The 71,612-nt window shown below is 43.7% G+C and overlaps 4 protein-coding genes and 1 long non-coding RNA gene across 5 annotated transcripts; 4 read left to right on the top strand and 1 right to left on the bottom strand.

Annotated features, from left to right (window-relative positions):
• Positions 1 to 7,021: 7,021 nt before the first annotated feature.
• LOC124669943 (BAG family molecular chaperone regulator 3-like) lies at positions 7,022 to 8,330 on the top strand. Its single transcript, XM_047206476.1, has 2 exons — positions 7,022 to 7,298; positions 8,098 to 8,330. The coding sequence occupies exons 1-2, from the start codon at positions 7,022 to 7,024 to the stop codon at positions 8,328 to 8,330; spliced, it is 510 nt and encodes a 169-aa protein (XP_047062432.1).
• Positions 8,331 to 15,688: 7,358 nt separating this feature from the next.
• On the top strand, positions 15,689 to 17,278 carry LOC124669307 (BAG family molecular chaperone regulator 3-like). The gene is made up of 2 exons (XM_047205945.1): positions 15,689 to 16,023; positions 16,727 to 17,278. Exons 1-2 carry the CDS (start codon positions 15,747 to 15,749, stop codon positions 16,957 to 16,959), a joined length of 510 nt encoding a protein of 169 aa, XP_047061901.1. The 5' UTR covers positions 15,689 to 15,746; the 3' UTR covers positions 16,960 to 17,278.
• Positions 17,279 to 41,640: 24,362 nt separating this feature from the next.
• On the top strand, positions 41,641 to 45,420 carry LOC124676720 (uncharacterized membrane protein At3g27390-like). The gene is made up of 11 exons (XM_047212755.1): positions 41,641 to 41,769; positions 42,543 to 42,651; positions 42,754 to 42,946; positions 43,047 to 43,183; positions 43,379 to 43,667; positions 43,756 to 43,862; positions 43,954 to 44,101; positions 44,318 to 44,516; positions 44,606 to 44,846; positions 44,926 to 45,176; positions 45,207 to 45,420. The coding sequence occupies exons 1-10, from the start codon at positions 41,676 to 41,678 to the stop codon at positions 45,173 to 45,175; spliced, it is 1,767 nt and encodes a 588-aa protein (XP_047068711.1). The 5' UTR covers positions 41,641 to 41,675; the 3' UTR covers position 45,176; positions 45,207 to 45,420.
• A 386-nt stretch (positions 45,421 to 45,806) lies between these two features.
• LOC124671805 lies at positions 45,807 to 51,763 on the bottom strand. Its single transcript, XM_047208132.1, has 7 exons — positions 51,628 to 51,763; positions 51,477 to 51,544; positions 50,956 to 51,136; positions 49,750 to 50,514; positions 46,877 to 49,372; positions 46,334 to 46,394; positions 45,807 to 46,102 (listed from the first exon to the last, which is right to left on the bottom strand). The coding sequence occupies exons 1-7, from the start codon at positions 51,761 to 51,763 to the stop codon at positions 45,982 to 45,984; spliced, it is 3,828 nt and encodes a 1,275-aa protein (XP_047064088.1). The 3' UTR covers positions 45,807 to 45,981.
• Positions 51,764 to 57,020: 5,257 nt separating this feature from the next.
• Positions 57,021 to 60,039, top strand: LOC124669792. The gene is made up of 3 exons (XR_006992327.1): positions 57,021 to 57,075; positions 59,152 to 59,268; positions 59,644 to 60,039. It is a non-coding gene; the product is annotated as an uncharacterized LOC124669792 (long non-coding RNA).
• Positions 60,040 to 71,612: the final 11,573 nt, after the last annotated feature.

Raw genomic sequence — 71,612 nt, 5'->3', positions numbered from 1 at the left:
AGATCTAGAGTCGAACCAGTCCCACACCCGCTCGACGATTGGAGGATCCGTCCGATAGCTTGGCTTCACGGGATCTTGTCAGCCGCACCCGCATCACTTGGACGACTGTCGACCAAGAGCGCATGCATTTCTGCCGCCGGCGTGGTCGGCTGGGACCGTCTCCAGGATCTCCATATCACAGCTTGGCGCTGGGGCGCCCGGACGGGATGGTCGATTGGCGGTGTGGGGCTCCAGGACGGCGGTCCCGCATGGCAAAGTCGCTCGATGGTGCTCAATCCTCCCGCGTTTGCGGGCTGCAATGATAGGTGGAGCTGGCTAATGGCGATGATGGTGAGCGCTGGTGGTGGCCTTGCCAGACCCACGCCGGAACGACATGAATCGGGACGGAGCTCCCCCTCCAGCCGAATCCTCAATGAACCGGTGATGCAGAGGCGTTTAGGGCCCAGGGAGACGGCGCTCTGGTTCTTGGCCGGCGAAGCGGACAGACGGAAGAGCGATTTCGCGGCGTTTGATTCCAGGCCGGCGACGGGAGCACTAGAGAGGTGGGGAATTTTCTATTCTCTCTCTATGGAGTGGGTTCCACGCACATGCATTTTTTAGCATGTTTTTTTGTCATCATATGGGCAGACTCAATCATAGTGAACCGTGTAGTTGCCGTTAGTGGTCAATCCAATCCAACGGTGCTGAAAAAAATCCAACGACGCTGCTCCTATGCGTAGCTACCCATGTAGGTACCAAATCCACTCTCGAGAAGGGAGAATACCACAATATTATGCTTTTTATGATGGCAAACAACACATGATTCTTTCAATGGCACATTAAGCACTCTCAGCTATTTGAGATAAGTCATGCTACAACAATAACTACTAAGCATATGATTAAAATAAGACCCAACATGACATGCCAAAGTCTATGCCACCGTCTAAACAAGCTTCCTTTTGCACCACTATAAACATGAAACATTTTACTCGTCTCCAACACCAATTAACTTATTTGAAACAACTCTCTTAGATAATAATCAATAAATACCAGATAGATAATCATATCTAAATAAATAAAACTAACAAGATCTGAACAAAATACGAGTGGAAAACCAGAATTAAACGCAGTACTAGCAAAAGAGAACACTCGCAGAACAATAGGAGTGAAAACTAGAGTGTTCTATGCAATTACAACGGAGTGTGTCATTCTCCAAAAAAAATATGCTAGGATCCAACCATATGCTACAAAAAAAGCAAAATAAAACTAAAAAAACAAAAATAAAGACGCTCCAAGAACAACACATAGCATATGAAGCTATAAAAATACAGCGTCTTGAAAGATGACCTAATACTTTGTTGATGAAGAAGGGGATGCCTTGGGCATCCCAAGCTTTGACGCTTGTACCTCTTGGATATTTTTTGGGGTGACATGGGAATTTCTAAGCTTGAGATTTTGTCCATACTTCATCTCATTACATCATTTTTCTCTCACTACACTTGAAAACTTCCTTCATACAAAACTTCACACAATTCTCATTAGAAGCATTAGTGCAATCAAAATAAAAAATCCACTTGGGTTTAGTTCTAACATATATCAAACATCCATTAAAACATTAGCTACTATAACAACTTCTTCAAAAAACTCTTTCTCTCGAAAGAACTAAAAAAGAAAGAGAATAAGAGGCAAATGCAAATAATGACAGAAATCTGTCAAAACAGAACAGTAGGTAAAGATTGATTTTTTCAAAAATCTTCTGTTGCTCAAATCAAAAAGTGCAAAAATAACGAAAGTTAGATTATAACCCGGGGCATATTCTCAAAAATAATCAGCTCAAAATTACATTCTTTCTGGGAATACGAATATGTTAGGTGACATCACAGAATCTGTTTCAGGACAACAACTTCTCAGATCTTACTTTCTTCCTATTAGAGGCTATTCTTGGCACAAAAACAAAATAAAAATGTTAAGGAGAGGTTATTACAGAGGTAATAACTTCCAAGACTCAACAAAAGAAAAATTACAGAAATAAAACATGGGTTAGCTCCCAAGAGTGCTTTTCTTTAACGCCTTTGAGCTAGGCGCAGAAAAAGAGCTCGCATCAAGTATTTTCAAGTGAAGAAGCATCAAGATCATAAATGGCAGAAGCCTTACATGTACCTCTCTTACCTTTACTCTTTTTCTTAGGGAAAGAATGAGAAGTGTCTGGTGGGGAGGTGAAAGTCATGATGCCTTCCCCACATCTATTTCTGCTCCCAGGAGTTTTAGCAGAGATCGTCCAAGTGTGATTTGTCCCTTTCCTGCACATTCAATGATGACATAATCAGTAGATACCATCCTTCCTAGGATTCTTGTATACACTCCTTCAGCCACTTCAATGGGTAATATAACGACATTATTGGTAAGATATATTTCTTCTCCATCCTCAGAAAGTTCTCAAAGACTTAAAGACTCATAAATATCTTTAGGCATAAGACAGAACCCTCAGACATAATATCGCAACGAGCATAAAAAACTTCACCATCTATATTAAGTTTTACTGTAGAGAGCCAGCTTGAGGGTTCAGAATTTGTTGAAACATGATTATAATTTTCACGAAGTAGATTATAACATTCTTGTAAGCAAGTTGTACTTGTGTCAAGAGTATTTAATCTAGCATAAATGCTCACAAGGGATGAATCAAAATTACTAGGTGAGCTATTTGTTGCAATCAACTTTTTTTATGGCATTAAAAGCTTGATCTCCATCACAATAAAGGAAATCTCCTCCTACTACAGTGTCCAAAGCATATCTATAACAAAGAACAAGACCAAAGTAAAAGCTACTAAAAAGCAGGCCTAGAGTCATTTTTGGTTCAGTTTTATCATAAGAATTATTAATTGTAGACCAAGTTTTTTTTTAAACTCTCCTCACTCCCTTGTACAAAGTAAAGAGATTGGAGATGAGAGACTCCTCTTGCAGAAATCAACTTTCTCCCCGGCAACGGCGTCAGAAAAGTTGTTGCTGCCGTGGAAGTTGACAATCTCTGTGGTGTAACTTTTCTTCACTTCCCCGGCAACGGCGCCAGAAAGGTAGCTTGATGAGTGCAGAGCACAACGTTGGGGAATCCCAAGAGGAAGGTATGATGAGCACAATAACAAGTTTTCCCTCAGTAAGAAACAAAGGTTTAATCGACCAGTGGGAGAAAGAAATCACTTTTGAAGGTGTTGCTAGCTGACTTTTGGCAGGGCGCACTACTGCCGTAAGCAACAACGTGGAACCTGCACACAACACAACCAAAATACTTTGCCCCAACTTACAGTGAGGTTGTCAATCTCACCGGTTATGCTGAAAACAAAGGATTAACCGTATAGTATGAAAAGAGATGTTTGTTTGCAGTGGAATTAAAGAGAACAGTGTTTGCCGTAAGTAAACAGAACAGGTGTTTGCAGTAGATGATTTTATCAGTATAAAAGAAAGGACCGGGGTCGACATTTCACTAGAGGTGTCTCTCCATAAAGATAAATAACATGTTGAGTGAATAAATTACAGCTGGGCAATTGACATAATAAAGACCATACATGACAAGATGATTACTATGAGATTCATTTGGGCATTAGAACATAATACATAGACCGTAATCCAACTGCGTCTATGACTATATAATCCACCTTTTGGTTAGCGTCTGCGCCCCTTTCAGTATTAAGTTGCAAGCAACAGATTATCGCATTAAGCAAAGTGTGTGAAGTAAACAATAGAATTATCCTTATACAAAGCATTGTTGTTTTCTCCCTAGTAGCAACAGCACATCTACAACCTTAGAAGTTATTGTCACTCTTCCAGATTACTAGAGGTATAAACCCACTATCGAGCATAAATACTCCCTCTTGGAGTCACAAGCACATTGGCCAGAGCATCTACTAGAAACGTAGAGCATGCAAGATCACAAATAACATATGACAAGTATATAATCAATCCCAACCATCATATTCAATATTCATTGGATCCCAACAAACACAACATGGAGCATTACATAAAGATGATTTTGATCATGATAGGTAGCTCACAAGATCTAAACATGAAGCATAAATTGGAGAAGACAACTATCTAGCTACTGCTATGGACCCGTAGTCTAGAGACGAACTACTCATGCATCACTTCGGAAGCGGGCATCGCGATGTACAAGCCTCGGTGATGATCTCCCTCTCCGGCAGGGTGCCGTGAAGAGTTTCAGAATCCTCCCGGGCTAGGGTCGGCAATGGCGGCCACAACGGAACTTTTCGTGGATGGAGGTTCGGGTGTTTAGGTTTTTCCCGAAGAGGTGAATAAATAAGCGGAAGGGCGAGGTCGGTGGGTGCCCGAGGGGCCCACACCACACCTAGGCGTGCCAAGGCCTGGGCCACGTCTAGGCCAGGTGTGGCCACCTCGTGACGCTTCTTCGTCTCTCCTCCGGACTCCGTCTTCGTTACAATAAAATAGGAACTGGTACTGTGGCATCTTGTCAGTAGGTTAGTTCCGAAAAATGCATAAAAGTAGAACAAGGTGTAAACAAAACATATAAAAATTGGTGTAAAACAAGCATGGAGCATCAAAAATTATAGATACGTTTGCAACGTATCAACATTCTGCAAAGTGCTATTTCCGTGAGCCTGCGGTGTAGACTAACCAATGCAGCATCGGAGCAGCTTGTTTCCCTCTCTAATCTCTTGCAGGATGTGAGCTTGTCGGACGACCAGGACACTAGGATGCTGCTTGATGGATCCCTCTTCTTCACCAAGGGAGCATACACACATATACATTCTCAACTAGAAGACCCAGAGGTGGCACCTATATGGGACTCCAAGGTGCCTAAAAAGGTCAAGGTGTTTGGATGGCTCTTCCACCTAAACAGGATCAACACAAGAGCCAACCTACTGCACAAGCACATCATTTCCTCCCAAGAATGCCCGAGATGCCAAGCGCCGGTTGAGGACAGGGCGCACCTATTCTTCACATGCCCCTACTCAGCGGCAATTTGGAGGCACTTCAGATCCTACCAAATGCCAACTGCTTCACAGACATTTGGTCCACTCCGCTCCCAAATAACCTACCTCGCTCAGTATGAAACTCTGTCGCTCTAGTCATTCTCTGGAAGGTTTGGGACGCAAGAAATGCTAAAATTTTCAGGGGTGCATACCAGCCGGCAACTATAACTATTACAAACATCGTATCGGACTTAAGAAAGCGGACATACATGTGGACGTTGATCTGTGGCGTAACCACCTCTCCACTTGTAACCTATAAAACCTCTTTGATGCAATATATTCAGGTGGGGATCCTCTCCACTCCCCCCCCTCCCCCCCGCGTGAAAGCTTAAAAAGACAATCCACACTTGTATGGTCTCTCCACTCAGTAATGGCTCTATACACACTTTGGGATCTCAACTCACATCACAGAGTTTGCAAATCCTCTTTGCCCTTTATATTCATCGGAAATTAGGAAATCATCAAGATTTTACATGAACTCACATTACGCTACTAGCTCCGCTTGGATACATGCCGTAAAGAAAACACCAAATACTCTTCTTTCAGGTTGAGATTTTTCAGTTTCACACCCAATGTACCTGCACCTAGGATAACCAAAGTTCCTAATTAGTAATATGTAATGAATCAATTTAATATCTTTGATGATTATAATTGTAAGGTAAGTCTTATATTTAAACCAATTTCTAATGAAATGCAACTTTACAAGGTTGTAATTTTCAGACATTGACTAAACATAAAAACATTCACTTGACTCGGATATAGATTTATTTTCTTTGCGACAAAACTATCATTCATTTTTCATTGTAAGAACACTGAAGTGGTACCTTTGTTAATCATTTTCGAATGTGTTCATCTCTAATTTCTTACTATACTCAAAACTTCAACTGACCGACTTAGAGAAATTTGCATATATTCTTTTTTTAGTGGAGGCCAGTCTAGCTATATTTATAGTTGTATTTGATTTTTGAACAAAGATGAAAACAGGACACCTGTATCTCAAAAAGATGAAGCCTAAACTATTCGATGTTTTGGACAATTCTAAGGTCTAAACCCTAATAATAAACCTCAAGCCCCACATGCTGCCTTAACCACCGCTATATGCCCCTAAAACCTGAGAATCTAACCAAATATACTACGCCACCTATCTAGCTAGCTACCAGGTTAATAATTCACACAAACTGCATGTACACACAGTCTCGTCTCAGTCATCACGCCATCAACCATTTGCCCCTTTGCTGTGGCTGTGCGTGCTCATCAGACGCGAGACACAAGCCGGGAAAACTTGCGACCAACTGCCATTACAATAATCCCGGTAGGTTTGTGTCCTAACCGACCGCCTTAATCATCGCCCGCCTTCTTGATCACAGGCTCATGCGTTTTGCCAGCTCCCATGTGCTTGAAAATGCTATTCTATCCATGGCCGTGATGCGTCTCCCAAAACATTTTGACCCACTTTAAACGACAATGCTCGAACCAAAATGCCAAACCCATCTCAAAAGTTGTATATGAATGGACCCATATTTTGTTATTGATAAATGGCGTGCCAGCTTCACTAACCAAGCTCAGAAGAATTTTTACACTATGACCAAGGACAAGAGTTCGAAATCCATAGCAGTTCGATGCTGAAAGTGGAGTGAACACATGTAGAAGTATTAGAGGTTAAACATTTACCCTCAGATTCAGTCTGAAAGTGGCTTCATGGAAGCTCGAGATCGGGCTTACAATTTGTTTTTCTTTCTGTCGAGGAACTCTTTCACAAGTTGTTTTTGTGAGGCTGGCCTAGCCTGGTCTGCCGCTTTGGACTATGCCAAGTTCGCCTGTCCCAGTGTCCCCCTCGTTGACGCCTTTGACAAAGAGGCGCACGCTTCTAAAGCTTGTCCTCTTGCATTGCCTCTCCTCAATCGTCTCCTATATATACACACGAAGCCTTGTTCTCATCAGTCATCATCACCAGCTTCACTGCCTCTCAAGTCTCAAGTCTCAACACCACCTGCAAGTACCAACCGTCCAACCAAGCTATCGAGATTAACTAACTGACGATGATGAAGCTGAGGTGCCCCAACCCCAAGAGGCTGTTCAGGAGGAGGTCCTCCAAGGGCAGCAGCACCGGTAGCGCTAGCAGCGAGGACGGCAGCGATGCCGGTGGTCTCATCCACGGCGGCGGTGGCAGCGGGGAGATCGAGTGGGAGGTGCGCCCAGGTGGCATGCTGGTCCAGAGGAGGGACGTGAGGGGGGACGTAGAAGTGATTACCATCAGGGTGGCCACCGGGTTCTCCTCCTGGCATGAGGTGTCCATTGGAGCCACCTGCACTTTTGGTAAGTACTGTAGTACTTAATTTTTGGCACAAGTTGCTCATTTTCCGATTATTAACTGCTCTTTGCAAAGGTAGCATGTACCAAAACTTGATTACAGTAGGTTTGTTGGAGAACATACTAGTGTATAGTGATTGGTAATGATAGAATGCGTTCTTGGAAAGTTGGTTAATTTGGTCATGATTCCTTTTTGGGGCGTCTCTCCTATGCTAAGCAGAAAGCCCATCTTCTGTGCCAAAGTTGAATGCATATTCCCATGATCTTTAAGCACGATGAAGGCTTGAGGAGTGATCGCGGGTGTGGCATTCATGCACACCGGCGAACTCCTTTATAAACAACAGTTGTTATGCATGATGAACTGCAAATTTTCAGACAGGCTGACCAACAGCAAAGATGCTAGTTTAGTTGTACATAAAACATTTTATGAAGAGTCTGTACCCGTTCACATAGCCAGATCCACTCATTTTAGTATCATTTCTCCAAATTAAGTAGTTGACCCTTGTGCGCTTATGAACCTGTCATGGAGAGATACATGTCATTAGCAAGATCTCTCTTCTTTCAGTATTAAAATGACTGACAAGGGCCAGTGGCCAGTGCTGTGCCACCGTCTCCTTCCAAACAACTCCGTGAGTAGAGTAAGATGATGGTTCAGATGAGGAACCCGAGTGGAACTTTCCTATACCTTACTTATTTGCTAAGCATATCGACTCAATGTGTTAGCTCTTGTATCAAGTTATATAAAAATAAAGTGTACTTCTTGGGATCAAGGTCTAACATGTGCCGTGCAAAATTATTTCTGCAGGAGAGCTGAAGGTGATACTGTCCATGATGACAGGGTTGGAGCCCAGGGAGCAGAGGCTGCTGTTCAGGGGCAAGGAGAGGGAAGACGGCGACCACCTCCACATGGTCGGGGTGAGGGACAATGACAAGGTGCTGCTTCTCGAGGACCCTGCCCTCAAGGACATGAAGCTCCGGGCGGCCGCGCTCGCGGCCCAGGCCATGCAGACCCCGTATCAGACTTCTATCCGGGTGTAGGGCCAGCCTGCCTCAATCCGCCACGCTAACTGTTAGACTAGGTGTTTGGAGAAGTACCACTCCATGGAATGGAAGGGCAAAGGTCCTCCTCCTCGTGTGAGAAATAGAGTGTACCAATCAATTGTATCATTTTGCAATTTGTAGCTAGTTGCAAGTTTCAAGTTTTCAGTCGTAGATGATGGAAGTGTTAGCCTGCAGGAGCTGCAAGTGTAAGTGTTAAAGTGTGGATGGCATGCTTGTTAGTAGCTTAGATCGGAGAATGCAATCAATCTATGTGGCATATCGCATATGTAGTGTGAGCTACACTCCTACATGCAGAAAATTGTGAGCTACACTCCTTAGGCATTTGGTAAACTAGTCATTAACCCGTGCACCCGCCCGGGCTAGCGCGTTTAAAATTAACTATATGAAAAATTATAGTACGGACATTATGTTAGCGAAAAGAATATTATATAATTTGGTTAATATTGCACTCCCGCAAATTTTCTACCACTTCGTCTTTCTATGTCTATCATACAATCCCTTTTCACAATTTATTTTTCTTGAAATTGTAAAAGTTATTGCTGCATTCATATTTTTCGAAGATTATTATTATTAGTATTCATTATACCACAAAACTATGTCCAATTAGTGGGTGGACTTACTCGATAGCTCAGCCACAACTTTTTCATGTTCTATTTATACATGGAAAATAATTTTCTTAAAGATCGAATAATCGAATGTATTTCCTTCTTACCACGAAAGGACAACACGACATAGATTGTACCTATGTACAATATCCTATAATTTTTCTATATGGATAAATATAATTTCTGTTTCACCCAATTTTGCTTGATTATAACCATGCATGTTGTTTAAGATAATGTATCTCCATACACGGTTACTATTGGTAATATATATGTGATTTTCTAGCGACATAACATGCATGACATATCAAAAAGCCATTGTTGTATTTTTCTAGTTTGCTTGGCTAGGAATAGATGATTTGGAATTTACATTCTTTAATCAATAATTATCTCTTAGCAATATATATACCTATAAAGTATCAAACGATATTCTTGCTCTAAGAAATTATTTAATTCCTAATTCATGTAAATGCCAAAGTAATATATCCGTAGAGAAACAAAGAAAAATTTCGTGCTGCACTCACAGAGAAAAATAATCAATTCTTCCCGATTCTTTAGCATCTACATATGAGGATACATAGACTAAGCCTGCATGACGTATAACTGTTTTTCTTGTGCGGTAGTCGGATGCAGCCGACACACATCGCCCGACGGCTTACCGGCAAGGAGCTGCATCGAGCCGACACATATCATATCCAACGGTGCTTCCGTCTGCCACTCTACATTTTTCAACCGGGTCATATTGTGCTCAAATATTCCCAAAACCGGTTGATCTTTCCAGCAACATTTTTATAGCCTTCCTTGTACTCCCTTCATATCGATTTAACAGGCGCGCACGTAGTTTAAATAATTGCGTTGACCATTATTTTGATCAATAAAATATAAAATCTATATAACAAAAAATATATTGTTGGAAACCTTGTTTAAATATGAATAAAATGATATAGATTTTATATACATATACTTTATATTTTGTTAACGAAATAAGTGATCAAAATTTTGTCTAAAATTATGTACGCGCGTGTTAAACCATACGCTCTCATGCAGTCTTTCGTTTTGGTACAAACTATTTGTTGTAGACGCAAAGGTTTTAGAGTTGTTGTCCTGATTGACCTATTTATTAGGTGTAGTACACAGTTTGGACACTTAAAACCTGCAGGCTGATTAGGGATTAGATTGGTTAGGTGTAGTAAAAACCTTGGACTCCTAGAACATACGGGCCGAGCAATATAAAATCTTAGATGTTAATAATTTGTTTTACAAACAATGTATTAATAATTTGTTTTACAAACAATGTACGGATTAGATAAACGTGCATGCCTGACCCTTTATTTTGAAACGTCACTACGTAACTATTTACATGACATTATAAATAATAGTTTTTGACTAATCTTAGCCGTAAATTTTAGATCTAATTGTCTCAGTTATTCTGATGATGTGGATTAACGTGGTGTCTCGTATGGTGCCACCAATTAGTAAATATAAGATTGAAAAATATGTTTTCAAGACAAAAAAAGAAGATGGAATCTTCGTTTTCATATTTAGTTATCATGGAAAGGAGGATGTTTGTGCCAAAATTGGGGTCAATGTCACGAAAGATGCCCTAAAACGGTCATGACCTTGGTCACCTTATTGAAAGTCATGATTGCTCATTCATGGAAGGCCATTTTGTGGACTAAGTTTTTTCAAATCTTGTGAACATTTTTGTGCAATATTTTTTTATGTGAAATAGAACCCATAAAATGACTCCTTGCAAGGGGATGATTTTTTCTGAAAGGGGTGCAAATTGTCGGCACAACTTTCGTAGAGGTCTTTTCATTTTTTTCTGCATAAAACTCATGGATCTTACGTATACTTACACAAAGGTGCATGGATATGAATTTTGATGATTTTTTAGATCAAACTTTAGCACACCTGTAGTTGAAGTTTTAGTTATTTTTGGTAAATTGGCTAAAATCCATTTAAATGGGCGAATATGGTAAAAAAAGTCTTATATTTTTCCAACACAAATATAATATCCCTAAAAGTGTTCTAATTTGTATGAAAATCGAGTGTCTAAACCTTGAATCATATTTATTGTACTTATTTTAGAACATAGACTTCTTAGAAATCTTAGACCAGTATTGATCGTCAAATTGTGTGCGTTGATGGGGTATGCCCCTCTTGGAATCGTGTGCGATCTGTGGGTTTGCCTCTCGTGTTCGGGGTTATTTAGCTCGCGTTCTCAACTCTTTGGTTGGTTCCACTTAGAACATTTTTTTTGCAGAATCTTCAGAACAATTAATAATCTTTGGACATAGAAGGGCCCCATTCAAACATGGTTAACTTTCATGTTACAAAAGGACAAACTTGAAATTATTTGCAATGCACTTGGAATTTTTTTAATAAACATATACTAAACGTCTTCCTCGAGATTAGAGGGATGACGATGCTGTCCTTGTTGATGATATGGACCTTTGTGCTTTTCCCAGACTTCAGGCTCGAATGCAGCCTGTACTTTGTATGACACTGGACTCCCACTAGGCCCTCCCTCCGTCGTTAAATAAGTGTACGTACATATGTTAAGTTAAACTTTATTAATTTTGGCCAACTCCCTAGAACAAAGTAGCAACATATATTTATGATACTTAATTAATATCGCTTGATTCATCTTAACATGTAGTTTAATAATATACTCCCTCTATACCAGGTTATTAGACCGACACGTATTCCAAGAAAAAAGTTTGACTATAAATTTAATCATCAAATATAAATTATATGTCACAATATAATTAGAAAGATATTTTAAATATGAATCTAATGTTATAATTTTTGTCACATATATTTCATATTTTAGTGACCAAATTTATGCTTAAATATTTTTTAATGGGAGGAGTAGTGATTTGATGTCATATATGTTGCTATTTTTACGTAAATATTTATTCAAATTTAGAAATATTTGACTTCCAAAAAGAACGTACACTTAAGAACTATTTTTTTTGTGACCCATCCATTAAATAAGAAGAAGGTGCTCAATTTTTGGAACTAACACTTGTTAAGTCTGAACCTACTTACTCTTTCAGTCAAAAATTAACCTTACTAACATACATTGGCAAAGCAATAGAAAACCACATAATTGGCATCCTTTGCACCTAACCTAGTGTGCTTATCTTTCCTACTCTCTTTTCTTATATCTAAGTTATAACCCGATGATCAGATGGGCATGTATATCACATGAATCGACATGCATGCGTGTCGCAATATCCTGCACACCACAGCATATATGCATGCATCGCACTACATATCAATCGAGCCACACACCAGCCAAGATAGCCGCCACATACGACGGGGAATCCGAATCCGGCTAAGACGCCGGCCGGCCGAGCACGCCCATGTGGGCTGTGGCTTAGGCTCCGTGTCATCGAGACAGAAGGCTTAGCTCGAGATGATTATGCAGATTCCGAGGCACAACGACAAACTAAAGGGCACCGTTCTTAGCTATATCCTGCACACGTTCGATCGATCCCTCTCCAGACCACATGCATGTGGCTGGTGAAGCCAATCAATCCTTAATTTGGAAGCTAGCTACTACCGGTAATAATAATCGCGTAAGACACGAATCAGGAAGATGCTAATGCGTGATCGATGATGAGTTAGGTGATTAGCGCCTCTAGACTAGAGGGTCGATGTCGCCTAGCTAGCCCTGCAATTAGGACATTGGCATGCATCTAGTTTGATTCGGTCCGGAAGAATCGTTTCTTTTTCTTCAGGTTGGTAGTTATTTCGGTTTCATACCTGACTGGCCGGGGATTAATTGGACCAGGGCATCTGCATCTGGCCTGGCCAAAGTCCCTAATCCGTATGGAGGGCAATCCTGACGACACATCACTAATGAATCGATATAATGGTTCTTATCTTGTACCAATCCAATATCAGATATTGAGCTGATTTCTGAAAAGTGCAACTTAAGTTTAGTAATTGCATTTGCAACTTGCACTTTTTCTCAAGAACACATAACTTGCACTTTTGTCTAAATCAAGTGTTCCACATTTCATAAACTTTATAGACACGTAAAGAATATTTTCAGACTATCCATATACTTCTTATAGGACAAAACCCCACTAACATGTACTATTTATAATACTCAATCTTAACATGTAACATATCCCACATTCCCCGCTATTTTAGCCAATCAATTGTCTATGCCATATCCACTAACATTTCTTGACGATAGTCCATCAGGATTTTTATGGTACCCTGGTAGTTCAAACCATACACTTGAGTACCATGTAGATCTAACCGCCCGTAATGGATGGTGAACTTCCAGCCATGCAATTGTCCATATCACATCAGTTAAATTTAGCCGTCCAATTATATGAAAAGTTGAATCTTGCTTATTTTTATAGACAGCATCATGTTTCATGCATCTTATAACATTTCATTTACACTAAGGTTAGAGATTCTCAATGCAATGCGTGGGGTATCCTTCTAATTTGGACATAGACAAGTCCACTAGTACAAAGAAATAGATTTTTATTCCTTTGCAAAGATGCTGAATTTTTGTCTGAATAGTGAAGTTCTTTTGTTAATCATAACGTCAATTCTTTTTCATATCTCCACACCACATCTGATTTGTTAATCTTAGAATATCAATCTACGTATTTTCTAGCATTCCCTTATTAAGGTATTTTTGTTCACTGCAAGAGCGCCTCGTAGTACATTTGCATACACATGTATGATGTCATACAAAGATGAAAACAGTACACCTGTCTCACAAAAAGCCGAAACTTAAACTATTTTGGATGTTTTGGACAATTCTGAGTTCCAAGCCCTAATAATAAACCTAAGCCCCACATGCTGGCTTAACCACCGCTAGAGACCCTAAAACCTGACGAAACCAAACAAATGTTCCTCCTAGCTAGGCCCTAGTTAACCACCGGGTAAATAATTCGCACTAAACGCACGTACAGTCCCATCGATATCTCAATCATCACGCCATGAACCGTTTGCCCCTTTGTTGTGGTTGTGCGTGCTCATCAGACGCGAGACATAAGCCGGAAAAACTTGCGACCAACTGCCATTACAATAATCCCGGTAGGTTTGTGTCCTAACAGACCACCTTAATCATCGGTTATTGTCATGCAGGCTCATGGGTTCTGCCTACTCTCATGACTCATGTAGTTGCATGCACTTGAAACATGCTATTCTAGCCGTGATGCGGCTCCCAAAACATTTGACCCACTTTACACGACAAAGCCCCACCTAAAATGCCAAACCCATGAAAAGTTGCATGCAAGGATATACTCCCTCTGTTCCATTCTATAGTGTCTATAGTTTTTTGGCACGGAAATTAGCGCAATAGTATTTTTTACACAAGACCCCCTAGCTGAACTATTTAAGATCAATGTAAAATTTGGAAAATCCATATCTTCCTAACTTACCATAACAAATCCCACAAATCTGTCTTGTTGATTCTCCATATATGTGCAGCCAAGTTCAATTAAGGAAAGTAAAACATTGCTACCTAATTTTAAGAAATCGTTGGACCATGCATTAGGAATCTCAATTAATTGTTTCCAATTTTGTATGGATTTTCTCACGCATATTGTGTGGGAGCTGAACGGGGGAGGGGGTAATTGAAAAAGAAACCAAGCTACAACCTTATATTCTAAAACAAATGCCCAAAAATCTATAGCCACTATAGAAAAGAACGGAGGGAGTATTTGTTTTGTTCACAAATAGGTCTCCCAAAGCTTCATAAACGAAACCAAAAAGAGTTTTACCCCGTCACGAAGGACCTGGGATAGGGGTGGGCAAAATGTGTGATTAGTTTAACCGGTGTGGGTTATCTTATTTTTTAAACTAGATTGGAGATCCTAATTAAGTTTGTGAATGAAAATGAACTAGCTCCCCATCGGCCGGTTTCTACAGTTTGGGCTGCAGTTTTGCCCATCCATAACAAAAGATCACAAAACCATAATTATTGGGGTAAATGTTTCACGGACACATAACCAGTGAAGGATTTTTTTTTCAAAAAAAAACCACAAATTTTGGTGCAAGTTGTTTGAGACAATCTGAATCATACGATTTAGCCCATTTAGATTTTTGGATATTTATCTTTTAAATTTTTGTTTTGGGATCATTTTTTGGCCTAAACTTACTAAAACTTTGCCCAAACATGGAAAAAATACTAGCCAAGATCATCTCATATTTTTCCTGACTAGTAGGACCAGATGGTCGGAAACACGATCAAATATGCTACTACTATATCGCAATATTTAGGTTATCTGAAACAACTTAACTAAAAGTTGTGGTTTTGTGAAAAGAAAATCCTTTGTATGTGGATCCGTGAAACCATTACCTCAATAGCTATGGACTTTTGAAAATTTCTCTTGAAACATCTACCGTTAAATTCATTTGATCTTAGCGCCAAAAACTATTTTACTCGATCTTGACAGCAGATCCCATATTTCATGGACGTGGCTTCATCGAAGCTCTCGGTCAGGTTAATAATTTAATATACTACTAGCTCTTACAATTTGTCGAGAAACTCTTCACAAGTTGTGATCCTTGCCTGGCCTGCCGCTTTGGACTATGCGAAGTTCGCCAGTCCCAGTGTCCCCCTCGTTGACGCCTTTGACAAACACGCGCACACTGTCATTGTCTCCCCCGCCTAGCCACCTCCTATATATACACACCAAGCCCTGTTCTCATCAATCATCACCACCAGCTCCAGTTCCTCTCAACTCAACACCACCTCTCAGGAAAACAGAGTTAGCCGAGCGAGATTAACTAGCTGTCATTTTCGACGATGATCAAGCTGAGGTGCCCCAACCCCAAGAAGCTCTTCAGGAGGAGTTCCTCCAAGGGCAGCAGCTCCGGTAGCGCTAGCAGCGACGACGGCAGCGATGCCGGTAGCATCGTCCGTGGCGGCGGCGGCGGCGGGGAGATCGAGTGGGAGGTGCGGCCGGGGGGCATGCTTGTGCAGAGGAGGGACTGCAGGGGGGACATCGAGGTGATCACCGTCAGGGTCTCCACCGGGTTCTCCTCCTGGCATGAGGTGTCCATTGGAGCTACCTGCACTTTTGGTGAGTACTAGTGTACTAATTCGCTGGTTTAACTTACTTATGTCTTTGCAAACCTGTTGATTAGATTGGTTGGAGAATATATTGAGAGGGCCAGTGTACAGCCATTGGTAGAATGTGTTCCTGGAAAGTAGGTTGATTTGGCCATGATTTCCTTTTGGGGCTTCTCTCTGATGCTAGTAAGCGATGAGCACATCTTTTAGTGGAAAGTCGGATGAATATTCCCATGCTCTTTAAGCACGTTAAAGGCTTGAGGAGTGATCGTGGGTGTGGCATGCATGCACACTGGCACTCCTCTAATGTGCACGATAAACTGCAAATTTTCAGACGAGCTGTTCAGCAACAAAGATGCTAGTTTAGTTGTACATATAACATTTGACACTAGTCTGAAGTCTGAACCTGTTAGTTGTCCATGAGGATGCTACTAATTAAATCATGGCCTTGTCCTAGTAGTAGTAATACAAAACAATTACATAGACATGTCTGAACAAGGATCTACAATGCGGCCGCCTTCCTGCCCTGCCAGCATATGCACACGATGTTTCAGATGAGGAACCTGACTAGAACTTTCCTACGTTTTGTTTCTTACTAGTACAAGCCTACAAGGCATAAAAGGCTCAATGTGAATTTCATTGTATATAGTGTAAACTAAGTACACTTCTTGGGATCAAGGTCTAACATGTGCTGTGCAAAATCATCTCTGCAGGTGAACTGAAGCTGATGCTGTCCATGATGACCGGGCTGGAGCCGAGGGAGCAGAGGCTGCTGTTCAGGGGCAAGGAGAGGGAGGACGGCGACCACCTCCACATGGTCGGGGTGAGGGACAAGGACAAGGTGCTGCTTCTCGAGGACCCTGCCCTCAAGGACATGAAGCTCCGGGCCGCCGCACTCGCGGCCCAGGCCGTGCAGAGCCCGTATCGGACTTTTATCCAGGTGTAGGGCCGGCCCACCTCGTGCGCCTCGCTAACTGTTATTAGAGCGAACCACTCACGCACAATCGGCCTGTTTAAGTAGGTGTGAGAAAAGAAAGTTCCTGCTGATTGGTGAACTGTGATCGACTAAGTACCACTCCGAGGAATGGAAGGGCAAAGGGCCCTCCTCCTCGTGTGAGAGTTAGAGTACTATCGGCCATCTTTTTAGTTAATTGTATGATTGCGCTTTTTAGCTAGTTAGAATGCAGTGTTAGATGGTGAGTGTGGCCTACTGTGGGCTGCACTGCTAGCCTACTGCTGGAAATTCTGTTCTGGAGTGAGATGTATCAATGTATCACAAGACCACGTCGTAGTGGTCGTTTTTTTCATGAAGATCCTTGTTCTGGAGCTGGAGTGCGTTTGTGATTATTTCTTACAACAAGAGCTATGTATAATCATGATCCAGGAAACCAAGTCTGAAATTGGCCGTGTAGAAATTTTACACTGATGCATCTCGTGAACGAATGGCTTGTGACTACTGGTAGTAGTATTTTGTTATGCTGCTGATTTCATGGCGCTAATTAAAGTTGTCGGCGCACTGAAAGTTTCAGCTCTTCGTGCAAGACTTATCCTCTGTAGTGAAAGATGAGTCTGAACTCCGAATTGGCTTGTAACTTGTTCCCCATTTTACAGACATGAGAGCGTCCCAGATAAGCAAGTGGTACGTGTGTGTAGATGTATACGGGCAGCATCTTCAGAAACTTGCAGCATCCCAAAGTCCGACTCACTTAGGTAAGTCGATTATAGCAGAATCACGATTAACCATCTGAATACTAAGAGAAGTAAAACTTACAGAGACAGAAATGCATGTACGTACCGAGTCTTTGAAGCCTTCCAGAAGTAGGTGCAAGGAAAAACATATTCTCAGCTTCAGCTCGCCTAGCTATCCTTCCAGATGGCTGATGCAATGCCTACCTACTTCTCCGCGTCTAGCACCTGTAATTAATCTAGGAAAATCCACCAACCTTAGCATGATCTGGCATTCTGCCTGCCTTTATAAAGTTTTTGTTGCCAACTTTGAAGAGTCCCAAGCGGCAGTGTTCTACTACCTGAGGACATCAGTAGCACCATTCTGTCCTGACGGACGTACTCGGGAGTTCGACCTAGCTACACTACGTAGCTACTTGCTCCCACTCTCAATCTCAATCTCAATCAGCTCATCATCCACTCCACTCCGACGTCCGATCCCACTCACGTCGCGGTAGAGAACGAAAGGAGAAACGCAACACGATCTCCATCCTCATCATCATCGTCTCGGAGATGGGACGACGACGCCGCTTGAAGAGCAAGCTGTGTGTATCCGTCTGGTTGGCTTTCCCAACGAGGGCGCCATGCCATGCCATTCTTTTGTCTTTCAGAGACGCGTGCGGCTTGGGTTGGCTTGGACACGGTGCTTTTTTAGCTTTCAGTCCAAGGCGAGGGGTCGCGATCGCGTCGGCACGTCGTGATGATCTAATCGTGGCCGGCGCTCTTTCTTTCCGATGGAACGTACGTACGTCCCCTAGCTGCAGCAGGAAAAACGTCGCGAAATTAATCTGCCCGGTTGCTCAGCTACCGGGTATATGCACTGCAGGTCTGCAACATCACCTCCCATAGGCCATAGCGCGTTGCGTGTAGAGTTCTGCCAGCGATCTCAACAAGCAGGCTTCCAATCCAGGGCATCCATCGATCGTCACTCCGTCAGCGCGCGAGCGGTTAAATCGTGGCCCCTTTCATATCTCTCCCCAGACATAATTATAATCTATTCAACCGGTAGTAAATTATAAATCTATCTGGAAGATAAAGATACCACTAAAAACTAAGGTTTTTGCTTGGTACTTTCATCGGGGAGTTATTCTTACTAAAAATAATCTTGCAAAGCGGAATTGGCATGGTTGTACGAAGTATGTTTTCTGTCACGAAGAGGTGACAATAAAACATTTGTTCTTTCAATGCCAGTTCGCGAGATCTATATGGTCAATCATTCAGATAGGTTCTGCCTGTACAATGGTGATATCTTAGCAATGCCACGTAGGATAAATGCTGAGGTGGAGGAAAGAGAAGGTTAAAAAAGACTTTGTCTTCTCTTAGCTAAGAGATGATCTTTTAGCACAATTTCTCTCAGCATAAATTTAGGATGTCTCGTTACTAAAGATAAGACTAAAAAACAAGTCATTGTGCATCATGTTTTATTGTTATATCTATATTACGTGGCAGCACTAAGATAAGACAGTCTTATCAACCATTGCATATGCCCTTATATCCCCTAAAAAGCATTGCAAATATTTTTGGCAATTGGCTAAACGGAGTGGATGCTAGGTTTAATTTTTTTCCGGTTTTTGACAATAAAAATCTTCTCTTATGCAGGTCATCTACCGATATACGGCGTTGCTTCGTTCATGGTCGTCGCTTCAGCGCTTGGAGGACCGCGACCTATTTACGGAGGTGTCTTCACGATTGGAGGAAATGGCGAAGGATTTTATTATCCAACAAGGGTGGCTGTTGCCTCCTACAGTCTCCTGATTTGCTCTTTTCAGATAAAGTACTCGTGTAATTTTCTTTTTCGGTGTGTTTCGTGAAAAAAAACGGTTGTGTACATCCTTGTTATGCAGAAACCGGCCGGGTGTATTGCTTAAACATAAATAATAAAACACCCTTTATCGAAAAAATATATAGTGTCCATAAGTTAGTGATAGTAGTATCGTAGGCTAGTGGCGAAGCCAGAGTTTCGTGCAGGAATGGGGAGAAAGAAAAGGTGTAAGACGTGAACTAATAGAAAGAGACTAAACGTATTTATATTTCGGAGGAAGAACATCCTAATTATATTGGCTTTATTTATTATATTCATCTATATATAGACCATAGTCCCATGAGACATTGGTGGTTGTGCCAGGTCGGTGTCTCGATGGTTGTGATCAATGCAACCGTGTTCCATGACGACATATGTGTATTTGTATCGTTCTTTTAGCCGGTTACCTGCAAATTAATCAGCCGTTTTCTTCCCCATCAATAAAAATACTAACAAATCTTGCCTTGTTTAAATAAAAATATACCCACGAGGATGTGGGATCGGGCTGCAGCCTTAGGATGTGTTCGGTTCCAGAACGAGGAGGAATGGAATGGAATGGTTCCGTTCCGAGGTCATGGGACGGTTCCGACCACGTGTTCGGTTCAGAAAAAAACGAGGAATGGAATGGTTCCATATTGTGTTCGGTTGGAAGAATTGGGAACGGAACGGAATAGCCACAATCGTGCTTAAAATGCTAATAATTGTAATTAACAGGCTATTTTGGCTCAAAATATTTACAATTTTTTTTTCCAAAATCAAATTACAGAGGTCAAATCTAAAATTACTTGGGCATAATCCCCAAAATTGGGGCCAAATAGCCCAAATCAGAGCCAGCCGCCGGAGGGACCGTGGATGGAGGCGAGGAGCCAGCCGGAGGGCCCTGCACGCCGCCGCTGGTGCCAGCCGCCGGAGGGCCCTGCACGCCGCCGCTTGTGCCCGGGGCCAGCCGCCGGAAGGCCCTGCACACCGCCGCTTGTGCCCGGGGCCAGCCGTCGGAGGGGGCCACGCTGCGCAGGTGCAGCACGACGCGCGCGCGTCCTAGATGGCGATGCGGCTGTGGCGGTCGCCGGCGGCGAGGCGGAGCGGGCGGTGGTCGTCGGCGTCCTCGTGGCCGCCCCCGCCTCCCAGCTTGCTCGCGATGGTAGGTGCAGCACGGCGCGCGCGCGTCCCAGACGGCGATGCGGCCGTGGCGGTCGCCGGCGGCGAGGCGGAACGGGTGGTGGTCGTCGGCGTCCTCGTGGCCGCCCCCGCCTCCCAGCGTGCTCCCGATGGTTAGCGATTATTTGATGCAGTGGTTAGCGAGCCGTTCCTCGCGGTCCGCCCGATTTGGTTGAACAAGCCAATTCAGCATCTAGCAGGAATATTCGCTTCGGGGGAACCAGTTGGTTCCGTTCCATGACCCAACCGAACACTAGAATGACCTCCAGATGCAGAACAGTTCCATCCCATTCTTCTGTATTCCAAAACCGAACACACCCTAACACGGACCAGACACGGTTGTGCAGTGCACCGAGCAAGAAAAGTAGGCAGACACAAAGAAAGTCGACATCTCGATTTCCTACCAAATCCAACGAAATAATGCATCGTCCCTGTGGCCGATTCTAGCGCTTTCCTCGGAGAACACCTGGTGCGCACAAGTGTCCCGGGAGTTAGAATCTTTCTCATCTGCTCTGCTGCTAGCTAGTCTTTGCCTTCTGAACTCTCAAAAAAAAGTCTTTGCCTTCTGAAAGAGAATTGACGTTTTTGTTTGTTTTTCTTTCTGCTGCTTTTTTGCCGTTGCTTGGGAATCCTTCCACGACCGACCGCAGCCTGATGATCACGTACGACTTACGGACATGCATTTTCAATTGCATCACGCCCCTTTCCCGATGGGGTAAAAACTGCACTGTGAATCTCTCCGTCTCGCCATGGAGGTGCTGGGAGGAGCGGAGAAGTTGCTGCGGTCGCCATCTGGGGCAGGCTGCTGCCTGAAGGGTGCTATCTTCTTGAGCTCAACCACACGAGAGCCATCTGGGCTCCTGTGATCTTCTGCCGGCAAGGCGGCGACATTACAACCTCCGATGAGGAGGCCATGATCTGTCCCTGTCGCGGGTGCTCGAAGCCTCTCCCCTGCGAAGTGATTCGTTCCCCGCAGGAGGGTGGTGGACCGCGGCAGCGGATTTTCGTCGGAAGGGGGCTCCCGAGCAGCTGGCCCTTGCTCCTCGGCGGCGACGCCTGGAAGACGCCGGCGACTGGTGGCGGAGGCATCCAGGGACCTGATCGCGTTTCTACTTTTTGTTTCCGGGTGCTTGTTGTAATTTCTGGAGGGCCTTTCTTCAATTTATGGTTTCTCTGTGCAATAGATGCCATAGGACCTCCTTGTAAATTATACCTGCCACGTGTGTTTTAATGGAACCTCTAGGGCCTTCTAGGCCCTTATCTTGTAAAAAAAAAAAAACTCCTTTCCCCTGATCGATGGCAGGAACATGGTGCCGATCGATTATGGGTGCACACGGTCATCTCCGGAGCATGCTAGCGTATTATTATAACCTATATAAAGGCTGGCTGATTTACAGCGCTCCCCTTGCCTTGCCCACTGTTCATTGCCTATTTATCCACTGATTCATCCAATTATTGTGTGACACGTACCTTTTCTTTTTTTTTCCTCCAACGTTTGCTCTTTGCACCACTTTTTTTTTTGGAGGAAGAGTGGAAACCGGCAACCGGCTGTAGGCCTCCCTCCTGCCTTCCTATTATTCTGGATCGTTTCCATTTACATCCACAAGTTTCTGGTAGATTTCGTCAAAGCGGCAGCTGGTCAAAGCGGTGAACCCGAGTCCCTATCCCATCTCTCTTCCAGTCTTTCTCCCTATTGCTGCACCCCACGTTCTTTCCCTCTCTGGTTACCGTGCCACATACCGAGGTGGCTGATGGCGTGGAGGAGGAGGTCGCGCCGGAAACGCCATGGGATGGCCGCGAGGGCCATGCGCCTGCGTGGTGGAGGGTTTCCACTACCCGGGCCTTGCTGCCATGCCTAGGGCATCGACTGGCCGGCCCTTGCCGCCATGCCCACGGCCTGATGTGTCGCGTCGCGGCGGCGATTCGATTGGACAGGAGGCGCCGATTCGACTGGATAGGAGTTGCCGAGTCGTTGAGGGGCGTCGTCTGTAGCAGGATGTCGTTGCGCCTCCTCTCCATCCCGTCGTTCATGTGAGGCTTCTCTCCCTCCCTCTTACTAATTCCCTGTTTTCAATCTATTTGTGAGCCTAGGGTTTTTCCCCTCTTATTGATTCCATTTTACTGGTATCTTTTTGTTTGCCCAGGTGTTTAGGTTTCTGTGTTCTCAACATCCGTTTTAAGGTATCAATTTATATTTGATTTCTGCATTGTTGGAACTACGATTTCTACGGCTGTTCATATCAACCAATACTAAAAAAAAATACAGGGAAAACAATAGGGTATGTATGCAGCCATTCTTAGTGAAAGATTTGTTGCCTGGAGGGCTTCAACGAAAATCATTGTGTGTTCCCTAAATCTGGGAGTATAGGGACCAAGCGACCTGGCAAAAATTGCTCCACTTGAACCTTATTGTTACTAATGAGAGGTACCTTCAAATATTCAGATACTTCACTTAGCTATTATCACTCATAAACATAATATTTAGAATTAGCTACAGGGATTCGTCTTAGCCTATGTCAATGTCTACTCCATTATCGAAGAAAAATAACTGAACACTTATGTTTCTTTGCTGACAAACACACACTGTTTTCCTGCAATGCAACCAAGAAATGCTAGGTTTCCATCTATTGTATAGTTACTTGCTAACAAAGTTATTTGTTATCTGCACGAAATATACACTCAGATTTAACTGATGTTTCAGCGCAACACAATGGAAGGCTGTGTGCGATCCAATCGAATATACAACTTCAGAGAACGACTAAATTAAAGGAAGGTTCCATCTACAGATTTGATTCTTTTGTTGTTACTAAGTTCGATCTACAACGTGCCTAATTTTTTCCCCTTCTGGTACTGCAAGGTGTTAGTGATTTTGTACATAGAGGCCTACAAAGTATGTCTTGGATTGTTGATGCAAATCGCTATCTCAAAAGAAGCAATTTTGCATCTACTAGAATGATATATTGGCCTCATTTCAGGACCTTAGAAGCAAGAAAAAAGATCAGCTTATGTCTGCCATATGATTCTCACTTTACTTTTTCAGTTTATGAATTTCTGAATTTTGATGATTCTTTGTTACTCAACTTTTAAAGAGCATAATGGTTGCAACTATTTTCATACTAGGTGTTGGAAATGTGTTGTTGGTATTTTAAGTCCATTGCTGGCCAGCGCAGAGCATGCCTCAAGTGATCTTTAATGGTAATTTATAGAACAAGGTTCGCCAGGTATTGATGATGTTCTATGTCCGTTGCTGCACAGATGCTGAGCATGTCGTCGGTGATTTTTCATGATAACTTGAAGAGCAAATCAAAAACTGTGGCTGGACCATATTCACTGAAACAGCTCTATTTTCCATTTACCTTTCTCATAATGTATTTCTTTCATTATACTGCAAGAAACTTGCTACTAAGCTTCCTTCAATATCAATGTTTCCACCAATATTAAATGTGCATTGACTCATATGAATACGGGCAAACATTACATGATGTTAATCTTGACAAGTTCCTAAATTTTGTTTGTTATTCGTAGGAAGTGTGTTCGATAAAGGGGAAGTTCCTGCTGGGTTTCCTGATTTGGTTGATATGCGTCTCCTTCTCACAAACATGACGTTCCTTGGTTGATGTTAGTTTGGTTCAAATATTTTTCAGACTATGTACCACATGCTATTTCTCCCTGTGGATCGTTCTGGTGGCGAGACGTGTGCAGTTTGTCTATTATTTTCAGAGGAATCAAGCATTGTTCAGTCAAGGCTGGAGACACAGTATTATTATGGAAATACGTCTGTACTGCAAATGATATCCTGCACCATCAATAACCTTATTTATTCTCCTATTCAGATCTAGAAGATGTTAGTATTGCAGAGTAATTGGAGAAGAATGACCTAGCCATGCACTTTGTTTTGCCGTTGTCTCTGGAAGCTCATGAGGAGCTGCATATCTTGGACGAGTATGTCAATAATATTCAGAGTGAGGTGTTGCAGCTAGATGAATGGAGTTATGCGTGGGGAGCTAAGGATTTCAGAGCACATAAATAGTACATGTTTGTGTTCAGAAATATCTGTCGTGTTCCTTTTCTTCCTAAGGTTTGGAAAACAAAATGTATGATGCGTCCCAAAGTTTTTGCCCAGCTTCTGACTATGGATAGAATCAATGCTCCAGACATGTTGGTTTGGAGAAATTGTCCTATTCCCAATGTTAATTTTGCCATCTGTCAGTTGCACGGGGAGACAAGTAACCATCTGTTTTTCACTTGCCATTTTAGTGCAGCATGTTCGTCCGCTTTGGGGATTGTTTGGGACACGAGCCTTGATCTGAGTAGTAGAATCTCCACAACTGCACGATTATGGAATAAGCTACTGTTTGATGTATATCCTTCGTGCTTCGAACATTTGGAAACAAAGAAACAGGAGGCATTTTGATAGTATTCAGAGTATTCAGAGTTGGCTTGGCTTACTAAGGTAGGAGAAAGGGTTAAACCCGAGTTTAGAGATCAAATAAAAACTATTGTAAGTGAGTTGATTGTTTGAGATACTTACTGAGTTGCAACATACATTTATTTTTTACCTACCTCATATGACTGTAATATGAGGTACCATTTTCTGCTTAGTGATTTTATTGTGCTCTCCATTGTTTTGTTCAGACACTACCTTATTTATGCCACTTCCAGCCTCAGTGCTCGGTCTCATGTGTTCATTCTTGGGTGATACCGCCTACACTATGTGTCAGGATGTTGTTGCTACATTAAGCAGATCAACAAATCTGGATGGTGATACGGTTCTGAACATTCCATCCGGGATGACACTCACGTCTCATTCTGCTATATTTTCCAAAATAATACATATCGTGGTTGAGCTCGCCTAATGATAAATGCACGTATAATTCTCCTTTTCAAAAGGTGATCGTTTAACTAACCTAGATCAGTTTCAAAAAAAAACTTGATAGGATGATCAGTTCATCTGTTGTTGTTACCCTTTCTATTATAACTTAGTAGCAGCAAACAAAATTCTTTCCAGAGATTTTAAACCATTTTATTCACTCCAGCTATCTTTAATTTAAAGAAATTGCAGCTAATGGAGATGGTTTCTCAGCTCACATGTTTCCTACAACAGACTCATATCTCAGGCGACATGCTCACTTATCAACTACCGTTCCCCAATGTCTACTCTATGCTATATATTTGCGTGGAATTTCCCTTTAGGTGCACACAATTGTTAGAAGAAATGAAGTCCTTGCTATCGAACAAATACAGAGAGAGTTGACATACCGCCTGTTGATGACTGAATCCACAGTCAGCTCGAGCTCATCGTCGGTCCATTGCATTCTCCCGCTTCTCTCCTGGCTGCGTGCTCCCGTTTACGACACGGCGTGCCACACTAATAGTAGTCTTTAGTGGCTCCCGACGGATAGAACTTCTTCGGCGCCGCCCTCTTCCCCAAACACGCAGGCCTTTCGTCCCCCACGGCGATTGACCTTTGCGCTCCTGTTCAGCGGCGGCCCAAGCGACCGACAACAAGCGACGAGAGAACATGCTGTCCGCCGCCATCCCTATCGCCTCCAGCCCCCTCCTTCGCTTTCCACTGATTATTTTTTTCCGTTCCTAGCCACAGTCGCTCGGGGCTTGCCTTGGGTTGACGAGGTGCAGCCGAGGAGCTGCGCAAGCGCGAGTTGACATGCCCCAACGCTGCTGTCTGCCGAAGTTGGCGGTGCTGACATTGAGGGATCCACGGAGGCTGAGCTCCTCGACGGACCAAAATCGATGGGGCCGAAACCTGACTGCTGGCTGCTCAGCGGATTTAGGCAGGGCGGAGAGAGGATGCCGCTCCGTGCGGCAGCTAGGCTCGAGGGTTGAAGGAGAGGACTGCGACAGCGGGATCACCCGTCACCGTGCGTGACAATGAGGACGAGCCGCCGAGGATGTCTCACTGGAGAAGCCGCAGCACAACGTAGCTGACCTTGACGCAGGCCACGGCGTCGGCTGGGAGCTACGGGTTGGTCAGCTCCTACTACGAAGAAGGACACCACGAGCTGCTCGGTGATGATGTTGCGGCGGAGCGCGCTGCTAGTCCTCCTCGACGCAGACACGGAGGCGCTGCTTGCCGACTTGGCCATCCACCGGCTGATTCTTGGAGCAGGCGACAACAGACCCTGCCGGTGGTGCTGATGGAGCTGGTGGCAGTGCGCGCGAGCTGCGTCAATGGATTTTGGGAGGAGGGGGCGAGTCTTCCAATTTGGGGATGGAGTTGAGGAAGGGGACGGTGGACTATGGCGTGAGTGGCTGAGTTGCGTTGCTACTGATAGATTCAGTACTAAAGCGGTGAAGCCCCGTTATCCACATAACTTCCTCACTGTTGCCTCCCAGTCCCAGGCTCCCACTCTCAGACTATCTACTGAAATTAATTCTTAGCAATGTTCAAGAAAAAAATCTTAGCAGACAGTCAGGCCAATCATACAGAGAAAATTGTGACGCATAAAGCCAAGGCAGTCATTAACATGTAAATGAAAATCCATGCCAATGTTGATTTAGATAAGAATATCCTGATCCCCACGCCCAGATTACACATCCTTAAAAAAAAAGATGTTATGTCTCTTAATCAAGGTCTTGCTCTTAATAGCTCATACATGAACCCAAACGCGAACAACTCACACCAACATAAAAAAAATTTAACACTGAAGAGTAGATAGCACTTGCCTAAAGATGAACAACTCACACCAGCATTACAAAACGTTAGCACTCAAGAGTAGATAGCACTTGCCGTTTATGCCAAGTTGCCAACAAATCAATAGCACGGGCGCGGCGTGCCGCCGCGCCACCGCCACCTAGTATAGCTAAAATTCTAACTGCAAAATGATCTAAGAGTGACGAGGTTAATCATAAGTTGTGCCTTAGATCAATGATACTCCTTCCCTTCTACAATTCTTATCATGATTTTACCAGCGAGAATTGTAGAACGGGGAAGTAATGTTAGGGCATGTACATTGGTTTAGACGGATGGTATCTGTAATACTATTTCATGTCATCTATAGACAATGATATAGACAATGTATACAATAGTATGTCTGTAAGTGATACGTCCAATTTGCATCACTATTTTGTATCATAATTTGCTGTTATTCATTGATATATTTCATATTGGGGTACAATACTTATGTTATTTCATCTATTTTGCATGTTTCATCATCTTTGGAGGATCAAGCACCGGAGCCAGGATTCTGCTGGAAAAAGCACCGTCAGAACGCAATATTTCGGAAGATCAACTGTGGAAGGGAATTTCACGTAAATTCCTATTTTTCCAGATGACGGAGGGAGCCAGAAGGGGAGCAGAGAGGAGCCACTGTGGGCCCAGACCCTAGGGCGGCGCGGCCCAGGGCCTGGCCGCGCCACCCTGTGGTCTGGGGGCCCCACAGCCCCTTTCGCCTCCTTTTCTTCGCGTACTCCTTCGTCCCGAAAACCTAAGCCACAGAGAGGACCTCACGAGGGGTTACAGCCGCCTCTGCGGGGCGGAGAACACCAGAGAGAAAAGAGCTCTCCGGCGGGCGGGAATCCGCCGGGAAATTCCCTCCCGGAGGGGGAAATCGACGCCATCGCCATCGTCATCGAGCGGGACATCATCTCCATCATCATCATCATCATCTCCACCATCTACACCGCCATCACCACCGCTGCACCTCGTCACCGCTGTAGCAATCCGGGTTAAATCTTGATTGTTTGATAGGGGAAACTCTCCCGGTGTTATTCTATACTTGTTGTAGATGCTATTGAGTGAAACCATTGAACCAAGGTTTATGTTCAGATTGTTATTCATCATCATATCACCTCTGATTGTATTCCATATGATGTCTCGTGAGTAGTTCGTTTAGTTCTTGAGGACATGGGTGAAGTCTAAATGCTAGTAGTGAATTATGGTTGAGTAATATTCAATGTTATGATATTTAAGTTGTGGTGTCATTCTTCTAGTGGTGTCGTGTGAACGTCGACTACACGACACTTCACCATTTATGGGCCTAGGGGAGTGCATCTTGTATTCGGTTGCTAATTGCGGGGTTGCCGGAGTGACGAAACCTAAACCCCCGTTAGTATATCGATGCAAGAGGGATCGCAGGATCTCGGAGTTTAAGGCTGTGGTTAGATTTATCTTAATTACTTTCTTGTAGTTGCGGATGCTTGCAAGGGGTATAATCACAAGTATGTATTAGTCCTAGGAAGGGCGGTGCATTAGCATAGGTTCACCCACACAACACTTATCAAAACAATGAAGATTATTTAGCTACATGAAGCGAAAGTACTAGACTAAAATCCCCATGTGTCCTCAAGAACGTTTGGTCATTATAAGTAAACAAACCGGCTTGTCCTTTGTGCTAAAAAGGATTGGGCCACTCGCTGCAATTATTTCTCTCGCATTTTATTTACTTGTACTTTATTTATATACAATATCAAAACCCCCTGAATACTTGTCTGTGAGCATTTACAGTGAATCCTTCATCGAAACTGCTTGTCAACACCTTCCGCTCCTCGTTGGGTTCGACACTCTTATTTATCGAAAGTACTACGATACACCCCCTATACTTGTGGGTCATCAAGACTATTTTCACGGCGCCGTTGCCGGGAGTGAAGCGCTATTGGTAAGTGGAATTGGTAAGGAAAACCTTTCTTGTTTGTGCTGATTTTATTTCGCTCGTTGCTATAAATCATTATGGAGAGATCTTCTCTTCAATTTCTATTTGGGAAATCTACTACTACTGCAACGGTAGTGGATGAAGCGCCAGTGTGAGGAAGTAGTACCATATAAAATACCTATGAAAATTATTGAACGTGTTATGGATAACCGCTATGAAGGGGATGGAACTGTCCATCCTGGTGATCATTTATTGTTTTTGCATGAATTATGCGGGTTATTCAAATGTGCGAGTATTTCTATGAATGAAGTTAGAAAGAAACTATTCACTATATCGTCTGTCCGGTAAAGCGGCGCACTCGGTATAAATTGCTGAAGAATGGTGATTCTATTGATTGGGAGGACATTGTGCCTTTATTTTATTCCAAATTTTATCCTCCAAGTGAAATTCACAAAGATCGGAACCGCATATATAATTTCTGGCCTCATGATGGAGAGAGTATTGCCCAAGCTTGGGGGAGATTGAAGTCTTTAATGCTCAAATGCCCCATTCATGAGCTTCCTGGTAATGTTATTATTGATAATTTCTATGCAAGACTTTCTTTTCAAGACAAGACCTTGTTGGATACTTCTTGTTCTGGATCATTTACACGCAACAAAGAAGAGTTTAAAAGGGACCTTCTTGATCGGATCCAAGAAAATACTCGAAGGATGGGAGAACGACAAAGATAGAGAATCGGGTATAATTTATGATTATAAATGCATTGAAGCTTTTATGGATACTTGATAAATTTCGTAATATGAGTGCTACATATGGTCTTGATTCCCAAGTTGTTGCAAATCTTTATAAAGCTTTTGCCTCTCATTATGAACTGCCTAAGAAGAATTTTGATAAGTATCATGAACCGTATAAAGATAAAGTTGATTTATCTGTAAACAAATGTGTAGTGATTGAAACTGTTGATAATGTTATTCCTGAAGCTTATATTGAAAAAACTCCTTTCCCTGCTAAAATGAAGGAGTACTCTGTCATATCTAGTGCGGTTAATAAAAGTGAAAAGAAACCTAAAGAACCTGAAGAACAAATTAAAATTGAACCTGTTGTTGCAATAGTTAAAGATCTTGTGACTGAAAATGTGGAGGATGGTTATATTATTTTCTGTGAAGATGCTTCTAATATTGTTTCTCATCCTAATAAATCCAAACAAGTTAGTGTTCCTATGCTATCTGTTGGAATTGGTGATCATTGCTATTATGGTTTATGTGATATTGGTGCAAGTGTTAGTGCTATTCCTTATGAGCTTTACACGGAGATTATGCACGAAATTGGTTCTTGTGAACTTGAAGATATTGATGTGGTTATTCATCCGGCTAATAGAGAAACTATTTCTCCAATTGGTATTGTTCGAGATGTGGAAGTTCTATGTGGTAAGATTAAATATCCTGTCGACTTTTTGGTACTTGGTTACTCGTTGCTAGTGATCATTGTCCTATCATTTTTGGTAGACCTTTTCTAAATACTTGTGGAGCTATTATAGATTGTAAGAAAGAGAAATTTTTGACTAGATTTGCTGGTGAACCTTATGAATTTAACTTTTCTAAATTTACCAAAACTCCTTATAAAGTTGACTTGCCTAGTAATGATTTTAAAATGGAGCAGTGTGCATCTATTGTTCTTGTTCCTAATAATCCTTTGCAGCAACATTTGGAGAGTAGTGAAAGTGAAGCTTTTCGGAAAGAAAGAGATGAGCTTGAGGAAATTTTTCTTCGCCAACCTATTCTCAAGCATGATTTACCGGTGGAAGATTTGGGTACAACACCGCCACCAAAGGAAGATCCTGTTTTTGATTTAAAGCCTTTACTCGATAATCTTAAATATGCTCATATTGATGATAAGAAAATATATCCTGTTATTATTAGTTCTAAGCTTTTGAGAGATTGAGGAAGAAAGGTTATTGGAAATATTGAAGAAACACCGAGGAGCTATTGGTTATACTCTTGATGATTTGAAAGGGATTTCTCCTTCTATTTGCCAACATGCTATTAATATGGAAGAAGATGCAAAGCTTGTTGTTGAACATCAACGTCGTCTAATTCCGAAGATGAAAGAAGTGGTAAGAAACGAGGTATTAAAACTTCTTGAAGCTGGTATTATATATCCTATTGCTGATAGTAGATGGGTTAGTCCTGTGCATTGTGTTCCTAAGAAAGGAGGAATGAATGTTGTGCCTAATGATAATGATGAGCTTATCCCTCAAAGAATAGTTGTAGGGTATAGAATGTGCATTGATTTTCGAAAAGTTAATAAAGTTACTAAGAAAGATCATTACCCTTTACCCTTTATTGATCAAATGCTAGAAAGGTTATCTAAAAATACTCATTTTTGCTTTCTTGATGGTTATTCTCGGTTTTCACAAATTGCTGTTAAAGCTAAAGATCAAGAGAAAACCACATTTACTTGTCCTTATGGAACTTATGCTTATAGGCGTATGCCTTTTGGTTTATGTAATGCTCCTGCTACTTTTCAAAGATGCATGTCTGCTATTTTTCATGGTTTTTGCGAAAGTATTGTAGAAGTGTTCATGGATGATTTTTCTGTCTATGGGAATTCTTTTGATAATTGCCTGCGAAACCTCGATAAAGTGTTGCAGAGATGTGAAGAAACTAACCTTGTTCTTAATTGGGAGAAATGCCACTTTATGGTTAATGAAGGAATTGTATTGGGACATAAAATTTCCGAGAGAGGTATTGAAGTTGATAGAGCTAAAGTTGAAGCAATTGAGAAGATGCCCTATCCGAGGGATGTTAAAGGTATTCGTAGTGTTCTTGGTCACGCTGGGTTTTATAGGAGATTTATTAAAGATTTCTCTAAAATTTCAAAGCCTCTTACTAATCTTCTTCAAAAAGATGTACCTTTTGTTTTTGATGATGATTGTAAGGAAGCTTTTGAAACTCTAAAGAAAGCCTTAACAACTGCTCCCGTAGTCGAACCTCCGATTGGAATTTGCCCTTTGAAATTATGTGTGATGCTAGTGATTTTCTTGTAGGCGCTGTTCTTGGACAGCGGGTAGATAAAAAATTAAATGTTATTCATTATGCTAGTAAGACTCTTGATGCTTGCTCAAAGAAATTATGCTACAAGCTGAAAAGGAATTGTTAGTCTGTAGTCTTTGCTTGTGACAAGTTTAGACCCTATATTGTTGATTCAAAAGTTACAATTCATACTGATCATGCTTGCAATTAGATACCTTATGACAAAGAAAGATGCTAAGCCAAGGCTTATTAGATGGGTACTTCAGTTGCAAGAATTTGATTTACATATTATAGATAGGAAAGGTGCTGATAATCCCGTTGCTTGATAATTTGTCTAGATTGGAAAATATTGCTTATGATCCTGTTCCTGTTAATGATAATTTTCCAAATGAACAATTGGCTGTAATAAAGGTGAGCTCGCGAGAGAGCCCTTGGTATGTAGATTATGCTAACTTTATTGTTTCAGCTCAGCAAAGGAGGAAATTCTTTTATGACTTGAGGCATTATTTTTGGGATGACCCACACTTATATAAAGAAGGAGTAGATGGTATTATGCGAAGATGTGTTCCTGAATATGAACAACAAGAGATATTGAATAAATGTCATGGTAGTGTTTATGGAGGACATCACGCTGGAGATAGAACCGCGCAAAAGGTTCTACAATCAGGTTTTTATTGGCCAACACTCTTCAAAGATGCAAGGAAATTTATTTTATCTTGTGATGAATGTCAAAGAGTTGGTAATATCTCCAGACGCAATGAAATGCCTATGAATTATACTCTTGTTATTGAACCATTCGATTGTTGGGGATTCGACTTCATGGGTCCTTTCCCCTCTTCAGACGGTAACACTCATATACTTGTCGCTGTTGATTATGTTACTAAATGGGTAGAAGCTATACCTACAAAAAGTGCTGATGGTGAGACCTCTATAAAAATGCTTGTAGATGTTATATTTCCTAGATTTGGAGTACCTAGATATATTATGACTGATGGAGGTTCTCATTTTATTCATGGAGGTTTTAGAAAAACTCTTGCTAAGTATGGTATTAATCATAGAATTGCTTCGCTATCACCCTCAAACTAGTGGTCAAGTAGAATTATCAAATAGAGAGATTAAAGCTATCTTGGGTAAGACTGTTAATAAATCTAGAAAGAATTGGGCTAGCAAATTGAAAGAAGCACTATGGGCTTATAGAACTGCTTATAAAAATCCTATGGGAATGTCACCTTATAAAATGGTTTATGGAAAAGCTTGTCATTTACCTTTAGAACTAGAGCACAAAGCTTATTGGGCTGTTAGAGAACTAAATAAAGATTCTAAATTAGCCGGTAATAAGAGGTTGTTGCAATTAAGTTCTCTAGATTAATGGAGAAGTGAAGCTTATGAAAATGCTAAACTCTTTAAAGAAAAAGTTAAGAAGTGGCATGATAGAAGGATCATTAAAAGAGAATTTAATGTTGGAGATCAAGTTCTATTGTATCGGTCTCGTCTCAGATTCTTTGCGGGGAAATTACTCTCGAAGTGGGAAGGACCATATGTTGTTGAGGAGGTGTATCGTTCGGGAGCAATTAAAATTAGCTCTCTCCAAGGCAATGCCACACAAGTGGTGAATGGACAAAGACTCAAGCATTATATCTCGGGTGATTCTTATAATGTTGATGTTGATATTATTCAAGTGGAAACACCGGAGGCTTTCATCAAAGGACAAATTGACGATCCGCCAGAACTGGACTTTGAATAGGTAACAGTACAGGTAATAAAAAGTCCGCGTTTACCTTTCCGAACATTATTTTTGCAGTTTTTAGAAAATATGAAAAATTACGGAATCGAAACGGAGTGGAAAAGACGCGCGAGGGCCCGTCACCACAGGCCGGCGCGGGCCCCACCCTGGCCGCGCCGACCTATGGTGACGGCACCTCGGCGTCCCGTTTCCACTCGTTTTCGGCCTGGAACCTTCCTTTTGTCGTAAAAATATTTGCTATATAATCCCCCGGACCCCTGGAGGTCCGTAATATCGTTTTCTCGTCGTGTTTTGTTTCGAGCTGTTTTCCGCGGATTTGTTTTGATCTAGAAGCACCATGGTCTCCAACAACAAGGACAAGGAACCTTTGAAGGAAAATATTCAAGACCCGGAGCTGAAGAAAGAAGATGCAAGAGAGGATGAGGAAGAAGTGGAGGAAGCTCCGCAGGAACACCAACAAGCCACCGTCGCAAGTATTGGCGTGATATCAAATCCATCCAACATCAAGAGGAGTGCACGAATCGCTACCGGAGGAGCGGTTCCACGTCATTACTTGGCTCCAAGGACATCTTCTCCGAGCAATTACAACCCTTACCGCAATCTAATCTTCGATCGTCAAACTGAAAGAACCCCCAAGGTAGTGTTGCCAAGTAATTGGGATATAAATCGTTCTGACAATGCAGGAGAGATGAAATTTGAAGCTGAAGGATGGGGAAACAATTCTAAGAGTTGGGATTCACCACCGGACATGATTATGAGCCGCGTTGAGCACAACTCGGAGATGATTCACAACCTCACCTATGAGATTGAAGGTTTACAGGAGCTTGTCAGGAAGCTTGTCGAGAAGAATCCATCACCACCATCACCGAAGGAGTAATTCATCATCGGTATTGGCATCCCCTTGGTTTATTCCAAGCTTGGGGGAGTGCCGCGGTATCACATCATCACCACCTTTATCTTCTACTATCAAGTAGTGTCATATCATGAGTAGGGAAGTTATCTTATGGAATAGTATGCAATGTGGAAGTATCTCTCTTAGTTAGTTATCTATGTATCCGTTGGTGTGAGTTATCGTTATGGAATATTAATGAGAAGTCTTATCATTTACTTTTTGTACACCTTATTTTAGTTTGCAATCTCCATTATATGATTACTCTTGACATAAGTATTGATATCACTTTGGGAGCATCAAGTAAATCTATTTGGTTTTGGCAAACTTAGCATTGGTCAATAGCAACAACATCTTGATGTCTAATAGAAGAGAGAAATACACTTAGATACATTACTCTATTATCTCTATGCTTATGAGCTTAGTATTCTTAAGTTAAAATTGCTTGTGCTTATGAGAAAGATGCATGATTGTTTCTATCATATGTATATTTGTTTGTTTCCTTCAACCTTTATGCTTGCTATTAAACCTTGCTAGCCAAAGACCTGTATCGAGAGGGAATGCTTCTCATACATCCATAACCTTAGACCAAACTTATGCCATTTGTGTCCACCATACCTACCTACTACATGGTATTTTCTGCCATTCCAAGTAAATACTTCATGTGCTACCTTTAAATTATTCAAACTACTACTCCTTATTTGTGTCAATGTTTAATAGCTCATGAGGAAGTATGTGGTGTTTTATCTTTCAATCTTGTTGGGCAACTTTCACCAATGGACTAGCGGCACATCCGCTTATCCAATAACTTTGCAATAAGAGCTGGCAACGGGATTCCCGGTCCCAAATTAATTAATCAAAATAGACACTCCTCCATGGTATGTGATTGTTGGACGGCACCCGAAGGATTCGGTTAGCCATGGCTTGAGAAAGCAAAGGTGGGGAGGAGTGTCAACATAATAAAATAAAAATAAAAAAAGGGGCACTCCTTCATGGTATGAGATTGTTGGCAGGGACCCGAGGATTCGGTTAGCCATGGTTTGTGAAAGAAAGGTTGGAAGGAGTGCCACACAAAAACAAAAATAAAATGGGAGCCGCTCTTTGAAGGTTTGTCTGGCAAGGGGGTTAGAGTGCCCGCTACCATTCATTGACAACAACAAACACCGCTCAAAATCTTACTTTTATGCTCTTTATATGATTTCAAAACTTGAAAAGCTCTAGCACATGATTTAATCCCTGCTTCCCTCTGCGAAGGGCCTGTCTTTTACTTTTATGTTGAGTCAGTAAACCTATTTCCCTCTATCTCAAGCAAGCAATTGAGTTGATGTGAACCAATCATTTATGCTATGATTCAGTTAATCATGTCTTTTATACTTTCTTGTTTAGTACCAATTTTATCTGAATGAATATGACTTTGAAGTTATCAATGATTATGAAGAGTTTGTCATGCTTAAATATGAAGTCTCAGCTATAAATTCTAATATGAAAGCTTTGCTTAGAAGTACAATCCGTTAGTAGTTCTCTGACCAAGAACAAAGTTTGCCATCACCAACTATGATTTCTTATGCACCTTTACTTGTGATTTCTCTTTACTTATTTCGAGATGAGTTATATGAGGAAGTTGTTTACTAGAATGTCTTGTGTGAATGAATATGATGCTTCTTGTCCGTATTTTATTTATCGACTCTTCACTCCATAAACATGTGGTCATGTTTATCGAGCTCAGTTTCGCTTGGGGACAAGCGAGGTCTAAGCTTGGGGGAGTTGATACGTCCAATTTGCATCACTATTTTGTATCATAATTTGTCTGTTATTCATTGATATATTTCATATTGGGGTACAATACTTATGTTATTTCATCTATTTTGCATGTTTCATCATCTTTGGAGGATCAAGCACCGGAGCCGGGATTCTGCTGGAAAAAGCACCGTCGAACGCAATATTTCGGAAGATCAAGCTCGTGGAAGGGAATTTCACGTAAATTCCTATTTTTCCGGATGACGGAGGGAGCCGGAAGGGGAGCAGAGAGGAGCCACCGTGGGCCCGGACCCTAGGGCGGCCGAGGCCCCGGCCGCGCCACCTCGTGGTCCGGGGGCCCCACAGCCCCTTTCGCCTCCTTTTCTTCGCGTACTCCTTCGTCCCGAAAACCTAAGCCACGGAGAGGACCTCACGAGGGGTTACAGCCGCCTCGCGGGGCGGAGAACACCGAGAGAGAAAGAGCTCTCCGGCGGGCAGGAATCCGCCGGGGAAATTCCCTCCCGGAGGGGGAAATCGACGCCATCGCCATCGTCATCGAGCGGGACATCATCTCCATCATCATCATCATCATCTCCACCATCTACACCGCCATCACCACCACTGCACCTCGTCACCGCTGTAGCAATCCGGGTTAAATCTTGATTGTTTGATAGGGGAAACTCTCCCGGTGTTATTCTATACTTGTTGTAGATGCTATTGAGTGAAACCATTGAACCAAGGTTTATGTTCAGATTGTTATTCATCATCATATCACCTCTGATTGTATTCCATATGATGTCTCGTGAGTAGTTCGTTTAGTTCTTGAGGACATGGGTGAAGTCTAAATGCTAGTAGTGAATTATGGTTGAGTAATATTCAATGTTATGATATTTAAGTTGTGGTGTCATTCTTCTAGTGGTGTCGTGTGAACGTCGACTACACGACACTTCACCATTTATGGGCCTAGGGGAGTGCATCTTGTATTCGGTTGCTAATTGCGGGGTTGCCGGAGTGACAGAAACCTAAACCCCGTTAGTATATCGATGCAAGAGGGATCGCAGGATCTCAGAGTTTAAGGCTGTGGTTAGATTTATCTTAATTACTTTCTTGTAGTTGCGGATGCTTGCAAGGGGTATAATCACAAGTATGTATTAGTCCTAGGAAGGGCGGTGCATTAGCATAGGTTCACCCACACAACACTTATCAAAACAATGAAGATTATTTAGCTACATGAAGCGAAAGTACTAGACTAAAATCCCCATGTGTCCTCAAGAACGTTTGGTCATTATAAGTAAACAAACCGGCTTGTCCTTTGTGCTAAAAAGGATTGGGCCACTCGCTGCAATTATTTCTCTCGCATTTTATTTACTTGTACTTTATTTATCCGCAATATCAAAACCCCCGAATACTTGTCTCGTGAGCATTTACAGTGAATCCTTCATCGAAACTGCTTGTCAACACCTTCCGCTCCTCGTTGGGTTCGACACTCTTATTTATCGAAAGTACTACGATACACCCCCTATACTTGTGGGTCATCAGTAAGTTACCTATTTTTAGTCATAGCTATATGTGAGTATAAGTTATAGACACCCTTCATACAACAAAAAACAAAAAAATGGTAAGAAGCCTACAGACTGTATGTAACTTTACAGGCAACCTCCTTCTCTCTCCTCATTCTCTTTCCTCCACATCAACAAAATCGTCTATAACTACCTTTTACAGACAGCTGAGTCATCACCATTGTACATGCCCTTATACCCCTAGAGGAAAAACATTCTTTCCGCCTAATTTCTAGAACATACTACTCCGTCGAGGCCTGGTGACAATGAAGACAAGCTTATGCCCAATTTAGAAGTCATATACGAGTAAGTATTATTTTTTCGACAAGGGGAATGAAGCCTAAGCCTCTGCATCAAGCATACGGTTTTTATTTAGATCTTATTCAACAAAGATTTGTCAAAGATATACATCATAAAACCCGAAGCCACTATCAATACCTACAAATCCGACAATGGGTGAAGAAACATGTTCCTCATGCTCTAAAAATAGAAACCAATACCCATCAGCTAATCAGGCACCGAGGCATCACCGAGTCACCCTATGGAGAAACAAGAGCACATGACCGGTGTAGCAGATCCTCTGTGAGGGCCTCATGCTCTCACGTCAGAAGTCGTCACCTCCATCAATAGCTGATCCAGCCAAACATCATGTCCACCCTGTGTGAGTCCATCACACCACAATCATCAACGATACCCCGCTGCACCACGCCACCAAGACTCGCCAAATTCTACGTGGTAAAAGCACACCACTCGACCTCGTAGCTCCACCAACCGTCAGCTGCTCCAAAAAAACAATGAACAACATCGGTAGCGTCGCCATTGTCTGGTCTAGGATGCCCGAACCTAGGGTTTCCCCATAAGCATCTCGAGTGTAGTGGAAGCATACCGCAATGAAGACGCCTTCAACAAGGGAACGGTGCATACACACAACCATCGCCGCCATGACGACCGAAGTTAGGGTGCGGCCTTCACTGGCGGCTGCACCACCCCAACTCTGCCGGACCATCTCCAATCCACAGACCCCGCAAGGCCATGTCTCTCTCGCATCCAACAACGTCGGCGCCAGAAAGCTCCGGCCACTACGCACCTTCTACGATGAACCTAGGCTCGGTATCTCGTGATCTGCCGCCCCTAGGCACCACCACAAGGAGACGCCTCCTGTCCAAACATCCCCGGTGGAGGGGCCGCTGCCGTGTCTAGAGCTGCTGCTCCGGGGTTCATGCGCTGCAGATCGATCAGCACCCCTTGCCGAGACCGCTATCCCCGAGAAGCCACCAGAGTGACACCGCGCCGCCGGGAGAAGCAGCCACAGTAGGTCTTGCCGCAGTTCAAAACCGATGTCGAGCGCTCATCAGATGTTGGATTGATGAAAGGCTACATTTTTTTTTATTAAATAGTATCGTGATCATGCGACCCGGACGAATGGAACCTGGGTGCGCGCGCACCCGTTTACGAAAAGTTCAAAAAATGTTATTTAAAAATTTTCAAAAAAATGTGAAGTAAAATTTTGCATGTACATATTATGTTGATACTTACTCGTGTAAGTTTTCACGAAAAAATACCATTGTGTGTGGCCTGCATAAAAATGACAAAATGTCCAAATGAGAATAGTGAACAGGACTTTGTACTATTCACAGGAATAGGAATTTGCATTTTGTCATTTTTGTGTAGGTCACATACAATGGTATTTTTCCGTGAAAACACACACGAGTAAGTATCAACATAGTATATACATACAAAATTTTACTTCACATTTTTTTGAAACTTTTAAATAGCATTATTTTGAACTTTTCGTAAACGGGTGCGCGCGTACCCAGGTTCCATTCACCATTTCCGCGTGATCATGTTTTTAACTTAAGATTTGTAAACTCTTTTCCTCAAAAAAACGTGTAAACTCTAAGAACATATCGACTTGATCCAAGCAAAAGTACTACATGCTCTTGAAGGTGGGTTGGCAAAATATTCAAACAATGTCCGTGGCATGTATCACAATACCATTTTTCCAATACCTTTTCACATGTAACTCTTCCGCAGTAGTAACTGCACAAAAGTGAAAAAAGAAAATACAAAAAGAACACAAGGTTGGCACTGAAATACGTAGAATCCTTCTTTTGGTAGCAGACGTTTTACAGTAGGCGTAATTTCAGACCGACAAGAGAACGATTAAGTATGTAAAGTTGTGGGACAATCTATCCACCGTGGCTTATTAATGTGGCTGCATTCGATACTATTACAGTGGATTATGACAATCAATGGTGCCTATTCTGTTTCTGCCTATTGTACAATCAATGGTGTCGAACATTCATGTAGAAGCTTCAGATAATTTTAGCTGGACAGTATATAAATAAATAGAGTAAAATAAAATCTACCGAAATGGTAACAAAACAAGTCGACCTGACAGGACCAGGGGTTTACACTTTACAGTAGATCCATCCCCACGCGTACGCCACTGCGCTGCGGGACCTTCCAGAGGACCCGAGTCCACACGTCGCCACCAAAAAGATCATCAAGAAAAAGAAAGAAAGTTCACATGCCATGGCTGGCTGGCTGCACTGCACCAGCACGATCCGTGTCACCCAGGCAAACGGTCGGCGGCCCTCCTACGTCCATCCCACTCCCTCCACCTCCGCAGCCGTTGCTCCTCCTCCCTCCCCCTTCCGCCTGCGCCGCACCGGGGAAGTGCGAGCTCCCCCCTCCACCGCAGCCGCAGCAAAAGCTCCCACTACGCAAAAGCACAGGGCTTCTTCACTTTCACAGCGCAACCAACCCATCTTCCTTCCTCCGCCCGCCCGCCCGCCCAAAAGAAGCAAGAATCTGCGCCCCCACCACGGTCCCTCCTTTCCGTAGCCCGCCTAGCATCAGATCCTTAGCCCCCCTCGAGCAGTTTCCGAATCCGGCCTATCGCCTCCACTGACCCACCGCCACCAACGGACGCACCGGCGGCTCCTCCCGCTGCTGCCCATTTTCTGGTGTAACCACCCCCCGGCGGCCCGGCCGCGGCAATCATATCTTCCCTGCGCTTTTCTATCGCCGAGTTTCTACTCCTCCTCCTCCTGCCAGCGGCACGGGCTGTCTTTCACCGGTGGGGAGGGGAGCCCACACATACTCCTGTCGGGCGGTCCAAATCTTCAGGCAGGTTCTTGATTTTTATTAAAAAATTTCCCTTCCTTTCTTTCCTGATGAGATGTCCTTGTTGCTCTCCAGTTTGAATTGATAATCTTGCAGTTTCATCCTCTTAGGGACCTTGCTTCTGTTCGGGGGTTTCGGCTCTTGCTTCAGGTTCAGGACTTGCCAAATTACCCACAGGTTTGGGTCGGAGCAAGGGTTCTTGGTTGGTGTTCTGTTCCGAAAGGCCGGAGTCTTGCTTGCCCTCTTGGGTTCCTGCAGCCCCGCTGCTCCTCTTGCCCAATGGAGCCGCCTAACAGGTTCTGGGCCTCTCTCTGGTACTTCATCAAGTTCCTGCCCTACTTCTGCGGCCTCTTCATCCTGGGGCTCATTAAAGGTGACATGCTACTCTGTTCTGATCTGCCCTCTTTGAGGTTCTTTTGGTATGCAAGTCTGATCTGTCATCTGTGAGTAAAATGGAAAAGCCACATATGTGCTTCTGCATTTTCTTGCCTTGTATGGTAGTCCCTCTTGATTTCCCTGTTGCCTGTGTAGATGCCTGATTCTTCCCCTTTCCTGGACCATTTAATTCGGCCCAGTTCAAATTACTAGACATTTGTTCAAATTTTAGTTATGGTATTTGCCCAGACCAATAATTCTTTGACCTAGCTCCAGTTAAGAATAGTTTGCAGAAGGAGTAGTTATTTGTTTAACTGATTGCTGGTGCCACGCCTGTTTATTGTGTTGATTACTGGATAGCAATGTCTGTGTTTTAAATCCCTCTGTGGACACGATAGTATGCGCACTCACCAATAAAGCTACATGGACTTGCACGTATGCTTCAACCTGAAAACTCTTGTGGTTTCTCACCCAAAAAGCAAGAGAAAAAAAAACATCCTGTGGTCGATTTTCTCATAACTAGCATCAATTGGAGGCTGTTGATTTGCGGATGCAAAACAGTCATGGATTAGCAAAATGAATGGTAGAATGTCATGGAATCAATGCATGTAAATCTACAAGTGCAAAAACGAATGGTAAATGTGTGAATGTAAAACAGTCGTGGGTTTGCAAAAACATCTTGTCAGCTTAAACACTCGTATTTGTGTTGGCACTTCATCATAATTTGAACTACGTTTGTATACCCTCATTTCATATGATTTCGTCTCACAGGTGTGCTGCTATGTCCTTGGGCATGCCTTATCATGGCGATTGGAATATCTGCACTAATTCTTGGGTTATGGCCTATGCATCTGATCTGGACATACTACTGCATTGTCAGGTACAGTGTGTATCTTCTGCAGTTTCACTCTTTAGCAAGCTCACTAATACACGTCTAAATAGTAAATACTCATATTATGCGTCCTCCTTTTCTCCAAGGCAGAACCAGAATGGTGGGACCTGTAGTAAAGCTTCTACTTCTTATTGCTGCCACTGTAATCTTGATCTTATGGCTGATAATCGGCATCCCTGGAAGCGCTTTTGCTGGACTACTATATGGCTTTCTAGCACCAATAATGGCCACGTTCGATGCTGTTGGAGAAGGCAAAGAAAATCCATTTGTTCATTGCTTTGTGGTACATTTTATTTTTTCGATACATGCTATTTCTTTGTGTTTACGTCATTCTTGCTTTGTCAAACATATTTGACATGTCACTTACTATCTCTAAACTGCAGGATGGGACATGGAGTACTATCACCGGAAGCTGTACGGTAGTCAGGGATTTGAAAGACTTGCTTTTCCACTCTTATTTTTCAATAATGGATGACCTTCGTTTCCAGGCACCTCCTAATGGGAAGCCATATGAGATAAGGTCTGATTCCTGTTTAGCCCTAGTAGTTCTGTACCTTTCTGCCTCAAAATCACAGGACTTTTCAGTCTTACCTTTCCTCTTATGCCTGACCTCGTAGTTGAGGATATGCTCCATATTTTAGGTGGCACACTTCTTATCTTTCTTCCTTGAAGAATTATGAATTGTATATGTTAAGTACAACTATCTATCCTGCAGATTGCTTCATATTCCTGGAGCATTGTTATCTGCTGCCTGTGGACTCGTACTGGATGGAATAATGTTCACGCTAATTGCCATCTACAAGTGCCCTGTGATGCTTTTCAAAGGGTGGAAACGACTGATTCAGGATTTGATTGGGAGAGAAGGACCTTTTCTGGAGACAGCATGTGTGCCATTCGCAGGTCTTGCTATTCTTCTTTGGCCATTTGCAGTACTAGGAGCTATGCTTGCATCCATCCTCGCCAGTATTCCTTTAGGCTTGTATGGTGCAGTTATAGCTTATCAGGTATGAAAACTCTTACTTCCATAAATTATCATCTATTGACAAATATTAGCTGATTTCTCGTTAAAGTCATCCCTTGTTGATTTTTCAGGAATCCTCCGTTGTCATGGGACTCTCTTATGCCATCTCATCTGTGTCCATCTTTGACGAATACACGAATGATGTACTTGACATGGCACCGGGATCTTGCTTTCCAAAGTATAACCATAACTCACATACCATATTGCATGCTTTTGTATCAGATCCTAAATAATTTAATGTTTCTAGTCCTGACATTTGAGCTCTCAAGGTTGAAATATCGGAAAAAAGAAGGTTCTTCACATGGTGGTCACCTATCTAAACCAGCCTCATTCGACAAGGAGAAGGAGGAAGGAAAGAAACCTCTAGCACGTGTTACATCATTTAAGAACAGCATAGATGAGTTCAATCCATTTAAGGTGATATTTTCTTGTTAATATATTGGTAAATTGCAATGCGATTGGCTTTTGGTACTGCAATTTCCTGGCACAGCTTCACTTTTGTACACACCCATAGCACATGCTGAGAATAGGCTATTTGATTCTGCAAACTGTCAATATACACTAATTTATACTCCTTGATAACATTTGAACTTATGGAATCTGGGGACATAACTGACTGGAGCTGTTATTCAGATGCTAGACCACTTATTTGATGAATGCAAGCGCCAGGGAGAGGTTTTGGTGAATGAAGGAGTGATAACAATGAAAGACATTCAAGAAACGAAGTCAGGCAAAGTTGGCAGTGGGGTCCTTAATGTTGGTTTACCTGCATATGTAATGCTTAATGCACTCATTCGGTCTGCAAAAGCTAATTCTGATGGCCTACTCTTAAGTAAGTAAACTTAAAAATGACCTGCTTTCACCAGAAGTCGTCTTATGAATTTATGATGATCTTAACCCGATCTTCTTTGGAATATTCAGGTGATGGGGCTGAGATAACATCTGAGAACAGGCCTAAAAGTACTCTCTTTGATTGGTTCTTTGACCCGCTTATGGTCATCAAAGAACAAATTAAAGCCGAAAAATTTACAGAAGAAGAGGAAGAGTACCTCAAAAAGAGAGTACTGATGATTGGTGAGCCCAGCAACCTCAAGGACACTCTTCCTCATGTGCCATCATTGAATGAGCGAAAAAGAGCAGAAATCGACGCGTTTGCTCGAAGGTATTGTCTTTTACTCTTTTAAATTGGTGAACACAATCGTTGATGTTTGCTAAACCTTCTGCTCCTACTTCACATTAAGGTTGCAAGGAATCACAAAGTCGATATCAAGATATCCGACATCCAAGCGTCGTTTTGATGTTCTTGTAAAGGCGCTCTTGTTAGAGCTCGAGAGGACGATGGGCGGCAGCCTACCTGCCAATGGATCCCAAGCGCTAAAGTTGAGAGGCGGCATTGCCAGAATGCTTAGCCAAAAATCCGTTGGGAAAACAGCAAACATCATAGATGAAGATCCAGAAGCACAAATAACAAGGAAAGCTCGCACTCCATGATAACTTTGTTGATGCAGTGTCCCTCAAAAAAAACTTTGTTGATGCAGTGTGTAGGTAGAAAGCTAGGGAAGGACAAAGGATTTACCTGTAACTTTTAACTCCCTGAAATTGTGTAGATGAAGCAGGTATGAGTTATGAAGGTTGTTCAGTGTACATTTGAGTTGTTTCAGGTATGGATGTGTGATTTGCGGGCATTGGTTTTTGCAGACATGGCTCAATGAATGAAGCAAACATATACTACCCCAGTACCAATGAATTAGGCTTTTTTTTCTATAACTCAAACTATGTAAAGTTTGACCAAGTTTTTTTAGAAAAAATCATTAACATGGTCAATATAAAATCAACACCTCTAGATAGATCATGACATATATTTTCATGTGATAATGTTGTAGTCATTCATAGTTTTTCCTAAAAGTTTGGTCAAACTTCAATTAGCTCTGACTTTTTAAAAAAAGACTTATCATTAGGGCATAAAAACATGCGCGATATGACTACAGACTATAACAAAAAAAAATGTAATTAATCATAGGCTCACGGATGAGAACGTGTGACTAATATGTCAAACTTCATCCATTCATCCTACGCCAACAATACAAGACAAATTGACAAAATCAGCCACGGTAAAGACACAATTGATGAAATTTTCATGACTAGCCAACCAAAAACTCCACAGGCAACTATAAAGCTGCAGGTCTGTGCTTTAATTTTTTAACATGACAGCCAGATAAGTTCAGCTACAAAATTCAGCGCAAGCTTTGGGAAATTGCTTGAAGCTCGCATCATCTATAAGCATCAGGTTCATTCATTCAGATTGGTGGCTGGCTATCAGGCACCTCTGTGTCGTCAAACAGCTCAGTTGGTTTCAGCCTCGCTTTCTTGTAGCTAGTGGAGCCTCGCAGGACGGAGAGAATGTCACTCTTCTGTGATCTGAACAAACGGTAGGAAAGCAACTCAGGTGTCAGCAAGCTTCGACTCAATACCAGAAAAAAACAAAGTCATGCTTGTCTAGTCGAGCAGTTCTATCCAAATACTGTTCTGATGTCACTCCATATTATTCTCTCCACACAAGATTATAAAAAGTACCATGCAACATGTAAACCTGACCACTTAGATTACTGTATGCTAAACTAGTTTCTTTTTGTAAAATTGAGAACTTACAATGATGCAATGCCATCATCATCAGGTACGTCGCTCTCATACAAGGCTGCAGATGAAATACCTGTCAGATGCACATCAGATAGTGAATTTCCACAAGTGGACCAGCATATCAGCTGCAAAGTATGAAAACAGTTCATGAGGAACTACACTGGATAACAAACACAAGATAAACCTAGATTGTGGACATCTACCAATAGAACACTAAATCATAACCAGTAGCACTGTGTGGCATTCTGGAGATACACCAGTAACAGTACTGAAAAAATGAATGTACCAACATGGATTATAATGTTCTCAGTACTTGCTACTGGCCAGTTTTCTAAAGGAGCTATAAAGCCTTAACTACCTTTTCCTTTTACTTATTAATTTATCTAACAGATGGACACATACAAATCAGAAGCAGTTGTCTTCTTCAAAAGAAAAAGAAACAGTTGTTTTCAATTCAAGTAAATGTATACATAGCCAAGTGCAACTGTAATCCAGCAGAAATTTAGCCCTGATAACTAGTCCATGTGATAACATTACATGTTCTTAACTTCTTACCTGAGTCCGCAGATGTGGATGATGAGTTTCTCATGGCAGCCTTTGCACTCATGGTGTTCAATACTTCATCAGAGCTTTCGCTTATGTCGTCACCAAAAATTGTGCCAGTTCCTCTCTTAATGCTATCCTTTTTGGATTTGTCCTTCGCATGTTCATACATTTTTCTTGGAACTTTCCGAACTGCTACTCTAACTCGTTTAATAGCTGGTGTGCCGTTAGCACTTTCATTCAATGCTTGTGGTCTCGTGGAAAAGCTCTGAACAAGGTTGCTTGCAGAATTAGGATTTGTACTTGTCCTCCCATCAATTGACAGATCATCTTCTCTACTCTTGGCATGCCGCTTTGTCTGAGAAGTAGAGTTCCTTTGTTCTTTGCTCTTGGGTGCATGGTCCTTCACGATGGGAAAATCAGTCTGACCATCAGCACCAAACAAGCTTTGTGGAACCTTCTTTTCAAGAGTGCTATCATGCGTGGCATCTACTGTCTCCTGTTGCAGCATTCTGTCATTGTGAATAACTTTACCATTGTTCTCTTTTGCATTGCACTGCTCCATTCTTCCCTCCTGCACATCAGAATGCATCAAATCTTGTGTACAATTACCAGTATCCTGATCATCGCCATTAGGATTTAGAGACTCGGGTTTGATCAAATCTGGTTTTCCTTTGCTCTTGTTTTTCCCCTTGGCTTTCTTGACATTACCATCTTCTCTGTTCACATTTTCTGCTGAAACAGAAGGCACACCCACGTTCCCAGTTCCAAAATGATCAGCTAAGCTAGTTTTAGATGTATGAACAAGAGATTCTGGCAGATCATTAGGTTCAGTACTACCAGCATGTTGATAATGCGTATCTGCTTTTCTTTTGCTTTTCTTTTTGGCCTTTACTTCCCTTATAGTTTCATCGTTGTTCTGTGCATAATCAGATGGGTCATTCATCACACTGGGGCTAAAGTGGTCAATGAAATTGATTTTCTCATTACCAGGACGAACCGCTGCATGATCATTTGGTTCAACAGCATCAGAAAAACCTTCAGGAATAATTGCTCCCTGTCGAGCCCCGCAGTTCATGAAATCTGCATCAGAACCATGTCCCAAATTGGTATCCTGACTCCGAAGTTCAGTCTTGGAAGATTTCTTCCTTCCCTTTCGAGCATTGGGCTTGCCACATGTGACAGTTGTGTCATGTTTATGAACTAGAGATGATTCTCTTAGAGCTCCTGCCGTATTTTTGATATTATTGGTCACACCAATGTCAGTTACATGTTTGTCCTGGTTATCGTTTGCAAACTGATTCTCATGTCCACGTGCGGAATGATCAACTTCCTCTATTTTAGGAGCCTGGGCCTTTGAAGACCTTTTGCTTTTCTTCTGTAAATCTGCCAATACCTCATTAATCACATTTGTTGTTGCTAAATCCACAGTTTCATCAACCTTCCTGCATTCACTCTCTGTTGCTTCCCCTGCCATGCCTGGTGTTGTTTGCTCTGCATTTAGGGGGTCAGCGCTTATATTCTGTATTGAGCTCCCATTTGTAATCAATCCAGATGATTTTGTCACATCTTGAGTAGGATCATCCATTGAAGACCCCAAGCAGCGTTTTTTCTTCTTCTTTCGCTTACCATCACCATTTGGATTCTTTTTTACATCAGAATCCCCTTGCTGCACATTGCTTGGGTCATTTACACTCACCTCCTGAGTACAAACAACCAGTTCAGTCACCTTCTCCCGCAAGCACTGATCTTTTTCATCAGCTGTTTCTTCTCCTATATTGCCTAGTGTTATTTGATTTGCATCTAGGCAGCAGGAACTAGTGTTCTGTGTTGAGCTTGCATTCATAATGAATCCAGATGATTTTGCCGCCTCTCGAGTAGGATCATCCTTTGAAGACTCCGGGTGTTGTCTTCTCCTTTTTTTCCGCTTTACATCACCATTTGGATTTTCTATCCCTTGTTGCACATTGCTTGCAATCTGTCGCTTAGAAGGGTCATTTACAATCTCCTGCTGAGTAGGAATAATATCTGATTTGCCTGCTTTCTTGTCATACCCACACTGGTTTTTGGCTTCATCAGTATCCATGGAAGTTAGGCCAACAGAGGTAACCTTCTTTGATTGCTTGCAGTTTTCCTCTTGAGAAATATTATCTAGTGTCTCCAAGACATTCCCCCTTTTGCTGCCTTTCTCCGTGTTGCCTAAGTCAACTGCACTTTCATCATGATCCCCATCATTGGTTCCTTTAGCAGATTTTTCTTCACCATCTACAACTTTGCATGTGGAAATACCGAGGTCTCTACCGATCGGATTTCTATATCCTTCATGTACAAGATAGATATTACTTTGGTCAGCAGCTAGATCACAAGTTGCCTGAGCATCAGTCCCCAATTGAACATGCTTGGTCACTTGGCTTACACCATTTAGTTGTGATGGCAAAAGAAGCATGCCAGGTGGTATGACCTTTGTTTTGTCTCTGCAAGTCATTTCGACTTCAGATGCACCATCACCTGGGTTATGAATCAGGGAAATAATTATTCGGTACTGAGCAATAGAAATAAACTTTCCAAATACATGGCAGAGGCTAGAGAAACAGGAAATTGGATTTATAGTTCTTGAATTTCTAAGGGAACTTTAGAAAAATGCCAAATGCATGTACTTCTAATACTCGAGTAGTGTTTTGCATTCATCCAGGACATGGACCAAAGACATGGTTTCAAAACAAAACACATACTTCATAAAATCTAGCATATTCTTGAAATTGTCATGACCAAATTAAAGCACAAAGAGAATGGGGCACTCGCATGAGGCATGAGCTAAGTTCCAAACAAACACCACTAGATAAAAATAATATTGCATCGTAACAGCATCCAGGGGGGCTTATTACCTTCTAGCCCTTTGTTTTCCTGAAGCAGATCTTCACCCGTGGCTTTTGGTACCTCCACTGCTCCAGTTGATGATTCTATCATTTTTGGAGCAGAAACATCTTTAGATTTTTTTTTCATTTTCTTATTCTTTCCCGTAAGGCTTGGAATTTCTAGTTGGATTGAATCCTCTTTTAGGTTTCCATCCACTTGCTGCTGAAGAGAAGTGTTTGAAAGAACCTCACAAGAAGTAGTGACAGTTTCCAGCAGAAGCTTATCAAAGTTCTCCACATCTGTGGTTTTAGAGTCATTAGTTTCTCTAGTAGGATCTATAGCTGACGTGTCAAAAGAACCAGTTACTCTAGCCTTTTTGCAATCCTTTTCCTGAGAGAGATCATCCAATGCATGAAGGTCTGCCGACATGTCCTCCTTCATTCCCATTTGCTTGTTGCTGGAAACAAAACCTAGTTCACGGTCTCCAACACTATGCAGAAGGTCTTCCTCTCTTGCGTGTACCTCCTTTCCAGCCAGGGTCACATTACTTTGATTTGTCAATACATTGATGTTTGACACAGATGTTGAATTAACATAAACCCCTTCAGTTTGATCACTATGTTTTTGCCCTTGCTTGTAGCTCTCTGATTTTTCAATAACTGGAACAGGAACTGTTTGTACATCAGTCGCCAGGAAAAATGCTGTGCTCTTTCTTTCAGTATTCTGTTGTAACGAGGATGATGGATGGGCATCATGTGCATGAACAGTAACCCACGCTCCAGCATCTTCACCACCTTAAAAGTTACAGGAAATATTAGATTTAGAATACCTCGAAGTGAAAAAAACAAGGGAGATCAACATCATTAGAAGGCTCGACCTCATGCCTCAACAGCCAAGAGAACTACGAACAACATAACCTTTTTTAAAAATTTACATTCATATCAAAAAGAGTTTAATCGTATGACATGAGAAAGCAAATTATTGACTTGAGAATGTCTAAAAAACTCATAGTCTGCACTGAAACATGAAAGAGATTTTATACAAAGATTCGCTTCAGAAATAAGAAAATTGAATGATCACTTCAAGTGAATAGCTAACCTAGGTATAGTCATCGTAACACAGTTTAACCAACACAAGAAGAAAATTAAGAAGCAGTACCAATGATAGCTTGACTCGATAGCTTGACTCGATAATTAACAAAATTCAAAATGTGATAGTTAGTGCTAACTCAATACCTTTCAGCATCGGGGGAAGCTTATCACTTGGTTTCCCTCTGTCCTCGTCTCTAGAGTGGCGTGTGTCCGTCTCCGCTGCTACCATCTTGACATGTAGAAAGTACCCAGCCTTAACTTTGGCAAATGCACTCGTCACTTGCATCGAATCAGAGAGGTGGTACATTGCACCCTTCCGTCGCACCTGAGGGAAATAATGACACATTTAGAAACTAGCACTGCCCTCTCCAGATTGAGCATGATAACTGTATGGTGTTCCGAAACAGCATGTAATTTAATGCAGAGACATGTGGGACGAATGCTGTCACTATCAGACTCGAGATACACATATTTCAATAATCACAATTATGTATGTAATATCCAATAAAGTTAAACTTCATTAGGTGTCTGAAGAACCACATACACCTACACTGAAACGTCCAGACACGCAGGTAATCTAAGCGACCATTAGGCGCTTATTACATTCAGAAAAAAGAATCTTGTAAAAGTAAACGATCACAGGCAAAAAAAAAAAAGATTAGAACCTGAAAGGACTTCACGACGACGGGGCCGAGGTCGGGGAAGGTGTCGGCGTGCTCCGTGGCCACCTGCGCTGCGCGGAGGCAAAAGAACGAGCGTCAGGTAAGGTTCTGTCCGTTTCAAATGAAGGAGGAGAGGAGGCGACGAGAGGCGTACACTTGAGGCCGCGGATGGTGGAGTCCGCGGCGACGTTCAGGGCGAGGTGGGTGCCGAGGTCCGTGTCGAGGAACAGGGATATGCGGGAGTCTCCGCTGGCGGAGAGCGCCTTTGCCGGCGGCGGCGAGGCTGCCATTGCTGGGGCCTGGGATGCGGCGGCCGCCGCCAGTGAAGAGGGGAGAAGAGCGGTCTGGGCCTTTCGGGAGAGTGAGAGAGAGAGAGAGGGCCTTTGACGGTCCGTTTTAGTTACGCCAAGGCCAACTTATTCGAACCAGTAAAGTGCCCGTCCGTTGCATCGCGAAAGATAAATATGTATCACAAAGACCAAGAAAAAAAATAGCGCGCTATAATAAAATAGCGTCGGTCGAAAAATACGTTATTAGCGTGCTATAGCGCGCTAATAGCGCGCTATAGCACGCTATAGCGCCGAAATGATGTAGCGTGGCATGTCCAGAAACGCTATAGCGTGCTATTAGCGCGGAAATAGCGCGCTATTTTTTTCCATGACAAAGACGCACAAAGTAAATTCTTGTTTGTATAATACAGGTTAGGGCATCTCGAACGCAAAGACCAAAACGGACGCGTCCGTTTGGGTGGCCGCGCGGACACGCGAACAGTGCCCCGCGTCCGCGTGTCTGTTTGGGTCGCACACTGCGCCTAACGCGGCAACCCATAAACCCGCCACGTGGTTCGTCTTCCTTGGGCGGTGCTGCGCCATGGCAGGCCTCGACGGGATAGCAATGGCGGGCGGAAGAACGAGCGGGAAAGTTCCCGCGCGCGCGAAAAGGCCTAGGTCGCGCGCTCACGCCCAAGTTTCCCGCCAAGGCCGCCAGCTATAAAAGGCGGCGCGCGCGGCCTCACAGACCTCACCCGCTTCGCTATCCTCTCCCCCTCTACCTTCTCCGGCACCCTCTCCTCCATCGCCATGCCGCGTACCCTGCAGACCACATGGGCCAAGCTCTCCCTCGCCGCCCGCGCTAGGTTCCTGCGGACGGAGGAGGAGGAGCGGCAGGACGCGCGGTGGGTCGCCGACGACGAGGTGATCCGCGTCGTGGCCGAGGGGGCGGCAAAGAAGGCAGATGACACGGAGCTGGTGGAGGTGGTCACAGATGGCTGGCACGAGGCCTACGACGGCTGGTACGAGGCCGCGGAGGAGGGGCCTGACCCCGCCGCCGACGACGAGGTGGATGCCGTCGCGGCCGCCGACGGGGAGGAGGCCGTCCACGACCGCGAGATGGCGAAGCTCAACGTCGCCATCGAGGAGCGTCTCGCCGTGCTCACGCGCGAGACGAGGGAGCACGAGACCTCCGCCCGGGCGGTCGCCGCCGTTTAGGCGACCTCATCGGCCGGAAGAACGAGCTCGTCGCTCAGCAAGCTGTCAGCCGCCTTCTCCAGCTGCCCTCGCCCGACCGGCACGCCCACGAGGAGGCTGCAGAGGCGGAGCTCGCCCGCCAAGAGCGTCGGCGTCGCCAGCAGGCGAACCACGAGGCCCGGGACTCCGGCCGCGTCCGCCACGAGGCACGGGACGTGGTCGAACGCGCCGAGCGCGTTGTGTGGGAGCTCGGGTCGTGGGGGAAGCGGGTCGTGACGCCGCAGGAGGCGGAGTGCGAGCGCGCCAAAGCTGCGAGCAGGGCCAGGAGGATGGCGGACGTGAAGGACGCGAAGGAACGCCGGCAGGCCGCCGCCTCCGGGACACCCAACTGATAAAGCTAGAGTGAAATCCTCACGCGTACAGGCCGCCCGCGTCGAGTGAAATTCACGGCCCTAGCGGCGTGTCGCCGGCGAGGCACTACGTAGCTAGGCTAGTAGTAGGTAGTATTAAGAAAAATGTAATATGTTTAATTTAATAAAAAATAAAATTTTGTCCCTATGACACGCGGACCAAGGGAGGACAAGGGGAGGGCGAGCGGCCAGTGATCGGCGTCCGCGGCCACGCAAATGCGACCCAGATTTTGGCCGGGTTTGGGTCGCCGCGAGCATCCGCATTTGGGATACGTGGCCGCGTTAGGCCGCGTTTTTGTCCGTTTTGATCTATTCGGACTCGCGGGCACGGGATGGGTACCCGCCTTGGAGATGCCCTTATCTCACATAGTAGTCATTTTATAGATGTAAAAATTCATCCATAGAAAAATTCATGAAGCAAAACAATTCCACATTCTTATTTCTCGTTGCATTCAAATGACTCTCCTAATGTATCAGTCTCCAACATATAATATTGATGCCTTGTAAGTACCAGCTCTCTCTGCCTCGCACGCACAATGCAACAAGAAATCGGTAGAAAATAGCCCACATAATTAAAATAGTAGGAATACTAATAATAGTACACAAAAAAAACTTTTACTCCAACTCTATCGTCAGTTCTGCAAGACAAATGATTTAGCACTGAAACCCCGTGTAATAGCCAAGCACATCACTGATGTATCTTTAATTTTACAGTGAATCTTTTTTTGTGGAGTCTTTTTTTTTTTTGCAGTGATCATCACTGTTATGCACAGAAGAAAACTACAAAATGACAAGTGCGTGTCACATAATGAGCTGCTCTTGTCTCTATCACAATATTTAATTGTTATATCAGCTCACCATCGGGTATGCTTATCTCTCCACATCTGTATCTTTATTTCTGTTGTGCGAGCTACTCTTAATCCATGTAAAGAAGAGTAGAAGACAACCGCGGGAAAACATGCAGCCTGAGTATCTCCGAGCTCGATGGCATGCATGCCTGCTTCTTGCGGGTCACTTTGCAAGATCCTACTGCTTGCGAGGCGGCACTCGCCCGGCGCGACTTGTCGACACACAGGTTAAAAGAGGTGCCCCAAATAGCTTGAACTTCTAGCAAGATATAGAATTCAGATGAGACATCGGCCAGGTCGCAGGTCGTAGAGATTTTGGCCTCCACGATTTTGCGTCGTTGCAGTACAGGGCAAGGCAGGGACCAAACCGCTGGACAGAGAGAGGCACGGGGTGGCGCGTTGCCGGACTCTGGCTCTTGAGAGGCTCCCTCGATCCCCATCATGGCCGCCGGGAACGGCCGACGCTGACCAGCGGAGGTGAAACCCGCGGAGATGCGCTCACTTCATGCCCCACCAAGCTCCACCAACAGGATAGGTAAGGCATCGAGCCAATCGCTCCCAAGCTCCCGGCCACCCCTGCGGCAAGGCATAAGAGGGGAACAGGGCAAAGGCTCCAGGTCGAACAGCAGTGGAACATGCAAAGACATCGAGCACCACACCAACACCGGCTCTCACTCTTCCTGCGCCTCGGCGGCCGAGATCTGAATCGCCCTACCATGTCCACTTCATCAGGCCTCGCACTTTGAACAATCAATCGTAGAAGGAAAACGAGCCCAACACCTCCGCATACGTCGTCGCGACAGGCATGTGGTCAGAAAACACCAGCAGCCTCTGTCCCATGGAAAATCGTCGCCGACGCCTGCTCGTGTGGACCGGACGCACGGCGGGCAGATCGATTGGCAGCTGGGGCCATAGTGAAAAGAGGTCAAGAGGCTGCCGGGGTTGGCAGGAAACTGGGAGCGCAGGAGGGCGTCGAGGCGGGGAGGTTGTGCGCCTTGCCTAGCCGGAGAAAGGCAGGCCAGGGCCCGGGATGGTGGCCGTGGAACCTGCGCTGCGCATCGCTGGTTTGGTTGCGCGGGGAGGAAAAGCTCTACGGGGATTGAGAGCATCGGGACGGGAGGAAAATAGAATATCTAACCGGTACGGTGGCATTTATCTCTATTATGCGATTTGGTGGAAGGGTAAAACGGTCTTTGACTCACAACTTACCATGGTTGCATTGCAATTCTCTACTACTTAAAAAGACTAAAGTGGTTCCTTATTCTACCATCTGACATCCACAATACGTCAATACGTTTAGTCGTTTCTTTCGTCGTCGCTTCCTCGCGTGGTAAGTCGTTCCATCGTCGCGCATCCCTCTCGCCCCAACGAATCCAAAATGGGCCAAGCCCAACATATCCAACGCAGTCTCTTGAACACCTCCTCTCTCTCTCTCTTCCTCGCAGGCATGTCGCCTCGCCGCCGACGGCTCCAAACGCCACTGCTCCAACCTCCGCCCTACTTCAGCACTGCCCCCCTCCGACCTCCATCCTGCTCCGTCACGGCCTCATCGCTACCCTGCAGCATGCGCTACCGCGTACGTGTACGCTCGTTTCTCGCACGGACTTGCCCGACACCTCCTCTTGCATACCTCCCCCCGCCTCCTCCTGCCCCACTCATGTCGCCCACAGATCGACACCGCCACCGCCGGCCGCCCCCATTTTGAAGCCGCCGCTGCCGGTCGTGCCCAGATCAATGTCGCCGCCGTCCACATGTCCCGTCTCAGATCAAGACGTCTGCCTCCAGCCTGATTCATTGTCAACCAGCTCGCGGCCCCGGCGTACCACACCCGTTGGAGCTCCTGTTGCGGCGGCGCTAGGGCCCGGGAGCAGCAATCAGCACCGGGGGAGGCGAGTATTCTTCCATGTAAACTTCATTCCATCCCCCCTCCTGATTCCCCGCCGATCTGACAATTTTGTTGCTTGCGGTATGATTCACCCTATTTCTGAACGTCCTACCCACGTTGATTGTTCAAACTAAATTTCATGTTTAATACAACTATTGTAGAATTCTGAACCGAACTTCATTGTCTCTGTTGTTAGCAGTTTTACGAGTATCAACACCGGTCGAGTAAATCTATATGACTTGTCTTACCAACAAATTTTGTAGTCCTACTATATCTACGATAGTCGACGGGAAAGATTGATCTACCGGAGATAATTTCATTTAGTGTTTGTGATTATACCACTTTACGGAAATAAAGAGCTTTTTGTCGCATTGTGCATAGAATCCAGGCTAACTCCTGGTTGCAGGCCATCTCTTAACAAGTTAACATACAGCTACATTTTCCTCTTAGGTGCCACCAAAGCCTGAACTGCAACCATGCACGAGCCTAGAAAGTTTTCAGGTGACACATGAAGTGGAACAGCAAAGGTTAATGGAAGAAAGGGATAGAGTGGCGAGTGAGGAGGCTAAGAGGAGAATTGTCAAGGCACAACCGCACAACCGATACTGAAGGAGTAAGTAGCATATGCAATTTCTTGTCCCAACTCTCAAGATCTCTTAATTTATCTGGGAGAAAGGCTAGTAATAGCTTTTAAATTTGGTTGCATGGATGATATTCCTCTCCGAGAGAAGGAGCAGAAGCCTCTTACTGAAGTGCCACAATTTGAATTGCATGTTCATGGAAGGCAATTAAAATATCAGAACTTAATACATACTGTGGTAAGTTATTTTGCCAGTGTGCTCTTTCTATCATTCATTGTGGAGCTGGTAAATAACGTTGAGTACCTCTTGAAAAAATAGATTGTTTGGAGGTTTTATGGGGCATTTCATTATGATTCAGGTTAAGGAGATCACTTATGAGAGGTTGCAAGAGGAGAACAAAATTGCGTAGAACGTACATATGCATATCCTTACCTGTTCCTCAGATGTTGCAATGGTGCAAGTGCAAGCACATCTTCTTCTTCGCTCTAGCGGTAAACCACTGTGTGTAATCTGCAGAAAACACGTGCTAAGCTGTAATAGGAGTAAAACTTGCACCTTAATATTCACTTGCTGAAGAAAAAAATAACAAAATTTAATTTGCATTTTGTGGTGCAGACTGACCAATTAGCCCAGAGCATCATGCATGTGACCAATTAACCCATATCAGTGTGTTATAATGTAATCACTTAGTGCTTACTATTGTCCGTGACTACCTTTTTTGGTAGCATAAATAATTACTGATTTGTGGTAGGAATAGGATGAGTCTAGGGTCTAGCACTATACTTACAGAATGAATTATTTTGTCTCTGTGCAAATGCTCAGACTAAAATGGGCCAGAGTTTACTCTTGTTCTTCTATTTCTGCCTTCAGTAATTCAGTTATTGGCTCATATAATGAATAATGTCTTATTGTAGAATAATGAGCCAATGTATGCTGAAGTTGGGTATATGTATATGAGGGCAGCAGAAGCAGAGAGTGCATTCATCACAAAAATTGTTGAATGTGTCAACAAAAAAACCCGTTTGATAATCATTCTTGTTCACGGCAACTCAATTTAAATTGTTCTTGTTCGCTACTACTTGAATTATGTTTACTCTTGATATTCATGTGCTAACTATGCCAGTGTACAAGGCTGTGCATGAAATGAGAGTAACAACAATGGATTCTAGCCTCTGGGTGTTGTAAGGTGTGTTGACTAATATATAGGTATGGTTTCTAATGCATGCCTCATGGAATAATTGAATAATGCTGCTCCATTTATGAGTAGAGCTAATAATAAGCTTGCCCATCTAGATGGTTTAACGCACTTTCCTTGGAAAAATTTAGCCTAGATTTATTATTGTTGCCTGCCAGTTTGAAATTTTAATTAATCCAATAAGGGTTAATTTAATGGTTGGCTTGTTCTTTAGAGGAATCCAGTGATTGATATAATTGTAGGTAAATGCCTTAAAACTGTTGATATCCTTGCTCCACTACGCTTATTCCTATCATAAACAAGCCAGTGTGGTACTTTTCTTACTAGCAAACTGGATGTAATACTACATGCTTGCTAATTGTGTTATTTACCTCCAGGTCTCTTCTTTAGCAACCAAGATGCTTAAAAACATCATTTCTCATGTAAATGTCAAGAATTGAGATGATTAACCTGACTGGTGTAATGTTATTTTGTTGGTAGCGTGCAACCGTAAGCAACATTACAATTAACAAGATTTGTTGATGTCGTGGTATAACAGGATGACGGGGAAAGCGTTCAGGCTCTAGGAATGAAACTGGCAAAAACCTTACCTAATTTAATCTTTTGTTTAGGAAAGTTTCTTTTAGATCTCCCCTGCATTTTAGTTTATGTTAACCAGCTAAACGATGGATAAACTCCTAAGATGCCTTAGTTTAGGCTTTAGAGAAGTATGTTTTAGAAAAATGTTGAGGTTTGGGTTAGGAACAGTCTGAATTGATTTCACATAGCATGCTCTCGCATAAAAGAACTTGGTTTATCAGTTAATTCTTGAAACATATTTTACAATATCAATGTCTACCCATCAGGCGCAAATTGAAAGAAGACTAATGTTTTAATAGCAACATTTCCCAAATGTGCGAGAAGATACTTAAAAGTCCAAATATCCGATGCCTCACACTGTGCCATGATCATCGTCACGCAATGGCAACAACCGCCATGATCCAGATTGTGGAGCCCTTTTGCAGAATTCAGACTCACAAGTACAGAGTTCCCTCCCTGGGCATCTGGAATGGCACTAAGTGCAGAGTTCCCTCCCTAGGAGTTAATATCTCCCTAGGCTATGACATTGTATTGTTATGACGTATCCAAGTGAACAAAGTCATCTTATTACCATTAATAACTCCCTAGGCTATGACATTGTATTGTTATGACGTATCCAGGTGCTGAACAAGGTCATCTTATTACTATTAATATAAATATTAGTACGCCCTGTCATACATACAAATAACACTGTTGAATTTACTATTTGAACAGGCCATGGGTTGTAAGAACTGAGATATTTCTTCATCCTTTCATTCTATCGTGGAAGTTCACCTTCAACGGGTTTCTTTGGCACTGGCTCCTACTGCAAGGTGGTGCATGTTATGTCTGGTACATGACCTTGTCGCTTGTGTTTAATTACGTTACTATTACTTCACAAAAAAATATGTTACTGTTAACTCTTGGTTTTCTAGCTGGGCTCCCTATCTCAGCTACCTCTGAACTTTTTTTTCATGTTTTATGTGGCGATGTACTATTTTTAGTATGTGCTATCTACAATAGATGATTATCTCCTAAGTTTCCAAAGATCATTAATGCCCCTCTATATTGCAGCCAGTTTACTCTAATTTGAAAAGTCTGGCCCGGATGAAAAATAATCAGCTTATGTATAAGTATTGTACTAGATCACTATATTGTTTTCCCTTGACCTTAGTTATTCAAAATGGCTTGAACTGTGCTCCCTCCGTTCCATAATTCTTGTTTCAGATTCGGATGTATTTATTCACAAAATATGTCTAGATACATCCAAATTTACGACAAGAATTATGGAATTGAGGGAGTACATTCCATTTATTTTGCAGCGTGTTACTGGGGTAGACTTGACGTGCATGATCTAGCGATAAAGATCTTTGAAGGAGACATGGAGATGGTGTACGGCAGCGCTTTGAAAACCTTTTTGAAACTATAAAGGTGAAGAGGAGGTGCGAAGCAATCAAAGTAAACAACCGGCATAGATCACAAAAAGAAATGATATACTCCTATGTTGCTTTTCTCTGTAAGGTCAAATTTTGACAGACCAAGCTATCCACTGTTTTTTGTTATACACATGAGTCTCACACTTTATCTCATGAAAAACAATACTTTTGGCAGCAAGCAATTTTTATGTTTATTCGTGTATTCTTACCGCATAAGTGGTCCTTCCGTACCTGAGCAAACAAAGCCTAATAAGAATGTGCATGATGAGTATGCTATCCTTCTCCATTAAGTAGCATGAATTTCCCTTGCATGCATGCATGGAGTTATGTAACTTGGGCTGTAACAGTAACTACAAAGGGCTCATATATATACATTAGTTAAGAATCCTAAGCTTCTTTAATATTTAATAATGATTCAAACTTGGTTTTCATAGATAAATTTGTAGTTTGTGAAGACTGTGTATCCTTATATCCCTTCCATATAAGGTATTATTAATGGGTATGACTGCATGAGGGAGTACGATATTGAGTAAATACATAATGCCAAAAATAATATTTCTGTCTTGGATTTTATACCATGATATTCTTGTGATCTGCTATGGCCATTTGGGAACTTGGTCTGATGCTACTTATTGATCTGGTAGCATTTCTAAACGTAAACTAGCAAGGTCTAATTGGCACACTGTCCGACTATTTTTGTAATTTTCGTGCAGTCATTTGATTTAAATATTTAAATGTTAGTATTTTTTATTACCGATTGCTTTTCAATACAAACTAATACCACAGAACCAACAATATTTGGAAATATTTTTCATTTATTTGGTGGCTTGCAAAATCAGGTGAATGGCTATACAGGTCTTTCCTCTGTAAAAATTCTAATGCGAGCTGAAAAGAAATATTTCTTCGTAGAGGTAAAATCATGTTATCTTGTGAACACTCGTGCATATTAAATTTGTCCAACATGAAGGCTCGTGGTAAGCATACTTGTACACTAAGCGTGATGAGTGCCGAATTGCTTCCACATGGATGTAGGTGGTGCACTGGTGCCGAAATGAAGCAACGTCGTAGTTAACGAGCGGACACAGCGGGATTAAGATGACATCTTGTTGCTTAGCGGGAGTGACACTTATAGGAAAAATGTAAGAAAAACATTTTGGTTAATTATATTGTACACTTAACTTTGATGCAGAACCTCTATATATTTGAGCCGTCACTTTGTTTTTTCGCCTATTAATCTGTGTTGTATACATATCCTGTCGTTGGATTCGGATGGGAGGCCTGATTATCTTCTTATATTTCTTTTGTTTGTCTTTGTGAACTTTAAAAAAATTATTTGAGCTAACAAAGTTATCTTCCATAAATTTAATCTAAATTGTGTTATGTCATTATTTTTTATGAGTTAGTTTAATCTTGAGTTAGAAGGTTTCTTATTAGTTAAACGAGGCTTTGTCAGTAATGTTATGTTTAAAATAAAAAAGGAGAGGAAATTACAGCCTCATTTGGGGCTTTTAAACCTTGTTGTGTTAATGTTGAAAATGGTAGCTATGTCAAAACTCTCACACAAGAGCAGGCCATGGTGTCTAAAGTGAGATATTGATTGATGCACTCTCTCCGAAATCATGCGACTCAATCTGCATCTTTTCTTTTTATGGGTATTGGTGTTCAAAAATGATGACGGGTTGAACCCGTGGCAACGCACGGGCACTTAACTAGTAATAGTAAAGATTCTTATTTACTTTTTGGATCGAAAATTCATATGGTGTCGTCATCCCACGAATGGTATTCTTTTTTTTTGAAAGTCTCAAACAACCCTAGTAAAAACATGCCTTTCTTTTATTAGCTAGGAGCCTAGGGCGTTATATTTTTACAATTGCTGAAATACACCGGTTCGATCATATCTTTGTCAAGTAGGATTACAACCTCTTAAATCACAGGAGAGAAAATGTTTTGCATCCACTGACCACTTCCACCTAGGTTTAGCATTTTCGATAGTATATAGTATCGGCCACCAAATGAGTGCCCACATCGAAAAAACCATGGCATCTTCAAAAATAGCACCGCTGATCACTGCAGTAATAAAGCACACCAGCGAGTGTGATGCACATACGAAACCAATGAGATGACAGTTAACATTATTTTGGAGAACAGAACTCTGTGTACATCAATCTTCAGCAATTTTTTACCCTCCCTTGCTCCCGTTGAACTTAAAATAAAACTTATATATAGAATAGCATACATACAAGGGCTCCTGTGGATAATTAAGTTCGTAATGAACAGCTCATCCCACAAGGAACAACTTGTGATGAAGGGTAAGAGAGAGGGAGAGAGAGTGAGAGAGTGAGAGATGGATCACTAACTGACATAGGCATCCCCAATGGGCCTGACAAAGATGGTACCCGGGGTTTACTAAAGGCCCAGGACTCGAAGATTTAGAAGACTTGGAAGCCCATTTAGTGTTAAGGAAAGATAGTTTGTATTAGGAAAGATAGAGATTTGTAATCTTACGGGATGGGTACGAAACCCTCCCGAACTCTGTAACTTGTGTATTACGAAACCCTCGGCTCCACCCTCTATATAAGGGGGAGTCGAGGGACAAAGAAAGGATCGAATCTACTGTCAACATAACCCTAGTTTTACAATCGTCGAGTACTTTTCGGCTGAAACCTTCGAGATCTACTTGCCATCTACTTCTAGCAAAACCCTAGTCTACAATCTGTAGGCATTGACAAGTTAAACCCTTGTCATTGGCGCCGTCTGTGGGAATTAGAGGTTGCAAGGAGCTGATCTCGATGGCACGTCCAGAATCGTCGACTTCATCGGTGGCGAGCAATGCGATGGATCGAGGTAACCAGGGAAAAACTGATCTAGTCGATTTTATTCCTCACCCGCCCTCCCGTGTGGATGCATGTGCCTATCTGGAGGAGTCCATCGTCATTACGTTCGGAGAATTCCGATTTGGCGTCAACAAGGACGGATCTTACCGTCTCGAAGTTCCGATCTCGTCGGAATTTTCAGCGGTCGATTCTGACTTTTCGTCGACTGACGAGGAGTTTTCTTCACCACGCTTCGTCGACACCAAGGCGAACGGAAAGCTCGTCAAGATCTTCAGCGACACATCTTTCGAGTCGTCTGCGGACTCCTTTATAAGCAGCGATTCCGATAGCGTCGACAGCTTCAACTTCATCGACAAATCTGCTGCCATTGGAAAGGTCTTCACCAACCTATATGATGGTGTCACCAATCCTGATAAAAATCAATACTCAAAATATCATCAGATCTATGCGATCGAAGAGGCAGGCCAATCAGAGCCAGAAACATCAGAGGCTTTCGACGATTTGGGAAATCCATACGTCGATCCCGCTGATCTCAAAAGAGGCCTAGGTACTAAATACGTCGGGTCCTCGCCTCGAGAAAGAGTACAACTCCCGCAAGCAGCATGGGATAGGGCTGCAAGAGCCATGGATGGTTCAGAACCAATGACCACCACTGCTACTGCACAAGAGCTACAAGCATATCAATATAGACTTGCTCGAGTAAGTCGAGAGTTGGAAAAACGAGACGAGCATCCTTGAATAGGAGAAAAGAGGCGGCTTCCGCGTCCGGCGAGGCGTCGAGCGGGGCTCGGTCGACGGTCGAAACTTCGGCGGATAGCCATAGAGAGGCCCGAAGAAGATCGAGATCTCGGCGCAAAATATACCCGAAGGAGAGAGGGGAAACCTAATTCAAAATCTCGACATGTCCTTCATGACGATCGATGAAAAGGGAAATATCATCCCAAAAACACCAGAAGCAGGTTACATGGCAACACAAGCTTACATCCTCGCGTCCAGACCACCTCCTGGAGACCCGAGAGAACCATTGTTCAATATGGCGATGGCTGGAGTAGGAGTTATGGGAACGGCGTTCGCAGCCTACGCCTCCCGAAGAAAATCCCGGACAAAACAGTCCACGACCCACTGCAGCGGTCCAAGAGCCACCAAGAACAAGTGGTGCAAGAGATACAGCAGTTCAAGTAAGGGTGGATAGAGCGCGACAGGAAAGAAGAGAACGTCAGCATTCACCAGAAGTTGCCGACGAAGATATGTGTGGACTCCCGTGCTTTACGAGAAGAGTTCGAAAACCCGAGTACCAAGAGGGTTCAAATTACCCGAAAATTTCAAGAAATTCGACGGCTGCGGGATCCCGAGGATTGGCTCGTGGATTATCTCGAGATGGTGAAGTTGGTAGGAGGAACCAGAGCAACAGCTATGCAAAGCATCCAAGTTCACTTGAGTGGCGCCGCAAGATCTTGGATAAAGAAACTCCCCCCAGGCTCCATCGACAGCTGGGATAATTTCGAGGATATCTTCGTGAGAAATTTCCGATCCACCTGCAAGAAACCTGCGTCATTGGAAGAACTAAGGGCGTGTCGACAGAAACATGACGAGTCGATGAGAAAATATATACAGCGGTGGAACATTATAAAAAATTCGGCAGAAGATATATCTGACGAAAGAGCAATAGATGCGTTTGTGGCAGGAATTCGGCGAGGAGACTTCGTCGAGGACTTAGGGAGAACTAACCCTAAGACCATATCAGCACTCATGGAGATAGCCAATAAGTGGGCAGATGGAGAAGACGCAATATACAACAAGCGACACAGGTCGCCAGAAGAGGATCGTGGTCGAAATTATCAAAATAGAAGGCGATTTTCTCGCCAGTTCTACAACAACGACGCCCCTGGCCATATATCGGCTGGCTTTCGGGGAAATCCTGGAGGAAATAGTCGAGATGACTACCAGAGGAGTAATGAGCAACAAGGCGACAATAGAAGTGATTGTCGCGGCAACAGGCAAAATAGTGGACCAAGGTTTCAAAGACCTTACGTGTCCCCCGAGGAGATGATGAATGGTCCATGTCAAATGCACTTCTACCTCGACAACAATGGAAAGAGGCAGTCAGGACATCTCCAAAAAGATTGCCGAAATTTTCAGGCAATGTTGCGAGCCGCAGGCATCGCAAATGCCCAAGCAGCAAACAGAAACCCCCAGGGGCCAAGAAGCGAGATCCACCTTCCACCACCTCCCGCAGTTACGGACGAAAACCGGCACCAGCTCAGAATAGCGGCAGCACCACACCCACCTCCATATGTCGACCCCAACTCCAATGGTGCGGTCTCGATGATTCAGAAAGCTAGGCCATCCAACAGGGCGCAGAAGGTAATCTCACGACAAGTGTTCATGGCAGAGAAGATGCCTCCACCAACAGTCGAGTACTTAAACTGGTCAGGGCAAGACATTGGCTTTACAATCGCGGACCATCCGCAGCAAGTTCCTCGGCCAGGACAATCGGCACTCATCTTACCCGGTAGATCGCTGGTTTTGACGTGTCGAGAGTTTTCATAGATGGCGGCAGCAGCTTAAACCTTATGTATGCAGATACATTGAGGAAGATGAACATATCCCTGGCAAACCTGAAACCAACTGAAACACGTTTCCATGGGATCACACCAGAGAAGCCAAGTTATCCATTGGGCAAGATCAACCTCGATGTTCAGTTTGGAACACGAGAAAACTACAGAATAGAAAATCTGGAGTTCGAAGTCGTGGATTTTCCGTCGCAGTATCACGCTTTGTTGGGACGACCAGCATACGCCAGGTTTATGGCGGTACCACATTATACGTATCTATTGTGGAGGTTGCCCGGACCCAAGGGACCCATTACAATAAAGGGAAGCTTCGCGTTATCCGATAAATGCGACAAGGATTTTCATCGATCGTCGAAACTTTCGGGATGCAAGCAGAATATACGGCGCCAAGGTTCACTGATTATGATGTGCTGCCAGAAGTTGGGAGGTCTTCGAAGGAGCCAACTTTCAACACAACCAAGGATTCAAAAGAGGTACAGATCCACCCGACGGACCGAAGAAAACGACATCCATCGCAACAAACATGGATATCGCATAGGAAAGCGCGCTCGTCAAGTTCCTCCGTGAGCACCTGGAAAATCTTCGCATGGTGTCCGAGCGACATGCCAGGAGTACCCAGGGAACTCGCCGAGCACCACCTCAACTTGGATCCTCTCGCAAGACCAATCAAGCAACCTTTGCGGCGTTTTTCGGAACCTAGCCGCAAAGCCATGTTATCAGAAATAGATCGACTCAAAGATGCTGGTTTCATAAAAGAAATATCTACAGAAGCCACGTGGGTAGCTACCCAGTGATGGTGCCGAAGAAACACACGATAGTCCTTCGCATGTGCGTCGACTTCACGTGTCTCAATAAACATTGTCCTAAGGATCACTTTCCCCTCCCAAGGATCGATCAAATTATCGACTCCACGGCAGGATGCGAACGTCTTTCCTTCTTGGACGCGTACTCTGGTTATAACCAGATCAGATTAAAAGAAGAAGATGAAGCCAAGACAGCGTTCATAACACCTTATGGCGTGTTTTGCTACAAAACAATGCCCTTTGGTTTGAAAAACGCGGGAGCTACATATCAGCGGATGATGCAGAAGTGCCTAGCAACACAGATTGGAAAAAATGTACAAGTCTACATCGACGATGTCGTGATAACATCAAAGAAAGGATCAACTCTGATCGAAGATTTAAAAGAAACCTTTGACAACCTCGACAAGTTCTGCATCAAGCTGAACCCAACAAAGTGCTCTTTTGGAGTTCCTGCAGGAGAACTTCTCGGGTTCTTAGTATCCGCAAGGGGGATTGAAGCTAATCCCGAAAAAATACAGGCCATTGTTACTATGAGAAAGCCAACAAAGTTGAAAGAAATACAACAGCTAACGGGGCGAGTCGCAGCTTTAAGCAGATTCGTCGCCGGGCTAGGAGAAAAGGCACCGCCGTTCTACGCATTGATCAAACAAGGGGGAAAATTTCAATGGAACGAGGAAGCGGACGGGGCCTTCGAGAACCTCAAGCGGACAATTTCGACACCACCAATCTCGGTAGCGCCTAAAGATAAAGAACCCCTCCTCTTGTACATTGCAGCCACACCTCGGGTGGTTAGCACGGTTCCGGTAGTCGAGAGAGAAGAAGAAGGAAAGCTTCATGGAGTTCGAGAGGCCGATATATTTCATCGGTGAAGTACTCGTCACCGTCGAAACAATGGTACCCGCAATATCAGAAACTGGCGTATGGAGTATTCACGACAGCAAGAAAATTGCGACACTATTTTTCGGCGCACCCGATAATAGTGGTCAATGAAGCTCCTTTGTCAAACATATTAAACAACCCAGAAGCTACGGGTCGTGTCTCCCTTTGGAGAATAGAACTTTCCCCTCGGGACATCACGTATGAAAAAAGAAAGGCAATAAAATCGCAGGTCCTACCGGATTTTATCGCAGAGTGGATGGAGCTACAAAACACGGGACCTCCAGATTTATCGAGAACCTGGACTATGAATTTTGACGGGTCCAAAAGGTTGGAAGGAGCAGGAGCAGGCGTGATATTGGTATCACCTGAAGGCGACAAGTTGAAATATGTCCTGCGGATGACGTTCCCAAACGCGTCTAACAACGAAGCGAATATGAAGCTCTCATACACGGGATGAAGATGGCGAAAGCTTGCGGTGCAACCCGATTGAAAATCTTCGGCGACTCACAATTGGTGGCACAGCAAGTTATGAACCAATGCGATGCAGTCAACGAAAGTATGATAGCATACAAGGAGGTGTACAATGAGCTGGAAAAATTATTCGATGGATGCGAGGTAAACCACATCAGCAGGCTAAGTAACGATGAAGCCGACGTTCTCGCAAACATCGGGTCACAATGTCTCGTGATCCCTCCAGGAGTATTTTGGGAAGAAATAAGCGAGAGATCAACAAAGCCAGCCAAAATAAAGAAGAAGGAGAAAACAGAGAAATCTTCGAGTACCGCTAAAAATTCAGAAGAAGAAGAGGAACAGGAGCTAGTCATGATGGTGCAAATCCCCTGGATGCAGGCTTACATATCATACATCCTAAGGAAAACAATACCCGACGACCCAGTTGAAGCAAGGCGAATAATTAGGCGATCAAAAGCTTTTACTGTGGTCAAAGGGGAGTTGTACAAACGAAGTATCTCGGGCGTATTGCAAAGGTGTGTCACACCCGAAGAAGGAAGGATCATCCTGAAGGATGTACACGAAGGAATATGCGGGCATCACGCGAGCAGCCGAGCTATTGCGGCTAAAGTCTTCAGAGCAGGATTTTATTGGCTAACAGCAATCGAGGACGCGAAGGAAATAGTGCGAACCTGCGACGCGTGTCAAAGATTCGCGGCAAAACCTCACTCGCCAGCAGCAGAACTTATGCCAATTCCATTGTCTTGGCCCTTTGCTCAGTGGGGTCTCGACATGGTGGGAAAACTACACAAAGCTTCGCCAGGAGGATATGAGTATATGCTTGTCGCTGTCGATAAATTTACCAAGTGGATAGAAGCAAAGCCGATAAATTCACCAGACGGCGCGTCGGCAATCAAGTTCGTGAAGAGCATCGTCTTTCGATTTGGAGTCCCTCACAACATTGTCACAGACAACGGCAGCAATTTTACGTCCAAGGAATTCAAGGCATATTGCGCAGAAGTGGGCATCAAATTGAGCTTTGCGTCTGTCGCACATCCACAGACCAACGGTCAAGTCGAGAAAGCCAATGGCATCATCTGCAATGGTATCAAGAAGCGCCTGTTAGGACCATTGGAAAAAGCTCGGCATACTTGGCCGGAGGAGTTACCAAGCGTGTTGTGGAGTATTCGAACAACACCAAATACGGCGACACAGGAGACGTCGTTCTTTCTGGTCCATGGAGCCGAGGCAGTCCTGCCGATAGAAATAGAGCATGATTCTCCAAGAGTTACAGAATATGATGAAGAAACTTCGAGAAAAGCTTTGGAGGATGACGTCGATGCACTTGATGAAGCTCGAGACGAAGTCCTGTCACGAGTCGCCAAATATCAACAGGACCTGAAAAACTACCACAGTCGATGGTTGCGGCCAAGATCCATCCAAGTTGGTGACCTGGTTTTGCGACTCAACCAAAAAAGCCATGAAAAACTTGAGTCACCATGGCTAGGACCTTACATCGTCACAGAAGTAATCGAAGGAGGAGCATACAGAATCAAAGACAAGAAGACGGGGATTGCCGAGCCAAATCCTTGGAACGTGGCGCAGCTCGTGCGTTTTTACGCTTAGATGCCGAAATATAGTCTCCTCTCGTAAACATACAATGTACTCGAAACGCCCGCGAGTTTTCGGACGCACTCTTTTCCTTTTTCGGGGCACCGAGTGGGGCCGGAAAAGGTTTTTAATGAGGCGGGCTCGCGGTGCTGCAATATAATAAAGATAGTGGAATTCTATATCTTTTTGTCGACGGGCTCGGGGGCTTCCTCCTAGACGTTACAACATACATATACATAGTGTCGACAAAATACAACTCGCAAAAATATTTCGCCTTGGTATAAAGTACCTCGCCAAGACAAAAATATCGACAAAACAGCGGTCAACATAAAGTTCGGAGCCTCATACTCGCAAAAATAGTACGAAGTATAATTTATTTTGCCTTGGGAAAACCTCGCATTATAAAAATACTACAATCAAAACGCCCGGGGGCTGGGCGGTTGATGCAGCCCGACCTACGGTCCTCGCTTCATCATGTGCGCCAACGTCAAGAACCACACTCGAGGCCGAGGTCACGGAGGCATGGAAGAGAAGAAGGAAGAAGAGCGTCCAAGGTAGCCAAGAAGAGAAGGCGCCTGCCACAAGTCAATTCGGGCCAAGGCCCATGTACCCCCTTATTTCCCTAAACTACCCCTCCTCAGTGGCTCCCTATATATGGCTCCCACTTCCCCCTTCATTAGGTAGGAATGAACTTGAGAGAATTAGGCTCATGCCTCCACCATCCCTTTGGGATTAGGAAACCCCTCCTTAGATTACCATAATCTATTGTACAAGGCACTCCTTATATGATTAGTCTCTCACACTTGTGATTCTACCACCGGTCTCTCACTCGTGTGATTCCACCGATCGTATACCGATCTTCCTCTCGGGGATTCTACCGCGTGTCTCTCCCTTGAGAGATTCTATCGGGATAGTGGTTCGGGCTATCGGGAGTAAACCGGAATTGTATCGGGTTGGTGTGTGTTTGCGTGTGTTCATCGTGTTCATCGCCGTGTTCTTCGTGTTCTTCCTCTCCCCCCGCCTTTCCCTCGGTCAATTCGTGAGATCGGGCAACCCACGTGGCCTTAGGCCTCATCATATGGTATCAGAGCAAAGGTTGCCACGAATTTGACCCTCGAATCTCTCCAATTTCGCCCAAAAATTTTCCCAAAAAAATTGCCCCAAAAAATAGCTCGAAATTTGATCTGCGAATTTGTTGCGTTTTTTGTGGTTTTGATCCACAGATCTGTTGTCTTTGGTGTTGATCTACAACTTCCCAAATTTTCGTGCTCCAATTTGACCTATTCCTCGAGAAATCTGACGATTTGTGAGGCCGTTTTCGTGCTGTTCTTGGTCAGTTCATCCTGGTGTTCTTCCTCGCGCACCCCTGGACCCACCTCCGCCGCCAGGCCTCGCTCAGGTCGCAGCATCAACGCCTCGCCTCTGATTCCTCCGCTCCCGCCACACCCCAGCCAGGCCACCGCCGATCGCATCAGGAACCACCAGCGGCCGCCGCAAGCCGCAGCGCCCGCACGCACAGCAGCGCCCCAACATCCCAACACCCCGCGCGAGCCCACCTGCCACCAACGGCCCCGCCCGCCTGGCCCACTCGCCGCCGCCACCATCGCTACTCCACACCAGCACGCCACCCAGCGCCTCGCTCGCTTCCGGCCCAGGGTCGGCCTCCACCAGCCTCCGTGCCGCGCGCCATCACCATCCCCTGCAGGTCCCGCCTGGCCTTGACCACCACCACGCCCGCCCGTGCGCTGCTCCCCAAGAACAGCTCGAGCGGCCTCGCCACGCAGCGCGCGGCCACCAAGCCAAGCCGCCTGCACGCCCGCATGCCTCAGCTCTTCCCGCTGCATACTCCTCCGCTGATTCCACGCAACAATAGCAGCATCAACCCACCCCACCGGCAGTGGCAGTGCCGGCCAAAGCACTCCGGCAGTGCCGTGTTGTACACCCGGCAGTGCCGCTGCTGTAGCGTTTTGACACAAGTTTCGTTCAGTTTTGGCTCACATTTTTGCTCCAAATTTTGACAACTTTCCGGCGCCCGTTTGACTCCAAATTTTAACTACATCCTCCAAATACTCTACATAGTCTACGTCTAATTTTTGACGATTTTTGGACACCAACTTTTGACCGCTCGTTTTGATCCTATTTTTCGGGCATTGACTTAATTTGCCCGGTTTCCGTTTTGGAGTGCCCTTGGACCGTGAGAACCGCTTCCGCGCCTACATCAACACCGCGACAATGGTATCGGCACCCCGGATTCCGGTGCATCTTCGACACCATCGTCACCACCACTTCGCCATCGCAAGTTCGTGTGCTTGACACCGCCTAACGTCAATAGGTATAACTTGCCTCCCCTACCCCCTGTAGCCCCTTTCTTTCTTTGTGTACCTATCCCATTGAGAGTGGCTTTCCGAGTGTTGCGAAGCATTGCACAAGTGTCACGACCGTGAGAGGGTGTGTGTGTGCGTTGTGTTGAGCAAAGCTCCGAAGCAAGCTCGGTGAGAAAGATACACAAAAGAAGAAAAAGTGTGACATATACAGAGAGAAAAATAAAGCTTCTAAGCATAGAAAAAAAAAGAGAAAAAGAAAAAGGAATAGAAAAAGAGTGTGTGTCCA

This window comes from Lolium rigidum, chromosome 7 (assembly GCF_022539505.1).
Source record: "Lolium rigidum isolate FL_2022 chromosome 7, APGP_CSIRO_Lrig_0.1, whole genome shotgun sequence".
Classification (NCBI taxonomy): domain Eukaryota; kingdom Viridiplantae; phylum Streptophyta; class Magnoliopsida; order Poales; family Poaceae; genus Lolium; species Lolium rigidum.
The sequence above is the reverse complement of the archived record's forward strand: the minus strand, read 5'-3'. Positions and strand labels throughout refer to the sequence as shown.

Bases quoted from the DNA above. Each gene is read 5' to 3' on its own strand.
- LOC124676720 (XM_047212755.1), top strand. From the start codon at position 41,676: ATGGAGCCGCCTAACAGGTTCTGGGCCTCTCTCTGGTACTTCATCAAG. The intron at 43,184-43,378 runs GTCTGATTCCTG...TCTATCCTGCAG, and splicing joins GGGAAGCCATATGAGATAAG to ATTGCTTCATATTCCTGGAG. The intron at 43,863-43,953 runs GTATAACCATAA...TGAGCTCTCAAG, and splicing joins CCGGGATCTTGCTTTCCAAA to GTTGAAATATCGGAAAAAAG.
- LOC124669943 (XM_047206476.1), top strand. From the start codon at position 7,022: ATGATGAAGCTGAGGTGCCCCAACCCCAAGAGGCTGTTCAGGAGGAGG. The intron at 7,299-8,097 runs GTAAGTACTGTA...TTATTTCTGCAG, and splicing joins TGGAGCCACCTGCACTTTTG to GAGAGCTGAAGGTGATACTG.
- LOC124671805 (XM_047208132.1), bottom strand. From the start codon at position 51,763: ATGGCAGCCTCGCCGCCGCCGGCAAAGGCGCTCTCCGCCAGCGGAGAC. The intron at 50,515-50,955 runs GTATTGAGTTAG...GTAACTTTTAAG, and splicing joins GCTTCCCCCGATGCTGAAAG to GTGGTGAAGATGCTGGAGCG. The intron at 46,395-46,876 runs GTAAGAAGTTAA...TGCATCTGACAG, and splicing joins ATCCACATCTGCGGACTCAG to GTATTTCATCTGCAGCCTTG.
- LOC124669307 (XM_047205945.1), top strand. From the start codon at position 15,747: ATGATCAAGCTGAGGTGCCCCAACCCCAAGAAGCTCTTCAGGAGGAGT. The intron at 16,024-16,726 runs GTGAGTACTAGT...TCATCTCTGCAG, and splicing joins TGGAGCTACCTGCACTTTTG to GTGAACTGAAGCTGATGCTG.